The sequence below is a fragment of the Carlito syrichta genome, unplaced genomic scaffold (genome assembly GCF_000164805.1).
Source record: "Carlito syrichta isolate Samal-C Ts95f unplaced genomic scaffold, Tarsius_syrichta-2.0.1 Scaffold305707, whole genome shotgun sequence".
NCBI lineage: Eukaryota > Metazoa > Chordata > Mammalia > Primates > Tarsiidae > Carlito > Carlito syrichta.
Genome location: NW_007249803.1, coordinates 501,285 through 569,382, shown reverse-complemented (window position 1 = coordinate 569,382; position 68,098 = coordinate 501,285). Strand labels below are relative to the sequence as shown.

General features: G+C 36.6%; 1 pseudogene; it reads left to right on the top strand.

Moving 5' to 3' along the window:
• Positions 1-8,322: 8,322 nt before the first annotated feature.
• Positions 8,323-46,543, top strand: LOC103264751 (annotated as a pseudogene).
• The last annotated feature ends 21,555 nt before the right edge of the window (positions 46,544-68,098 follow it).

The following is a 68,098-nucleotide window of genomic DNA, read 5'->3' as shown; positions in this document are numbered from 1 at the left end:
CCCCACAAAGCCATAATAAAAAATACTGATTAATGAAAAAAAAAAAGAAAAAAAAAAAGGTACTCTCCATTTGATGCAATACACACCTATTGAGACACTTTTTTCACTGCTCAAAACAGGTTTTGAACTTGACAATTTTGATGCCTTTTAGTTGTTTCTGCTGGTTTTTGTTTCACCTCTTCCACGTGGGCAAAATGTTTCCATTTGTGGACTTTTTTCACCTGGGGAAACAAAACTCCAGATAAGATTGGGTGACTAGGGAGGGTGGGATGTCGGGGGTCATGATGTTTTTGGTTAAAAACTGCTGAACTACCGGTGTGGTGTGGGCAGGTGTGCTCGTAAATCACCCATCATTAAATGGGCAAGTGCATTAAAAAATAATTTTAATTTTAGAGATGTGGGGTACTATTCAGGGTTAGGTATACAAACATTGATTATGTAGGTACCTTGTTAATGAGGTGTGCCCCTCCCTCCCCTAGCAGCTAACACATGGTACTCTGTTCTTTGTTTCTGTGATAGATCACTGAGTATGATCGACTCTAAATCCATCCAAGTTGCTGCGAAGTTCACGTTTGTCCTTCTTTATGGCTGCATAATATTTCATTGTGTATATGTACCACATTTTTTAAATACAGTCCAGCTTCGATGGGCAGCGTGGTTGGTTCCATGTTTTTGCTATTGTGAATAGAGCTGCAACAAACAATCGTGTGCAGGTATCTTTTTTGTATAATGATTTGAATTCCTCCGGGTATATTCCCAGTAGGGGGATTGCTAGGCCATATGGAAGGTCAATGTCTAGTTCTTTCAGCAATCACCACACTGTCTTCCAGAGAGGTTGCACTAGTTTGTTCCCACCAGCGGTGTAGAAACATTCCTTTTTCTCTGCATTCTGGCCAACATCTGTTGTTTGTTTTATTAATGATGGCCATTCTTACTGGGGTTAGATGGTATCTCAGTGTGGTTTTGATTTGCATTTCTCTGGTGATTAGTAAGGCTGAGCAGGCAGGTGCATTTTTTAAAGACTCTCCCCCCAAAAATCTGTTTTCACTGAAGCCAAATGCAGCCTCTCACAACAATGCTAGCTGGTACACTGATGCCAATGGGTTCCTAGAATGACTACCTAGTGAGGGAAGCTTAGACTACAAGGGGTCTGCCCTCCAAAAAGTATTTCCGTTTTTGTTTTTGTGTTTTTTTTTTTTTGAAGGGAGGAATCCCCATTGACATATTAACCAATTTTGGCCTTTTTTCCTGACTTAATGGGGTAGGAGGTTGTGACTCTAAAATAGTTTTATACGAAAGAACATATTGTGCAATCATTAAATTTTCTTAAACCTTTTCCCGTTTGCCTCTAGAATACTCACTGGTTGTACTTGCAGTTGCAGTGTTTACCCTGAGATAACCTGCACATTAAGATCCTAACCTTACCCCCAAAGTTTGCCATGAAATATCTTACTTTTATTATTATTTTCATATCACCCTAATATATCGACAGTCTTTGGAAACAGATGACATTCTATTTATAGCATTTTATGTTAGTAGTGGCATTTCTATTTGCAAAATATAATAATTCTCCTCTTTTTCTTTTTCTTTTTGGTAATTCTTGTTAAGATTAAAGACAAATTCTGTTTAGAAATAACTCCAAGAACAGATTTTATATTTAATTTTCACCTTGAAAACCAGTCAGATTTGCTTCAGACTCAAAGATCATGTTTATGTCAAATTAAATGAACACGGTAGTGAACTGCCTTTCCCCCCCAAATGGGACATGGGTTAACTGTAGAGTACTAGCATGCTCACTTGACATACATAAATGTTTTTGATAATGCCTACATAGTTATTTGTATGTCTTTTTACATTAAAAAATATTTTAAAATAGAGATGAAGTTTCCCTATGTTACCCAGGCTGGTCTTGAACTCCTGACCTCAAGCAGTGCTTCCGTCTCAGCCTTCTAAAGTGCAGGGTGGGATTATAGGCATGAGCTACCATATGCAGCCATAGACTTTATTTTTTAGAACAGTTTTATATTCACAGCAAAATCCAGAAGAAGGCACAGAGATTCTTGTCCCCACACATGTATAACCTCTCTCGTTATCAACATCCCCCACTAGAGTGGTACCTTTGTTATAAGTGATGAACCCACATTGATACATTATCAACTAAAGTCTATAGTTGAAGGATTCATTTTATGTTGTACATTCTTGGGGTTTGGACAAATGTATAAGGACATGTATTCACCATTATAATATCATACAGAGTCTTTTAACTGCCCTAAACAATAACAGAATAATCCTAATTCTTTCCTCCTGACTCTTGTATCATGGATGTCATTTATTTGCTTATCCATAAGCATATATATACACACATAAGCATGCATGATTAAATGTATTGTTGCTATTATTATTTTGAACAAGCTGTTGTCTGTTATATCAGTTAAGAATAAGAAAAATAAAAGTTTTTATCTTACCTTCACACATTCCTTTTTTGATACCTTTCCTTTGTTTATATAGATCCAAGTATCTGACCTATTAATATCATTTTCTTTCCCTCTAAATAACTTCTTTAGTGTTTCTTGTAAGGCAGGTCTACCGGCAAAACATTCCTTTAATTTTTGTTTGTCTGGGAAAGTATTTACTTGTCCTTTAAATTTGAAGGATAATTTTACAGGGTCCAGAACTCTAGGTTGGTGAGTTTTTTTTTTTTCTCTCTCAACACTTTTCATTTATTTATTTGTTTGTTTATTTATTTATTTATTTTTAATTCATATTTTTGAGTTGAGGTCCTACTCTGTTCCCCAGGTTGGAGTGCAGTGATATGATCACAGCTCACTGCTGCTTCAACATCCTGAGCTCAGGTGATTCTTCCCTCAGCCTCCTGAGTAGCTGGGACTGCCAGTTTGTGCTACCTTGCCTGGCTAATTCTTTGAATTTTTGTAGAAATGAAGTCTTGCAATGTTGTCCAGATTCATCTTGGACTCCTGGGCTCAATTGATCCTCCCACCTTGGCCTTCCAAAGTGCTGAGATTACAGGCATGAGCCACCAGACTTGGTCTCTCAACACTCTAAATATTTCACTCCACTCTCTTCTTGCTTGTATGTTTCTGAGAGGTCTTCTTCTCTTCTCCCCCCCACCCCTCTATTCCAGCTTCTTTCAGGATTTTTGGTTATTTTTTGTTTTATGTAGTTATGACATGCCTAGGGTACAGTTTTCTTTTGCATTTATCCTGTTTAGTGCTCTCTGAGCTTCCTGGATTTGTGATTTGGTGTCTGATATTAATTTGGGGGAAATTCTCAGTCATTATTGCTTCAATTATTTTTGCTGTCCTTTGTCTCTTCCCTTGGTGTTTCAATTATGCATATGTTACACTTTTTGTAGTTCTTGGATAGTCTGGGGTTTTTTTCTTTTTTCTTTTCAGTTTTGGAGGAGTCCATTGAGATATCCTCAAGCTACAAAAGTTTTTCCTTAGGCGTTGAAAGTCTACTAACAGTGCATCATAGGCATTCTTCATTCTGTTACAGTGGTTTTGATCTGTAGAGTTTTTTCATGGTTCTTTCTTAAAATCCCATCTCTCTAATTATATTTTCCATCTGTTTTTGCATGCTGTCTCCTTTATTCATTAGAGCCATTAGCATGTTGATCATAGTTGTTTTATATTCCTAGTCTAATAATTCCAGCATCTCTGCCACATCTGAGTCTGATTCTGATGATTTAAATGGGTTTTCAAACCATGCCTCCTCAAACTGTGATTTTTGCATTGTAATTTTTTCTTGATGGCTGGATGTGCTGACCTAGATAAAATGAACTGCTGTAAATTGATCTTTAGTAATGTGGTGGTAAAGTGTAGAGGAGGGCAAACATTTTGCAGTTCTGTGATAAGTTCTCAGTCTTTTGGTGACCTCTGGACTGTGGACTTCTCAAGTGCTTCTCAGTGGTTAGCGCCCCCTCCCCCCAGGTGGGACAGGATGACTTCAGTGGGCTGGAGTTGGGTATTTCTCTTCCTCTGGATCATCTAGGATCTGATAAAATCCCAGCAGGCCAGGCTCTGCTTAATAGTTTCTACTGAGGGCAGACCTTGTAAAGGAGAACAGAATGTTCTGGCAGATTTTATTTTTTAATTCTGGTTTTTTTGTTTTTTGTTTTTGGTAGAGACGGGGTCTCATTATGTTGCCTAGGCTGGGTTCAAACTCCTGGCCTCAAGCTGTCCTCCTGCCTTGGTCTCCCAAAGTGCTGGGATTGCAGTTGTGCACCACTGCATCTGCCCTGGTGTGTTTTAAAATGTTTTATTTTTCATTCCCTCTGCTGACTAGCTTGAGCTTTTGGAGGTAAGACTAAAAAAAAAAAATGTGTGTTGGGCTCACCTATGACTGGGTCCCAATGGAGTTTTTAACTCTCAAAATTGCCCATAATGAGCCTCTAGCAATTCATAAATTACATTTTGGGTTTTCCTATGCTGGACACTGGTTCCCGTGGAAATTATCTCATCTCCAAGTTTTTCTTGTTTTATTGAATTCATTCTTTGTTTTTTTTTTTCTATGACTATATATAGATGTTTGTGGAGAATCTGCCTCTGTCCTTTGTGTTATACTTTCTTCCAGACTAAGTTCATTTGTCATTTGTAATACTAGTTTTTTGGGGCTATTTTTGTTTCCATTATTGTCACAGCATTTCTTTTCTTTTTTTTTTTTTTTTGAGTTGAAATCTCTGTCACCCAGGCTAGAGTGCAGTGGTATACTCACAGCCACCGCAGCCTCAACCTGCTGGACTCGGGTGATCCGTCTGCCTTAGCTGGAACTAAAGGTGTGTGCCACCACACCCAGCTAATTTTTTAATTTTTAATTGTGGAGACAAGGTCTCACCATGTTGCCCAGGCTGGTCTCGAACCCGTGGGCTCAGGCAATCCTCTTGCCTAGGTCTCACAAAGTGCTGGGATTACAGATATGAGCTACGGTGCCCAGCTTCTTTTCATTTTAATGTGAGCACCATAATTCAAATCTTTTTTTCCTGATACTGTGTGAGTGAATCTTTATACCCCTCCCACCTTATTTATGACCAGTCTCCCATCCCCTCAAGCCTGCTAATTGAATATTGGGTTCTGTTTTCAACCTTTTTTGTAGTCTAGGATAAGAAAGGGGATGAGCTTGACTGAGGATGTGTATAATCCTCATTTAGAGAACCTCAGTTCTGCTTTGTCCTTAGAGATCACTTTATCTTTTCTGTATTAGGCATGCCCAACCCAAGTGGGCTATCCAGCCCTTTTGGGCTTTGACTTCATTCATTAAACACAGTACCTTTGAAAGATAGCAAGCCTTGGCAGCTAGTTCTCCTTTTTCCAGAGTCCTGCTGGGCTTCTACTAAGAAGGGTTTTCCCTCAAGCTACCTGAATTACTTACCTTGCAGGTCATGTTGCCTACAGGATTGTATTGACTTAACTTTCCTTACCTGGTATTACTTCTGCGGAATGGGTACTACAATGGGAACCATACACATTGTAGTACAGGCATTTTGTTTGTTTTCCTCCCTTGAAGTTAATAGCACAAATTCTTCTTTTCTTGCTTGGTTGCTGGTGGTGAATTTGGGGTATTAAAAAATACTATATTTATTGCATTCAGAATTGGGTGAGAGTCTGTGTTTATGCTTCACTCTGCTCTCTTAATTCATTTGAGTGGACAGTCTATTTATATGGCTGTTTGTTTCATATTTTGGCCCTTGGTAAAAGCCAAAATACTCTAAGTTGATTCACAAGTAAAGCTTAGAAAAATCTGAAGTCAAGCAGACTGTACCTCAGACTGACAGATGATATTAGGAAATAGGTGTGAGAGCGATATTGTGACAATTTAGACAAATGTCCTTGTTCTTAAGAGATGCATTACAAATTATTTTGAGATAAAGTGTCATGTCTGCCAATTATTTTAGTCAGTCAAAAAGAGCAAAATATTAATTGTTGAATGTAAAGGTGGGTATACATAGGTATTTAGTATACTATCCATTCAACTTTTTGTAAATTTGGGATTTTTCATAATATAAATTTAGGTTGCTAGGGGAAGAATGTACCTTAGACCAGTGGCTCCAAAGCTCAGTTTTTAAACTAATTGCTTTAGAACTTTGGGGCCGATGTTTACCACTTATTGCTTTTCAGCAACTACTAGGAGAGGGAGGGAAAGTCTATGATCCTGCTTCACCCCATTCATTTCTTTTCAAAATTGAACATTTACCTTGTTGTGTAGGTTAAAACCAAAAATTCCTCTCATAGAATAGTTTTAAGACATAAGTGTGACGTTTTTAGCCTGTGCATGGCATATAATGGATATTCAATAAATGGTAGTAGGAATGAGAATAGGGTAGGGGAAAATAATGCCATAACTGATACAGATGTAGTAAAAAAAAATTTTTTTTAAGTATTTTCTTCTTTTTGTCTTCTGGGATTAAAATATAGTCCTAATTAACATTTGAAATGTTCACAGGTTAGAGGTGTTATAAATATATCTTTAATAGTAAAAAAAACTAAGAGCAGGCGGGATCTGTGGGTGCTGAGAATTTGAGGTTATGTTGCCACCTTCTGGTCAATTCCATGTGTGACAAAGGGCTTTTCAAGCTAGTTGAGGCACAGGAAATTCTGCCACCTGGCGGCTCTTCCTGCACTTCGTGGGACAGTTCTGAGGAAGGATAATCTTCATTAACTCCAAATCAGCTATATATGAGACAGATAGAAGAGCACGCCACTGAAGATTTAAGGCATTTACATTATGAGGAACTAAATTTCTTCTCTGTTAACTGTGCAGCTTGATTTTTTTTTTTGAGTTGAGGTCTCACTCTCACCTAGGCTGGAGTGCAGTGGCACAATCACAGCTCACTGCAGCCTTGGTCTGGGCTCAGGCAATCCTCTAGCCTTAATCTCCTAAGTAGCTGGGACTAGTTGTGCACCACCATGCCAGGCTAATTATTTGATTTCTTGTAGAGACGAGGTCTGGCTATGCTGCTCAGACTGGTCTTGAACTCCTACGCTCAAGGGATCTTCTTGCTCTGACCTCTCCAGGTGCTAGGATTAGAAGATATGAGCCACCGTGCCTGGCCTGTATTTTGATTTAAAAAAAAAATATCAAATTATATCCACCATTCTTATACTTATTCCTCAGCTCTCCAAAGGCCCTCCTCCTGGTGGACCTGCATTTTTTTTTTTTTTGTATCCAGTATTGTTAGGCATCCCCATCAGTTACACTGTCTTCTCTTTTTTTGTTTTTAACACACAGGATCATTGAGTAGATATTCTGTCTTTATAGGGCAGAATTATTTTAGACCATTCAGCTGATGGCCTATCAAGGCATAATTGTGAGTGCCTAGTTTTATTCAAACTTAAACATTCAGTTGCAAACAGTACATTGCCAAGTATAGTTTTGAACTTAAAGAAGTGTCAGCTACTGAAAGATAGGATCTCTCTCCTTTTCCTTTTTGAATTCCCAGTGCCTGGCACCTACTGAGTAAATGAATAAATGAGTAAATGTCTCCTGTTCCCCTCCCACCCCCATTTCTAACTTCCTTCCATTTTTGTCTGACATTCAACAAAACTTTTAGCATTGTATTGTATGAAAGGAGAGTCTGAGTTAAAAAGAAAATTAAACTGAAAGAAAAATAAAGCACCAAGGGAATGGAATGTATTTATCTTCTTACCAAAAAAAAAAAGGCAATTGCTTTTATTTGCATGCACCTCTTGACTTATTTCTGTACATTCTTGATACAATTGAACTTTGGTAGGAAAGTCTTGTTTACTGTTCTTCTAGATGGTTTTATTTTGCTTTCCATATTTCTTTATCATTTTCAAATTTGCCTGCTTATGAAATGGAGAATTTACACAGCTGTTAAGAACTCATACAAGTTACCTAGAAAGGGAATTAGGGCAGTTTAGTTACTAAGAAAATGTTTTACTTCTGTGGAAAAAGCTATGTAACTTTATTAGTTTTATTTGAATCATAGTATACCAGGAAAGGGGTAGTTTGTCTGCCTTAATCCTCAATATAACATACTGTAAACCTAGTTTTTCTAATTATGGCATCCCTTTATTTTCACTTCCCAATGAACACCCAGTATGCCACCATAACTGTGTGCTCCTTGCCCCCCCCCCAAAAAAAAGCCCATCAAAAAGCTATATCTAGTTTTTTTGTTGTTGTTTTTTTTCCTGCCAGGCCGCTCTTCCATTACCCAATTCCTTATTTGCTGACCAGGGCATATGTTGACTTAATAAATTGCTTCTATGAAAGGGAACCATACTTTTTAACCTGCCAATTAAAAAAATTTTCCCATAAAGGTATGTGTTTTCCCATAAAGGTAACATGGCAGGCCCTGAATTAGTGCTATGTGAAAATGTAGCACAGAAGTTAGACTTTCCTGTGGTAACACCCATTAAATTCCTCAAGCAGGAAAACACATACATATGTAAAATACTCCTATCTACCAAGAAAATAAGAACCTTATTAGCTGCTTATTAGCTTTTCTCCTTTTCTCGCTTGAGAAATACAAATCCTTCCCAGAATCTAGAGTGCTCTTAAGTATCAGTAGTTCAGTTGTCCTTTTGGTTTCTGTACTATCTGCCAACCCTATACCCACTTATCATACACAGGTATCACTCACTATTTCACTTTGAATTAATAGACAGTGTCAAATATTACTTCAGAGACCCATCTGCAAATCATAGATATAATACGAACCCAGAATTTCTTCATTCAGTGTGTACAAGTTAGGCAATAGTTTTGTCTTTGTCAGCAATATTAATATTTTGGTCTTATCTGTCAGTGAGGACTTTGGTAATGGTGAATTAAAACATAGCTTTACATTTCTTTGTGTTGAGTTCTGTTTTTGTGTTTTTGTTGCTTTTGTGTTTACTTTTACTAATTCTATAGAGGAGAAACTAAAACTTCTGGATGGAAAAAATGCAATTTTATTATAACAAAATTATGCCGGCTACAATTTTATAACAAATGTTTAGATTCGTTTTAGGATGCTTTAGTTTGTGATAATAAGGTTGAGAAAATAATTGGCTTATTAAATTGACACTTAAAATTCATGAATGCCAAGAATAGCTTAGAGGTTAGAAATATAGATAAAATGAAAAATTAATTGTTAATTGATAGCAGGCTGTATTTAAAATCTATATGTGTATAAAAAGTAAGACCAATTCACAACCATGTGCAAGTTAGATTTCTTTCAAATTAGGAACTAAATTATGACAGCATCATTTTAACCTTTTTGCATTTTATTAATTTCTTTTTAAAATTTTAGTTTCAGTCTGATGGAAGCAAACAAGAAGATAAAGCGACAACGATAAGGACTAGAAAAATTCAATAATGTATATAATGTTTATTTAGGTAGGGCATATTACAAATTTTACTGTGAACAAGCTTTAATCACCTGTGTGAATAATTATTTTATACATTGATGCTCAAGATGCTTTTGGCTGCTCATACAAAGTTGTCTTTTAAGATTAGCATTCTTGTTTGAAAGGTTAACATGCTGAGAAAGAGAGAGAGAAAAGTTCCTCATTTCCTTGCTGACCCTTTCCTTCCCTCACCCCATTTGATGTTTTAGGTGGAAAAATACAAACAAGCATTGTGAAAAGGATGGGTGGGGAATTAGATATTGTGTGTTATGAGGTTTAAAAATGGCAATTTTCCCAGTGCTGTCATAAATTTATTGTTGGACTGGATTAATATGAACCTCTTACTGAAATAATTTTTCCTTCTTTCATTTAGGAAGTTAACCTTAGTTGTTTGCTTAGCATTACTGATCAGGTACTACTTCCATCTCTTTCTTTGATGGACTGCAATGCTTGTATGTCGGAGGAACTATGGGGAATGTTTAAAACATTTCCATATCAGCATAGGTAAATACATATTATTTTCATGTTTTTAACTACTAGATATTATAGTGCATTAATTAACCTCTTAGTGTTTGACTTTTTCTAATTTACGTCTTATCATTTTTTAAGATATCATCTGTATGGCCAGTGGAAGAATGAAACTCATCATAGTCACCTACTTTTAGTAAAAGTTAAAGCTCAAACAATAGGCAGAGCCAAATACATCATGAAGTAAGTTTTAATTTTTTCATATTAATTTAAACTTAATCTAATTTACTTTCAGCTAGCTTATGTCTGAGCTAATATTTAGGAAGCCATTACTATGTTTGTTTAGAACTAGATAAGTGCTTTAAATGGTTTATTTAATAATATATTTAGTATTATTAAATTCCTTGAATCAGTCTCATCTGCTCTCTCTACCACCACTGCCTTAGTTCTTTCATGTGGAGTATTCCAGTGATTTGTTTATTTTCTTACTTAAGAATCCTTGACTACTATTCTTTGCCTACAGGTTATATGCAAACTTCATGGCATGGTGATATAAGAAGATTCTCCTTGACTTGTCCCTCCCTACATCCAACTTTATTTCTTGCAAATTCTACCTCCAGATGTACTAAGACTACCTATGTTACCCTAAATGTACCACTTTGAACAAATGTACAGATTTCCCCTTACCTCTTTAACCTCTTTCCATCCATTGACTTCATCTATGGAGAGAAAGCGCCAGTGTCACCTCTGTGAAGCCTTCTCTGGCACAAACTACCAAATGCAATTGATTATTCTTTGTTTGTGCAGTCACTATCCCTTATGCATATAATGCTATTATACCCTAGGTTCATTGCTATGATTGCTTTTCTTTTTAAAATTAATCTAATTTTTTGAATATATGCTCATATGGTTTAAATTTCAATAAATATAAAAGAGGTATACAGACCGTAAAAAGTCTTAGTTCATCCTCCATTCACTCAGGTCTCCTCCCCCTCAATAAAAGTAACTGCTGCTTGATTTCTTAGTTATCCTTCCAGATATTTTTATGTGTATATAACAATATAAATACATTATTACCCCTTTTGTATTATTGATAGCATGTAAAAAGTACTGTTCTGAAATTTGTTCTTTTTGTTTAAGAATATGGAAATTTAAAAAATGCTTTTAAATCTGTCTTCTGAGCTGGACCAGGCTTGAGAGCAGGAACTATTGTCATCCTTGTATTTCTACACTTGATCTTAGCCAAAAAGCTGAGGTGCAATCATTCTTATATTTCTAATGCTTAGCTTTTTGCCTGTCATAGTAGACATTAGTATGAATGAATGAATAAATGCATAAAAATATAATTTACTGGAAAACAATATGTGCAGAATTTTTAGTATGCTTGAATTTTGGTTACATTTGTGAGCTATAACTATTTTACCAGGCCTAAATAATATGAGTTTGATATTATCTGAACTTTTTGCATGAAGAATAGAATATACTAATTACCTAGTTTTAGAATTTTGCAAGTTTTGAATAGTGCTTAAAACAAGAGCTTGCCATAGAGCATTCACATTTACCCTATAATTTGTTCTATATATACTCATTGTGTTCCATATGCCAGACACCATGCTAGCTTGAGGGGAAGACATAATTAAGAAAATATTTTTTAAATTTGTGTTTGTTTTTCCCTCCAGGGTGATGAAAACAGAGGGGAATGAATGGAATAAAAAATAAAGAGGGGAGTTGTTAAGTTGTTAGTCTTGGCAAGTAGGGAAGCCACCTGAAATAAAATGATTAGAAGTAGGGGCAGATAGTGGTAAGTGTGAAGGTGGAACAGAATATTGTGTAGCCAAAGTTTAAAACTAATGATCTGTCATCTCTGTGAATCAAAACAAAACCAAAAAAGACACTAGTGCATGGAGGATAGGAAACAGAAGCAGTTGATGCTGAAATAATTTTGATTGATAGGATCAGTTTTGTCATAAGAAGTTTCTTAAGATAATTATAGCAAGGTTGTCACTTGAAGAGTGGTCACATTTCCTGAATTATCAATTGAATTCATAATTTACTTCATTATATTTTCATTCTAGAAAACTTTCTTCCTGTCACTTGTAACCTTTTTAGATTTCTAAATTGTGTTATGTAATAATCTCATCAGGAGTGGTTAAGATTCTGTTTAATAATTGCTTTGAACTGTAAGCATTTCGTAGATATAATTTGCAGAATGCTGGTAAAAGAATAATGAGCAGAGGAAGGAATAAAGAGAAAGGAAAGGCATAGAATCTAATTTTTAAAATTGTTTACTTTGAATATGAAGAGCAGAGAACTTTCCATATTGAGGAGTGCAACATTAGCTGTTACTTTATTAGGGTTACTGAACCAGATGGCATAAGACATTTCATTGCATTATACCAAAATTGTTATCGTAATCCCTAAATTGATAAATGAGCTCTTCTAAACCTAAAATAATTATGATTCTCTGTAAGAAGAGTTTTATGTACTTGTAGAGTATGTTAAGAGTCTTAACGATATTAGACTTTTACTGTAAAGTGGAAACATGTATTTAATAAATGCTAAGCATTTAATATAAAATCTCAATATCATATGGGTGAACCCCTGACCAAAATAGCCCAAGTTTTGCTATAAAGTATATGATGAATGTGGTTGTTTATATTAATCTGTTTTGGATATCTGGGAAGTAATTTTCCCCCCATGATGTAACAAACCTACCAGTGTTATAAGGAATATTTAAGATGATCCCTGCCACCTTTTTCTCCCCTTGTAGGCGCCTAACCAAGGAATATGTGAAACCTTCTGGAAGACAGATTGGGAAGTTGAGCCACAGCAATCCAACCATTTTGTTTGACGATGTATGTTTTGAGGTTGATATTATTTTAAGGGATTTTACTTTTTGTTGTATTTAAATCAGCTCAGGTGGAAATATGATGTTTGCAAATGAAACATTGTGATGTTATGCTGAAAAGAAAATTACTAAACAATATATTTAACACATTGATCTACTTTTCTAGTAGTATGTGACAGTGCTACTGTTATAGACAGTATAATGTTGTCTTGTATACCACATTTTGGTTTCTAGAAGCATTACTTGTTGATTTTAGTTTTTAGAAACATTTGAATAGCATTATGATTCACATATAAACTATCATGTTCATATTTAGAAAGGTGTTTCTAAAACACACGAGACTAGCTTTTATCATTTCAAAATCCAACTTTAGACCTTCTGGAATTATGTCCTAATTGGAAAATGTAGGATAAAATATTATCTAAGGCAATGATAGAATTGTAAGTTTCATTAAATGTGAAATGGTAGGAAATCACTTTTATTATAAGCATTATTTGCTTTTTCTTTTGAAAAATAGAAAGTATAGCCATTGATTAGTTGGTATAGTTAATGCTACCTATTTTTTGTTACTGTCTTCCAGATCTTGTCACAAATACAGAAGTATGATAACTTAATAACACCTGTAGTAGAGTCATTAGAATACCTCACTTCATTGAATTTTGATGTCTTGGCTTGTATCCTTTCAAGTGAAGCATAGATTTTTGCATTTCATAGAGCTTAATCCTAGTAGTAAACTACTTATTTTCATTCGGTGTTCCTTTAGTAACTATCTGAGGTTGATTAAGGTGGTTAATCTGAAGTTCGGCTGGCTAATAGTGTGAGAGTGAGTGAGTGTGCATATTTGTGTGTCTTCATATTGTATAAAGGGAGAGATGTTAGGTTTACCAAACATCTTGACATAGGTGGAATCTATCTTGCTTGTTAAAAGATGAAAAAGAGGCTAGAGAGGAAAAGAAGGTACTACAATGAGTGTATTTTTCAATAATTTGTAGTGACTTAAAGCAAATGATTTTACTTTTTCCCAGGATGTGGCATATCATTTTTTTATATTTTAAGGGCCTTTGATAATGACTTACAGTTTTTCCTTAATATATAAAAGATTGTATCATTAAAGCTTTAGCTAATCCAGAAAAGGAGAGAATGAAACATGATGACACAACCATCTCAAGCTGGCTTCACAGTAAGTATTTTTATGTTAACAAAGATGAAATTACTATTTGTAATAACTGCCATGTTATGTATTCTGTAACCTATACTTGGAGACTTTTAAAAGCCTATTTGTTAAGAGTTCTTGACAATATCTAGCCACTTAGTTTGTTCTAGTGTCCAAGTCCCTGGCTGTCTAAGGAGGTTCATATAGTCATTTTCCTAACTCGAGATCATTATTAACTGTTATAGAAGTTGGGTAAGCATTACTGGAGAGATGAAAAATCCCTTCTTTAGCTACCATTATGTTAGAGGAGTTGATCTGTAAAAAAATTTTTTTTTAATTTTACAGATGTGGGGTACAATTCAGGATTAGGTATGCAAGTGGTCATTGTACAGTTAAAGTTTGGGCCTCCTTTCGGTCTCCACTTCACTTGGTTTGAGATCAGGTACCCTTATTGATGTTGTGTGTTTCCTCCAGGCAGTTTCCTGCTACTGCCAATCCCTTTCTTATAGTATGATAAATGTTCAGGGTCCGCTTATGAGTGAGAACATGTGGTACTCACTTTGTTCCTATGATAGATCACTGAGTATGATAGACTCTAAATCCATCCAAGTTGCTGTGAAGTCCATAATTTTGTCCTTTATGGCCTTTTAGTATTACATTGTGTATATGTACCACATTTTTAAAAATCCAGTCTAGTTTTGATGGGCAGCATGTTTGGTTCCATGTTTTTGCTATTGTGCATAACAATAGTGCTGCAATAAACATGCGTGTGCAGGTATCTTTTTTGTAGAGTGATGTGAGTTTCTCCAGGTATATTCCCAGTAAGGGGATTGCTGGGTCATATGGAAGGTCAATTTCTAGTTCTTTTAGGAATCGCCCCACTGTTTTCCATAAAGGTTGAACTACTTTGCATTCCCACCAACAGTGTAGACGCGTTCCCTTTTCTGTACATCATTGCCAGCATCTTAAGGGAACTAGTCTCATTTCTTCCCAGTTCATCCTGAGATTCCAGTCATCTTTCAAGAAAAAGCACTTGACTTAGCATAACCAAAAATTCTAACCACACTTCTTTTTATTTCCTGTACCTCTGCTTTCTAGCAACTGGTTCCCTTTCTTTCAACTTATTGTATCTGATAACCTTTCTTGCTTTGGCTCCCCATTGTCTTTTAAAGTCTGAAATCTTTAGTAAGTCATACGTAAGTTCTATTGAAATCAGGTCCTTACACACTGCTCTTAGCCTCATTTTCCCCCTTCCCCAATATTCTAGGTTTCATTAATACTGAACTTGCACTTTCCATGGGCCTTCTGCACACATATTTCTAATTGGAAATACCTTTCCATGGCCACGTATCTCCCCTGCATTACCTTCTATTTATTTAGTAGATTTCAGCGTAGAGGTCACTTTCTTCAGAAAACCTTTCCTGTTAAGTAATCCTCCCACCTACAAGTCTCAATTAGGTGCTTTTCTCTTGTACTCCCATGGAACATTTTATTCTCTTAGTATTTCAGTTTACTTTTCTATATCCTCTGGTATAGACTCAGATCTTTGAAAACAGGACCTATGTTGACTGAGGTTTCCTCCCTATTCATGATATGATAAAGACTATTGGCTAAAATTGGTCACTTGTCTGCTTCTAGATCTGGCAATATTTTACCTAATTTCTTGCCCCTCCACAACTAGTAATATGTTCCTAGATTAAAAAAAAAAAAAAAGATGTTTTAAAATTCAGATGTTCAAGGGGTAAGCATTTTGTCAGTTATTCAAGTTTGCTAAGTGATCTGCAAGATTTTGTTGTGTCTTAATTTACATCACAGATTCTGGAATCAGGCTGCATAGGCTTCAATTACTGCTCTACTTTGTACTATGTGACCATGAACAAGTTACATGACATATCTGTTTTGAATTTGCCTCATCAGTAGTTTTATACCAATCTAGGATGTTAGTTGTAAGGATTAAATGAGATAATCAATGTAAAGTGCCTGGTACAGAGTTTGACATATATATGTTCAATAAATAAGAGTTATTTTTATTTATAAAATTCCGTTCAACAGCATCAGCAATGAAATTATTCCTACTTCATTTTTTTTTAGAAATGTAGTTGAAGAAATGACACTTTATGTTGTGCTTTTTATTTTACAAACTGCTTTTTCTATTATTTTTTATTTCTTGTAGGTCTGGCTAGTTTCTGTAGTGCAGTTTTTCATAAATATCCAATTGTTCTTGCTGGTCTTCCTCAATATGTTGCCAATCAGCTAAAGTCGGACAAAAGGTATTCATAGCAAATTATACATAAATGAAATTTAATAGGGAGAGTACTTTTGGTGGTTTGGGGATATTGGGATTGCTGTTATCCTGCAAGACTACATTTTAATTTTGTCATCTCACTCCGTCACCTGGGCTAGAGTGTGGTGGCATGATCATGGCAACCTCAGCCTTGACCTGCTGGGCTCAGACAATCCTTCCATATCAGCCTTCCAAGTAGCTGGGACTACAGGCATGCTCCACCATACCTGACTAATTTTTTGATTTACTGTAGAGACGAGGTCTTGCCATGTTGCTCAGGCTGGTCTTGAACCCCTGGGCTCAGGCAATTCTCTCACCTTGTTCTCCCAAAGTGCTGGGATTACAGGCATGAACCAACACACCCAACAAGACTACTTGTTGATTGTAGCCTCAAGTAGAATAGTTACTTATATAGAATTATTTAGTTAAATTATAACTTAACATATAAAAAGACTTTTCCAAGATATATATAAATATAATATGACGCTATATATGTTAATTCACTAAAAAGACACTTTCACTTATTTTGACTACCTATTAGACTTTTGATTAAATGACTAATACTGTGTATTATATATCTTCTTATGACAAAACATACTGCTCTATTGATTATGCTATCAGACAGTAATTGACCTTTGTTAGTTGAGTATCTGGTAAGAGCATGTTTGTTTATTTTGAGATGTATATAATATACTTAAAGCATAATTAATTTTTGAATTTGAACTTTAGTGAAACAGGGATTACATGTCTTTTGGTTAGTGTCCAATTCTCTTTATAAATACTGAAATTAATTTTTTCTGAGTTGTTAGCAATGCCTGGAATTTGAGTTAGTATGTATATATATTAAACCTGACCAAAAGTAGACTGACTAGAATCAAAGAACTGGAAATTGATTTTAAAAGCTTTCTGTTAGAAAGCAAGCAAACGAAAAATTAAAAGCTATCTGTTATTCCAAAGAAGTATTACCTAAGTAGTTCTTGGCAGATTTTTATTTTGGCCGAGGGAGAACTATTTAGGCTTACGATTTTATCAACAAGTCACTTGGGCTCAAATGTCAGCCATTTCTATACATTTTATTCTTTGTTATAAACCAGGAGAACAGACACTATTTTTGCATCTATAACTCAGCTTTCTGTACTGTGAATATGGTTTTTGTGACCATCTATTAAACAGTTAGTTTAAATAAACACTGCTTCATTGGTACTTGTATACTAATTTGCATGAGGGCTGTCTTGTTTTTGAAAACTATTTTTACGGAAGGCAAGGCAAGTTGAAGAACTCAATAAGAATCTTAGAAAACTGTTTCTTTGTCTATTAGCTTGTGTATTGGATATGTCTAACTTCACATAGAAAAATATCTGTATTTGTTTTTTAGAAAAGAATGTCTTTTACTTTGTCTTCATTTAGCAAATTAAAGAAGATTTTAGAAGTTAGAAGGTGTTTTTCTATTGGCAGCCCTAAACTTGGAGAATTAAAATATATAATGGTTGGAACATAACTAAAATATGCTTAGGGCTAGCCACTAAATTGTCATCTTTGGATCAGATGCTACAACTTGGAACTTCCTTTCTTTTTTTTTCCCTTCCTTCCCTCCCTATCTTCCAAGTTTTTATGATGTAAACCTGTTTATGACTTTATTTTATTTTTAGTAAGGGGGCTTTTTAGAGAGATGGCTTTATACCATCAAAAATATATTGACCATCCGATATTAGAGAAGAAAAAAATGCTTCTTAGGACATTATTGGGTCAATGGATAAAAATGAAATTTGAATTGTAGATTAAAGTATTGTACCAGAAAGACTTAACAATGCCTCCGATCTCCTAGAAATTCTTGTCTTCTCTGTTATGTAACTTCTAGAAAGGGGGTGCTCATGGTTCTTTTCTCTCTGCCTAAATGAAACTCCCCACCAGAAAAAAAGAAAAATGCCCAAAAGTAAATTGGAAACTTCCCTAACATGGCATGGCATCCCAGTAGTGACTGACTGTATTGAAATTCAAGTAAGGATGTGGGGGGAGAGGAGATAGCTCTTCCTCACCTGACACCTGGACAAGTCCCTGCATAGCAATGGCCGCTAATGGTGGTTTACTTTTCCTTTCCCTCAGGGCCATGATCAATCCTCTGTTTGGAAACTGTGGTACTTCCTTACTTTGACTGGAGCCCCAGAATAGTCTTCATTTTCCTGTAGGCTTGGATTCTGGTCCTTTTGTTATTTGTTGTTGTTTTAAAATCTATATTGTATAAGACTCTCACTACAGATTTTGAGGAAGGTCTTGCTTTTTTCTCTTAAACTAGGGTCTCTTCTCTGTTCCTAGTAGGGATACAAAACTGTGTGGTAGAGGTATGAAAAAAAAGTTGCTGAGAAATTTGAAGTCTAATTGATCATTTAATCGACCGCCTGCTGTTAATGTTTGCATATCAACTGTTACAGTCTCTCACTTCCTTCTAACAACTAAGTCAATGTTACTTGATTTAATTATCACTTTATTAGCATTACGCTGCAATTTCTGTGAGATAAAGGAATGATGTTAGGCCTTTTCTTTGCCTTTAGAATCTTTCAATCCAGAGAATTGTATGCTGTCTTTGCGTAGTTATGTCTTGTGTTGTCACCCTACTCCACAGATCAGCCTCAGTTATGCAATAGGGGATCTGATTCCTTGAAGGACTGAGGTGGGAGGATAGCCTCATGTCAGCATTCTTACCTGCCTTGTGCTGTACTGAGAAGGGGACATACTAGTCAGTGATATTGAACCCTAGCACAAACAGGTGCTCAGCCTTGACCTGCTGAGTTCAGGAGATCCTTCCACCTCAGCCTTCCATGTAGCTGGAACTAAAGGTGTGTGCCACCACGCCTGCTAATTTTTTGGATTTATTATAGAGACAAGGTCTCACCAAGTTGCCCAGGCTGGCCTCAAACCCCTGGGCTCAGACAATTCTCTCGCCTTGGCTTCCCAAACTGCTGGGATTATAGGCATGAGCCACTGTGCTTGGCCTATCTTTGTCTTTTAAGAGATACAAACATCTAAACAAAGACATGACATTTCCTTCTCAGGCTGAGGAGGAAAACAGAACTACAGCCGAGTCTTTTACCTGTATGCCACACACCACTCTCTGGAAAGGGGGTTCCTTGGCAACCTTGATTGCATTGGATGGACATCCAAGCTGCCCTAGGGATCCTTGCTTTTGTTTCTTGGGTGAAAGCCTCTCTTGAAGGGCCTTTGTTGAGAAAGTGAAAATGTATGCTACATTCCCCTCCATAAACAGACTATCAGCAGGCTTTCTTGAGACTAATTCAGCCAAACACTGCTTAGATTCTTGGGCCATCAAGAGATTTTGAACAGTAATAAGAACTACAGCAATAACTGTGGATATCAGTTCTCTTCCATACATCTATTTCTTCGGGTGATTTGAGATGTAGAACTGTTAAGCCTCTATATTTGATTAAAGATGTAAACTTGAAGTGGGAGTTAAATTGACTTTAGACAAGGAAATAGGGAGTATAGCCATCTTTTCCGATCAAGCCTATTTTTCTAACTAGACAAGGGACTATGAAGGTGCCTAGCAATAGAAGTTAAAAATTCAGAACCAGAGGACAAGGGTGAGTGGAGCTATCAACCTCTTAAACCTACAACCATATTTTTGGTTTTAATTGTTGAGAGCTATCAACCACTCATATCTATCATCACATTTTTGGTTTTAATTGTTGAGGTTCACTTGAGACACCAAGTCTGAAAGAAAGGCTTTTCCCTAGTTCTTGCCCAGATCAGGTACTAGGCTACCTTATGCAGGTAATGTCAGCACTGTTTTACCTCATGTTTTGTTAGGATCATAGCAGATATTGTGCTGGTCACCTAGATTCATATTAGTTATCCTCAGTAAGACCTGCCCTCTACATTAAAAAAACAAAACAAAAAACTTTTGTTATTCCTGTCGCTATTGTCTCAGGTCTCCGATGTAATTGGAACCCCTCTCTCATAAACTGGTATTTTTGTAGCTTTGTCACTTGTATGGTCTCAGTAGTTACCAGCGTGTTCTCTAAAATGGGAATAACAGAACATAAATCTTTCCACTTACTTCTACAACAGTTGTAAGATTCTTAGATCCTGCTTGAGATGACCTCTGGAACAGAGAACTTTTGTATGCTTTCAGTCCAGTGAGTCTGGAAGTACAGCAGCACCCAAGGAACTCAGGAAGGAAGGCAGGTAACTGAATTATAAGGAACTGAGACTCTGCCTATCACAGTGCACAACTAGAAGTGCAACCTTTGACCTTTGTCAAGTTTTAGCTGGCAGGTTTAGCAAAAACTGAATAAGTGATTTTCCAATATAAAAAAGAAGCTAGTTTTAGGGCTTCTCTTAGGTTCATTTTAAGGATGATGCCGAACCCAAACAGAATTTCCTGGGGGAGAGCTCTTTCATCCCAAAGAGCTGAGGACATGAAACAATAGCAACAACCCTACTTTGTGCTGTTTTCTCTCTCCCTCTCCTCCCCATACATATGTAGCCCCTCCCATTGTATTAACAGAATTTTTTTCATACACTTAAGAGTATGGCCTCCCTCTGACTCTCCCTCAAATTAGGATGAATCAATCCAGCAAAAGAAGCTGTAGCATCATTTCTCACTTGCTTTAAACTTCAATATACCAGAGTTTTTCGTAGAAAAATTTATTTGGCTTAGCAGGAGGATAACTAGCTGGTCATGGTTTGCCTGGGACTTCCCCAGTTGTAGCCATTAAGTCTTACATCTTGAGAAACCCTGAAGTCCTGGCAAAATAAGCAGTGGCTCACTCTACTTAGCAGTCTTATAGTAACTTTCTCATAACTTTTCTTAGTATCGATCCAGTTTCTTAATTAACAAATTGAAACTATTGGTAGAGATGACATGTAGTGATGCTACATTCTGTCCTGGTTGGCTGTTACTTGCTCCATTTTGCCTCTTTACTAATGTCAAGACCCTCTATTTGGTTCCATTAAATATCTAGAAGACTGAAAGCCCTACTTGTTCAATCTCTGATATAGCAATAAGACAGAGTAGGGTTGGGGGGTATGGGCAGAGAGGCACATGTACCCTATTTACTTACACAACAGGTCAGATTTGTTAAGAATCTTCTGAACTCCTAGTCAGCACACAGAACTAAAGATCAAAATAGCTTCCAGGGATAACTTATCTTAGAATAAGTATTGTTAGTAAGCAACTAGAATTTCCATAACGATTTTGAGATTGGTTAACATTTGATCCTTTAAAAGGAGATATATCTATATCTATATCTATGTATGTGTGTGTGTATATATATATATCTATATCTATATATCTCATGAAAGTCACACTATAAATTGTGTGCATGTGAATGGTTGTATTTGTTTTTACTTTTTATCTCCATTCAAAGTATGATGAACTTAAAAAATCAGAAAAGGGGAAGTAAACAGCAACATAAAGTTCATATGGTAATGGCTCCTGTCCATGAAGCAGTGGTTTCCCTACATGGTTCCAAAGTCTGAGAAGACATCAGCCCTCAATTCTATGCCACATTCTGGTCACTGACAATGTGTGTCCTTGTAGTTCCACACACCAGCTATGAACAAGAAGTTAATAAACTGAACGTCTGGATGAAAGCAAGTGATGACAATCAAGAAATGGTAGGTTTTTATTCTAATAGTTCAAGCATAATAACTTCATGGTGTTAATTCAATGTTTCCCATACTTTGAAATTGTTTTAGCTCAAGTTTCTTAAAGCTGTGATCTTGCTGCTTCTGTACAGTATTTTCTTAAGTGGGTTTAAAGGCAGTCTCGTATTGACAGGAACAGGGCTTGGTGAATGGTTGAGGTTTTATTGAAAAGCTGGGCAGGCCTTGAAGGTAGATTAGGTTTGGAAATATGGAAGCAGATAGGGAGGCCACTCTAGGGTTCCAGCAAAGGTAAAGCATAGTCTGGAGCCTAAGGAGACCACTTTTACTCTAGAAAATGTGCTTAGTAATACATTTGAATAGTTAGAATGGGGCCAGATTATATAGGACATTGAAAGTGAGATAGAAAAGTAGACTTGGTAAAATTGAGAGCTATTTCAGACTCCTGAACAGGGAAGTAATCATGGTAAAAAAGAAAATGGTACTTTAAAAATAGTATTAATGTTTTTTTCTTTTTAGCACATTTGAGTTCCTTGTAAATCCTAGATGTTATGCCTTTGTCAGACATGGAGTTGGCAAATACTTTTCCCAGTCTGTGGGCTGTCTCCCTGCTCCCTTGATGGTTTCTTTGCAGAAGCTTTGCAGAAGCTTGTCAGTTTAATGAGGTCCCACTTGTCTATCTTATCTCTTATGGCCTGTGCATTTCGGGTTTTGTTCAAGAATTGGATGCCAGTTCCAACTTCCATAATGGTGTATCCTGCATTTTCTAAAGTTCTTATGGTTTGAGGTTTTACATTTAGGTCTCTGATCCATTTAGAGTTAATTTTTGTGTATGGGGACAGATAGGGGTCTTGTTTGAGTCTTCTTCATGTGGTCAGCCAGTTTTCCCAGCACCATTTACTGAATAGGTTCTCCTCTCCCCAGTGGTGAGTGGTGGAGGCTTTGTCAAAGATGAGTTGGTTGAGAAACTGAGGTTTTGCTTCTGGAATTTCAGTTCTATTCCATTGGTCTATATGCCTGTTCCTGTACCAAGACCAAGCTGTTTTGATTACTGTAGCTTTATAGTAAAGTTTAAAGTCTGGTATTGTGATACCTCCTGCTTTTTTTTTTTCTCTGAGGATTGTTCTGGCTATTCTTGGTCATTTGTGTTTCCATATGAATTCCTGCATTGTTTTTTTCTAGATCTGAGAAGAATGTTGCTGGCAACTTGATGGGTATTGCATTAAATCTGTAGATTGCTTTAGGTAAGATGGACATCTTCACAATGTTGATTCTTCCAATCCATGAGCATGGAGGATTTTTCCACTTTTTTGTGTCATCTTTGATTTATTTGAGCAGTATTTTTTAGTTTTCATTGTAAAGGTCTTTCACATCTCTGGTCAGGAAGGTGCCAAGGTAACCCCATTACAAAGTGGGCAAAAGATATGAACAGACACTTCTCAAAAGAAGACATACGAGCAGCCAACAGATACATGAAGAAATGTTCAACCTCACTAGTCATCAAAGAGATGCAAATTAAAACCACACTGAGGTACCACCTAGCTCCAATCAGAATGGCCATTATCAATAACTCAAAAAATAATTGATGCTGGAGAGGATGTGGTGAAAAGGGAACACTTCTACACTGTTGGTGGGAGTGTAAACTAGTGCAATCTTTGTGGAAATCAGTGTGGCGATTCCTAAAAGCTCTAGAAATCGACCTCCCATATGACCCTGCAATTCCCCTACTGGGAATATACTCTGAAGAACTCCAATCACTCTATAAAACCAACCATGCTATCCATCAAAAGAGGACTGGATTAAAAAAATGTGGCACATGTACACACTGGAATATTACACCGCTATAAAGAAGGAACAAAATCATGAATTTCGCAGCAAGCTGAATGGAACTAGAGTTTATAATTCTGAGTGATCTCTCACAGAAACAAAGATCTGAGTATCACATGTTCTCACTCATAAGTGGCCCTTGAGTAACTATCATAATACTATAAGAAAAGGATTGACAGTGGCAGGAAACTATGGTGGGGGGCAGGGAAGGAAAGGGAGGTGAGATTAACGGTAGTCAATATCTGCCTGGGGATGAGGGGTACACCTCATCAACAAGGGTACCTGCACAATGCATATTTGTCTACCTAACCCTTAACTGTACCCCACAATTTAAAAATAAAAATATGTTTAAAAAAAAACGGAGGGTATGCACAAAAAAATAAAAAATAAAAATAAAATATCAACTCTGATTAAAGATCTGTTTATACCTCACAAATGCCAATAGTTCAGTAAATCTAAATTTAAAATATGACATTCTCTACCAAATTAAAATTTAAAGATCATATATTTACCAAAAAAAATAGTATTAATGACAGCAGTGTAAAGGATACTTCTGATAGGGGAAGGACTAATATTAGACTGAAGACAGCTGGGTGGCTTCTTGGGTAATTTATTGTGAGGTACTGAAAGCATAGACTATGGTAAAGGTAGTGGGGATGCACCGAACTTTTAAACAAGTGTGGTAGTGCAGGAGAAGAAGAGTCAAACATGACTCCTTGCCTAAGAATAATGGTCACAATGTTGAGAAGTTAGCCTGTTTTGATGGGGTACAAAGTCTCTCTGGCACTGTTCTGAATTTGTTGAATGGAGGTAAAAGCATCACATCCGAGTTGACCTATATCCATGTGGAAGTAATTATAAAGTATCAGTATCTGTCTCTTAAATTTTTTAATTCAGAGAAGGAAGGTGATGTGCACATAGTCAGAAAAGTATCTTACTTATTCTTTGTAGCTTCCAAATAAAAAGAAAAAAGAGAAGGAGTGTTGTACTGCCCTTCAGGACAAGCTTCTTGAAGAAAAAAAGAAACAGATGGAGCATTTACAGAGAGTTTTACAGAGATTAAAACTGGAAAAGGACAACTGACTTTTAGCAAGTAAGTTGCTGCAATTGTTACATTTCTGTTGTTGTTCAATTGCAGAAACAGAACTTTGTAACTTAGATGGTGTCCAAGTATATGGTGTTTGTATTTCAACTCAGTGTTCACTATCCCATTCCTTAGTTATTCATTAATGCAGAATTAACTTCACATGTTCACCGCAGGAACTGATTAATTTCACTGCTGGTGAAATTAATTATAACTACAGTGTTGGCAGCTTGTCTTTCAACTTTTCTGTATAAAATAATATTTATGGATAAATTATAGATAGGAAAATGTTCACAGAGTAAAAATGATAGTATTATCACAGGCATGACCTTTTGGTTACAAACTACAATTTGTGGTTTCATAGTATTCTCTACACTAAGGTTAATATGTTTTCATGTTTAGTGTCTTGAGGTACTTGTGGATGAAGTTGACCACTTAATACATTCTTTCCTTATATTTAGAGTCTACCAAAGATGAGACCATCACAAAATCTCTACAGCTGTGTATATTTCCTTGATGTGTTTTTTCAGCAATTGATGCATTTACTGTGCTCATTTTGTTGAATTGGTACATCAACAGAAAACTCCAAATTTTTCCACACTTCTTTGCCATGATTGAGTAAGTTCTTTTTATTGCAGCTTTAAACAAATTTTCACACAAAGATAGCTAAGCACTATAGTCTTTAGAGGTATTTTTTGGTGTGTGTGGTTAAAAGCATGAACTCAAGAGCCAAGTGCCTGAATTTGTATCCAAGCTTTACAACTTTCCAGTTATATGATCTTTGGCAAGTTATTTAACCTCTTTTTGCCTCAGTTTTCTTATCTGTAAAGTATAAGTACCTGCTTCATAAGATTGTTGAGGGGATTGAGTTACTACACGTAAAAAGCACTTTGAATAGTACCTGATACGTAAAAAGCACCCAAGGTTAAACTATTAACTAAGCATTTGAGTTTACATGTTGTATCATAATAGGTAGAACTCTCTTCTCCATTCTTAATCTTCACCCCTCAAAAAAACCAAACCAAATCAAACAAACAAAACTTACGCTTTTTCACATACATAAAAGCAGAGAAGCTTTTCAGTATGGTTATATTCACAGATTTTGCATCTGGCTTTCTTCTTATATTAAGTTACATTTTGTGCCTTAAAAACATAATGGTATGTTACAGCATGTCCACTGCCTTTTCTAAATTCTTTCAGCTTTGCCTATGTTTACTGCCTCCATAATCCCAGTAATATGTATGGCTAAGTCTTTAAGAAGCTATTATGTAAAAATAATGATAGTTTTTTCTCTATCATTGTAAGTCAAATTTCTTTATAAAAATTCTTTTTTGGGGGCTTGCTTTATGACTGTGCTGTTTCCCCATAAAAGCCAAAATCTCCAAAGGTCTCTGTAAGCATGAATATAAAAGGGGAAAACATCATTTGACTAAGCTTACCTGTTCATTATTATTTTTTATAACATAGTCTTTTAATATTTTCAGCTAATATTGACCTTGATTTGTTTTTATTTTTCAAACATTTTTTCCTATAGGTTTTCTCTGACATAATTTACACAGTTGCAAGCTGTACTGAAAATGAAGCTAGTCAATATGGGAGATTTCTTTGCTGCATGTCAGAGGCTGTGACCAGGTGGCATAGTGATAGAGCCACATATGAAAAGGTATGATTAATGAAAACTCTTATATTTTACTCATGTGTATAAAAATCATTTTGTAATCTCTGGATTGTTCAGTTTTATAATAGAAGCTGAGATTAAGATTTATTTGTAAAGCAGTGTTTAAAAGCACAATTAATCCATTATTAAAAAGTGCTATACTTTTTATTCCTATCTCAAACTGATGTGAAAACTACCGAACATCCAAATAGGCATGATGTTTTTACATGGCAACATTTATCTAGTCTACTTAAGTTTCAGCTTCTACTATTTTGTGGGGGCATAATTTTTCTTTAAAAGTAAAAAACTTGATCAGGCACAGTGGCTCATGCCTGTAATTCAATCACTTTGAGAAGCCAGGGTAGGAGGATTGCTTGAGGCCTGGGGTTTGAGACCAACTTGGACAACATAGCCAGACCCCATCTCTATAAAATTAGCTGGGTATGGTGGCACACACCTGTACTTTCAGCTACTTGGGAGGCTGAGGAGGTAGGATGGATTGAGCCCAGAAGTTCGAGTCTGCAGTGAGTTGTAATTATGCCACAGCACTACAATCTGGTTGACAGAGTGAGACCCTGTCTCAAAAACAAAACAACAAAAAAAAAGTGACAAATTTTTTTCTTTAGGAATGTAGAAACTATCCAAGATTCCTTACCATATTAAGGGCAACCGGATTTGATGGTAGAAATAAGGCTGATCAATTAGACTATGAAAATTTTCAACATGTACATAAATGATATTACAAACAAAGGTAAAAAATTAATTTTTTAGAATGTATTTTTTTCTCTTTATACATGTACTTTTATAATAATGTATCTTAAAATGTTTGTTGTAGGCATCAGCACATTGCCTTGAAACAGGCAAATATACTCACATCAGGAATATCTTGATTGTGCTTACAAAAATACTTTCTTGATACCCAAAAGTTTTGAATCTGGGTCAGGCTTTGGAAAGAAGAGTGAGACTCCAACTCAAATAATAATAATAATAACAATAAATAATAATAATAATCTGGAACAGGAGTCAGCAAACTTTTTCTGTAAATGTAATAAATGTTCTATTTTGAGTAGTGTTTTATTTTTAGTAAATAGTAAAATATTTTTATTTTGTACTAAATATTAAAATTAAAAATATATTTTTAGTAAATAGTAAATATTTTTGACTTTGTGGGCCATATTATCTCTGTCACAGCTTACTCAGCTCTGCCATTCTAACTTGAAAGAAGTTAGACTACTATAAATGAGCATTATCTATGTTCCAGTAAAACTAATGAACTCTGAAATTTGAATTTGTGTAGTTTTTACATGTTATGAAATACTGTCCTTTTGATTTCTTCAACCATTTAAAAATATAAAAACTATTCTTAGCTCAGACTGTATAGAAGTAGGTAGTGGGCTGGATGTGGTTCATGGGCCATACTTTTCTGACCCCTGACCTGGTGCACTTTCCCAAATTATAAGTTGTCATCTCCCTGGGAGTGAAATAAGCTGCCTAATGTGGAATGTGTATCCAAATTCAGAAGTCACTACCGTGAGTAACTTATGGGAGCAAGTTTTAGACTTTATTAGGCTTGCTGGGATAACAAAAAAGCTTGAAATAACCTAATTTGAACACAGATACAGATTGTTTAAATATGTTATATTGGCAATTTCTATAAAGAAGGTAGAAACTATGAACAGCCCTCAAGTGAAGTCTCTTATAAGTATGGTTTTTCAGTATGAGAGACAGAGTTATTGAATATATAGTAAGTTTTCAATGTGGACTTGCTAATGACGTTATTAGAAGAGTTGGCTGCTTTATATTTTTGAGGGCAAAAAAATAATTAGACTTTATCTAATAAGAAAGCTTTCATTGCTTTAGTAATTTTTGGATTTTTAAATAAAAGCTTCTTATGCAGCTTTATCCTAGTAATTTCCATCTCTACTGCATATCCCGATTTTTTGAGAAACTTGATAAAAATATAGTTGTCTAGTTCCTACCTCCAAAGATTGTTTTGGCTGCTCTGGAGGTAATTCTCAGGAGCAGCCCTGGCTGAGAACCATTGGCTTAAGTAGAGCATCTTCTCCTTTGATTAATTACATAGTAGAATGAGAGCCTGCTGCAGTTGTGTGCAGCTAAAGTCCCAGCTTTTTGGGAGGTTGAGTTAGGAGGCTAGCATGACCCCGGGAGTTCCATTCCAGCCTGAGCAGCATAACGAGATCCCATCTCTTAAAAAAGAGAGAGAGAATATAATATGAAAAACTGATTTTTCAACATAGTATATTTGCAGTAAAATTTTTTAAAAAGTATTTCAGACTGTTTAAAACACTATAGAATATAAAAACAGTGTCATTCATCTCCTATCTTGTCTCTAAAAGATAGTCATTGTTAAGACTTCTATTTGGCTATACTTTTTCTATACATATACACACATACACTTTTTTAAATAAGTAGGACCATACAATATGTTCCATTCTTTGACTTGCTTTTACTCAGTTAACATTTTCTAGGCATCTGAAAAAATTCATTTCCCATCATTAGTTTTGGTGAATGATTAAAAACAAAAACACAGAAGATAATTTTTGAATGGCATGGCAACCAGGACTGTTGAAAGTTACAGACTGGGAGCAGAGTATTTCTAGTATTGTCTGGAGGTGGGAGGAAATCATAACTCTTCTGTCTCTTACCCCACCAAAGAGTAAACACACTGCAACAATCAAGGCAAAATTAGTTTAAGGTGAAGAATATAGATAGCCCTGAGCGGGAAAAAAATTACAAAAGGTCTTTATGAGATGTGTCCAGTAGAAGGGATGTTCCTTTCCAATGAATGAAGGTGATTGTATGCATGAGATGCTTCAAAGTTTCTGTTGTTTTGTGTATTATATTTTTTAAATATAAAATATTTGTTTTGTTATTTGTTTAGCACTAGTAAAGCCTCCCTCTGACTTCCTCCCTTCTTTGTTACCCAATTGCTAGAAGCTTGGATTAGGAGTGACAGAGGTAGAAAGGGGAAACTGTAGACCTCTGGGTGTTCACTTTAGCTGTAGAGTGTAGATAGTTTCAGAAAGGCTGAATATATTCCACTCCTGTCCTCTTAGTCATCTGTTCTTCCTCTAAGGTTCTTTGGCATCTGTTTTGGCTCTATTCCTTAGGATCCTGCAGCTCTCTCCTGAACTAATCCAATAGTTTGCCAAAGTGATTGGGATCTTAGACAGACTTGCGTATTGAGTGGATCAAAACCTTTAGAGCCCCTGTTCACTCACAAGATTATGTTGATCTGTCAGGTAATTCAGAATAATAGTAATAACACAGAGCATAACATAACTGTAAATATTGTCAGCAAAGTTCATTCTTTTCCACGATAAATAGAGAAAGAAACATCAAAGTAAATTTGTTTGGGTGCTTTGTTCATGCTCAGTCTGCTGAAGAAATAATTCTGGACTGGTCATTAGAGAACCATTTGAGGTTCTGTCTTACTTGTATTTTGTTATATTGGGGCTTTATAAAGCATTAAGCTTAAAATTTACTTTTCCTTTTATTAGGTACATTTATTGTTGAGGTCAAATATCTATAAACTTCTTTTTATAATGTCAGATAATCTCTTGTTCATAGTGTTAAATACAGTTAAGAACTTATTTTTTCTAATTGTATTATAAGGATCACAAAGCAAAGTACTTTTTGGGAGGGTAGATCTGATAAAAGCTTCTGGAAGTTGACTTGGGATACAAGGCAGGTTGTCAACTTTGTTAAAATTGAAGAGTAGGTAGTAGATGCAGAGCCTCTCACTGTCTCAGAGTAAGTCTTGAAAAGAGCTCCCTTGATGAAAAAATCTACCCAATATATTGCTCCCTTTATTCTCATTTAGTAGGTTCACTTTGGAAAATTTTATATTTTAATATAAAAATATCTTCTGAGCAAGTTAAGCTTTTCTCAAAAATTTTAATGCATTTATTATAATTTGAAGCTATTTGTTGGGAAATGACAATTGAGAAGAACTATTTCCCTGAAAGCTGGGAATGAAAAACCTTTAATAGGCAAGTTTTGTCTGTTTTTCCATAATCACCAGCATCTATCTCTTATGCCACTGAGAATTATGGTATTTGAGCACACATTGTAGAATATACCAGATGTCTCTTCCTTGAATTGATTTAAAATTTTCAAGTCCACTCTATGTGCTGATTCTTAAGAATCTGGCAGGGTAAAGCTAATTTTTTAAAAATCTGTTTACTATATCCCATCTTTTTTAAAAATTAAACTTTTTATCTTGATATAATTATAGATTGATATGCAGTTGTAAGAACTAATACATAGAGAACCTGTGTACCTTTTATCCAGTTTACTCAGTGGGAACATCTGGGATAACTGCAGTTTAATATCACATCCAGGTTATTGATATTGATACAATTCACCAACTTGAGTCAGATTTTGCCAGTATTACTTGTATATTTGTACTTTTATCTGTGTGTGTGTTCATGTGTGTTCTATACAGTTTTATCACATGTATATGTATTTACCACCACAGTCAAAATATACAATTTCATCACCACAAAGATCCTTCATGTTGCTTTTTTGTAACCATACCCTCCTTCCTTTTTAATGAGAGATTTTGTTTGTTTTGTTTTAAACTTTATATTCACATATGATCTTAAAATAATTATCTTTTAATTTATATTCATGCTTTTAAATTTTTTATTTATTCTTTTTAAAATTTTTATTTATTTATTTATTTAACTTATTTTTTTTTATTTATTTATTTTTGAGTTGGAGTCTCACTCTGTCGCCCAACCTGGAGTGCAGGGGCCGCTCCCGGCCAATGCAGCCTCGACCTGCTGGGCTCCGGCGATCCTTCCGCCTCAGCCTTCCAAGTAGCTGGAACTACAGGCAAGCGCTACCACGCCCGGCTGATGTTTTTTTTTTAATTTATTGTAGAGATGAAGTCTCCCCTGCCCAGGCGGGTCTCGAACCCGCGGGCTCGGACAATCCACTCACCTCAGCCTCCCAAAGGCGTGGGATTACAGGCTGAGCCACCGAGCCTGGCTTACTTATCCTTAATATTGTAAGAAACACATCTGATGAGACAACTCACTGTTTTCTCTACCTTCACACAGAGCACTTCTGTGTCAATATTTGTGGGGTTCTTTTCCACACTGAGTAATTCTCCAGGATGACAACTGGATAATTCAATTCAATTCAATTCAATCCTGACGCTATCTACCCGTAATTAGCACTGATCTCACAAGTTAAGGGTTCAGTCCTACAAACTATTCCCACCTCAGACACCCATATTTCTGACTGGCTATAAATTGGGGGTCCCCATGACCACCTCCTAAGTTTTCATAATTTGCTAGAATGACTCATAAAAATGTAAGAAACACTTAAGTTTACTGGTTTATTATAAAGGCTACAACTTAAGAACAACCATGTGGAAGAGATATGGGGCAAGGTATCGGGGCAAATAGTAGGCTTGGAGCTTCATATTCTCTGGACATAAAACCCTACCAGCACCTTCAGTGTTCAGCAACCCAGAAACTTACCAAATTTAGTAATTCAAGAGTTTTTCTAGAACTTGATCTTCAGCATTCCCCTTTCACCTCCTCCCTAAAGGTCCATGGGTGGGGCTGAAAGTTCTAACCTTATAATCACTTGACCTTTCTGATGACCAGCCCCATCCTGAGGCTATGTAGGGACCCCACCCTAAGTCACCTTATTAGCATAAACTCTGGTAGATCAAAAGAGGCATGCTATAAATAACAAAATATATTTCTATTATTCAGGAAATGTCAAGGGTTTTAGGAGATTTGTATCAGGAACCAGGGACACAGACTGAATAGGTTTCTTATTATACGAGAACATATAAAATTTATTATTTTAAGTGTACAGTTTGAGAGTATTATGTTGACATTTTTGTGCAATAGACATCTAGGTCTTTCCAATCTGGCAAAACTAAACTCTGTACCCCTTAAACAACAAATTCCCATTTTTCCCTTCCCCAGCCCTTGGAAACCACCATTCCTACTTCCCGCTTTTATGAATTTGACAAAACAGCTTGTATTCATAGAATCATGTAATATTTGTTCTTTTGTGACTGGCTTATTTCACTTAGCAAATGTCCTCAAAGTTCATTCTTGTAGGATATGCCAACCTAAAAGAAAGAAACGAAGGCAAAATTTGTATAAGTGGAGAGTTTATTTGGGCCAAGCTTGAGGATTGTAAGCCAGGAGCATAGATTCGTGTTGTCTTGAATATGCACTCCGATTAGCAGCAGTTACAAGTTGATTTCTAAAGGCAGAAAAGGGAGACAGGAATTTGCCTGATACAAAATTATTTGTCAGGAATTCTCATTGGTTTATAGAAATAATATTTATTGGTGATTTACTATACATGCTAAGCTACAGGGTGTAGGTTATAGTGCCGTTTAGCACTATTAGGTCATTTGTGGTAATAGCAAGCAGTTTCAAGAGATGAATACACAGATCAAAGGTAGGACATAGCAGGACATAGTTATGGTCTCCTTTAATGCCTCTCTGGCCTTGACAATTAGCAGGACTTGCAGATAAAGTGTTTTTCTTTTTTCACATGTGACAAGATTTTCTTCCCTTTTGAAACTATGATTTGCCATTGTATGTATACCAATGTTTCGTATTTCCATTCATCCACTGATATGGACAGTTGAGCTGCTCCCATCTCTTGGCTATTGTGAATAATACTGCTGTGAATATGGGTGATTCTGCTTTTAATTCTCCTGAGCATATACCAAGAAGTGGAATTGTTGGGTCATTTAGTAATTCTGTATTTAATTTTTTGAGGAGCCACCATGCTGTTTTTCATAGTAGCTATACCATTTTACATTTCTACCAACAGTGTATATCTATGCTTTAGACAGTTGGATAAATAGGTTTTAATTCATCCATTTTTGTTTTCTTTATTTCATGGCTATTTTATCAACTTTTCTTTTACACTCGATAGAGAGTGAATACCTATTACAAATCACAGATGAGATATTTTGCACCATAGAGCATTTGCCTAGGCTGGGTGCGGTGGCTCATGCCTATAATCCCAGCACTTTGGGAGGCTGAGGTGAGAGGATTGCCTGAAACCATAGGTTTGAGACCAGCCTGGGCAACTTGGTGAGACCGCATCTCTACAATAAATCAACAAAATTAGCTGGCTGTGGTGGTGTGTGCCTGTAGTTTCAGCTACTTGGAAGACTGAGGGAGAAGGATCACCTGAGCCCATCAGGTAGAGGCTGCAGTGACTGTGAGTGTGCCACTGCACTCCAGCCTGGGCAACAGAGTGACACTCCAACTCAAAAAATGTATATATTTGCATATCAAGGATGATCCTCTAGGTGACATCTAAACATTTTAGAGTCAGCTTTTTCAGCTATAGGTAACAGAATCCTTATGTGAACTGGTTTACATAAAAAGAAGGTTTGTATTACAAGGACACCAGGATATAAAATTAAATCTAAGGGTAGCAATGTGTCAGAGCCTTACGAATCACTGGTAGGGGACTTGGTTGTCTCTTGTCTTTGATGGATCTGTTTTTCTTTCTTCCTGTATTGTGGCTTGTATCATGTGATGATGAAATGACTTCATAAATCCTGAGTCTTTTGGCTTCAACCACTCAAAGGTCAAAGATTACGGACACTTAATTGGTCCCAATGCAGGATTCCCAGGAAAAGGTAACAATTAGCCTAGCTTGGATCAATTGCCTTCCCTATCATACCTCACCGCAAGTAGGGTCAGTGAGATTGAGTCAACGCAAGGACATCTGTGGGAACTCTATGGATTGACTGGGAAATAGCAGGGGAGCCAGAAGAAAAAGTAATAGAAGCAAGAGACAGAAAGAAAGGTGTACTCAGTCATAGGACATAAATTGAGATGTCAATGAAGGATTGAAGACACGTTGAGAAAGAATAATGGAGCTTGAATAGTTCCGGGCAAGGAATATTAGGATGACTAGAGGCAAAGGAATTAAAGAAAAAACTCTGATTCTTTCTAATACAAAGGTGAGGACCACAAGGGGAATCGCCTGAAATTCTTAAAGTCATAAAGGGTAAAAGCATCAACTGATTTTTGGAATGATTTGAATTGGGGGAAAGCTTAAAAATATCTTAATACTGGCTAGGCGTGGTGACTCAAGCCTATAATCCCAGCACTTTGGGAGGCCGAGGCGAAAGGATTGCCTGAGCTCAGGGGTTTGAGACTAGCCTGGGCAACATGGTGAGGCCTTGTCTCTACATAAATTAAAAAAATTAGCTGGGCATGATGGCGCACGCCTGTAATTCCCACTACTTGGAAGGCTGAAGCAGAAGGATTACCTGAACCCAGCAAGTCAAGACTGCAGTGGCTGTGAGCATGCCACTGCACTTCAGCTACAGAATGAGACTCTGACTCAAAAAAAACTTAATTCTGCTATTAAGTATAGAAAATGGGAATTTTTATCTCAATAATTCACTTTTATAATTTATTCTAAGTTTACAAATTTATTAGGGATTTATTATAAAATTGATGGATGACAGCTATATAATAGGGGACATTTAGAGGAAATTATAGCCTTACCTTTTGAAGTCATGGAGGGAATTATTTCTCCATCAAGCATTAGTGATGATGTTAATCCTTATGATTTATTTAGTACTACTGTGTGTCAGGTACTGTGTGAGGCATTTTTATATGTATTCTGTCACTTAACCGTCCCTCAAATTACAGGTGCTTGCTGTTTGTTAAACTGAATTTTTTGAAGTTGTATCTCAACAGAATGACCGACACTTAGCTTTTTCTTTCAGAGATGTGGTACTGAATCTTCCTCTGGGCTCTCTTCTCCTCTCTGTTTGTCCATGGTGCTTCAGAAGTCTTGATGTTTGTGATGCTACAGAGGCATAGGCAGGGAAGAGTAATCTTTATCATTGCCGTCAGCATCGGATTTCTGGCTTCTGTAACTGGAGCAATGATTACCCATAGGTTTATTTAGTTTCACTTAAGAACGTAATTTTATGTATACTTACTATTTTGATTGCTATCATCTTATTGTAAATGTAATAGGATAGTCTTTTGTGTGGAATATTTTCCAGCATGTTACACACTCCACCTAGAGTTTAAATATAAATTTATTCATTGAACAAATAGTTGTACTTCTGCTATGTGGAGACTCATTTTGTGGGAAATAGAACAATTCATAAAACTTGGCAAGAGGCAAATCAGGTCAATGGGAACATTTATCTTTTAATGATTGTAGTTTCTGCTTTAAAGTTGCTAACTAGTAAGAAAGGTCCAAAATGTGACAGTGATAATTGTCATAAATGGGGGAAAATATAGTTCTTAGGTCTTTGATGTCATCTGCCTATGATTGCACTTTCTTCTTATACAAATTATGATGACACAGATTCCCCTGGCCTACTAGAAATGAGCCACTTGAGGCGCTCTACAGTGTTTTGCAAGTTTTCTGCTGTGCTGCTCATGAGCATTTTCATTCAAGCCCTCAAATTCATTCCCTCTAGCCTTCTCCCCTGGACACCGTACTGAGGCCCCAACTCCAGCCTTGGCCTCCTAGAGTGAGTTATGGTTTCTGCTGCTGCTTGTTTAGCAGAACTTCGGTACATCCTGCTGAGTCTAGAGAGTGCCACAGCTGTTCCCTGAGTGTGGCTGTGGCAGGGACTGACTTCTCTTCTGTGGTGCTATTTACTCTGTTAGTGCCAGTGAATACAGGCTTGCATTGACCTTTGCTGGTGTCTGAGGCAGCTCACTGCTCCTGCTGGATCTGTTTCAGGTCCCTTGGGAAGAGACTTTTTCCTTTCTAGTTGACTCTTGCCTCAGAGAGAAGAAGAAGGCCTTGTCTTTATAGTTGAAAAGCCTTCCTCCTTCACCTTTTCCGGAATGATTGACATCCCTTGTCTTTTTTTTTTTTTTTTTTTTTTTTTTAAAATTGGAGTCTCACTCTGTCACCCAAACTGGAGTGCAGTGTCTGCTCCCAGCCACCGCAGCCTCGACCTGCTGGGCTCCGGCGATCCTTCCCCCTCAGCCTTCCGAGTAACCGGAATTACAGGCATGCGCTACCACGCCCAGCTGATTTTTTGATTTATTGTAGAGATGAGGTCTCGCTGCCCAGGCAGGTCTCGAACCCGCGGGCTCAGGCAATCCACTCATCTCAGCCTCCCAAAGGCGCGGGATTACAGGCTGAGCCACCGAGCCCGGCTGACATCCCTTGTCTTGGGAGGAAATCCCCATGTCTCTTGGTATTTGTGGCATAATAAGACAATCATAAAAATCTGTTTCCTATTCTTCATTTACTACTGGTTTTACTGTGTTAATCTTGTGTTAAGTTGTTATAACTGCTTTTGTTGTGTCTGCACTCAACCTTTAACTTTATCATATAGTAGCTCATGCGTTTTGCCATAGACAGGTTTTAAACAGGTACTTGGGATTCGATGAAGTATGAGGGGAGACCCCCCAAAATGGAATTATCTTTTGGAAGGTTGGCCCCTTGTACTACATTGGAATTTGTTCCTCCAGATCCAATGGTCAACCCAAGTTTTTATCTGGAAGTTTTGAGAAGGTTGCCTCATAATTTATGGAAGAAATGATCCGAGTTGTGGCAAGTCAGTGAGTCATTTTTCTTACCAGAACAGTGCATCTGCCCAAACTGTGCTTGAGTATTCAGTAGTTTTTGACCACAAACAGCAATGACCCTGTACCCCACTTTCCCTATTCACTTGATCTCACCCCGAGTGACTTCCTTCCCAACACCCTCACCCCCCACGATAAAAAAAAGTCCTTAAATGGAAACATTCTGCTGATGTGGAGCAGATGAGACGAAACAGCAGAAGCACTAAAAGGCATCCAAATTGATGAGTTCAAAAACTGTTTTGAACATTGGAAAAGGATCTCAGTAGGTGTATTGCATCAAACTATGCTGAAGGTGACTGAAGTTTAAGCATATAAGAATAAATACACAAGTTTGTATATGATGGAGTGAGCAGATTCAGCTGGGAAGGTAGGAGTCAGATCCTGGATGGTCTTGGAAAACCAACTGGGAAGTTTGAGCTTTTATCCTGTTGGCTCTAGACAACAAGTGGATATTTTTGAATGGGACTGGGAAAGGGCAGAGAAGTTAAATGGGAAATTTTGTTTATAGTTCAATGTGGAATATATGTAAAGAACCAAGAGAAGACCCTGAAAGAGCCAGGGACCTGTCTTCATCACTGCTGTATCCCAAACAATAAAATAAAGTACTCTACCTGAAACATAGTAGATACTCAAAACATACTGGTTGGATGGATAGAAGGAATGATTAGTGGTTGAGAGAAGGAGGGAGGATACAGGGGAAGGAAGAATAATTAAAAAACATTAACTGTGGCCAGGCTTGCTAGCTCATGCCTATAATCCCAGCACTTTAGGAGGCCAAAGTGAGAGGATTGCCTGAGCTCACAAGTTCGAGGCCAGCCTGGGCAACTTGGCAAGAGCTCATCTCTACAATAAATCAAAAATTTAGCTGGGTATGGTGGCACGTGCCTGTAGTTCCAGCTACTTGGAAGGCTGAGGCGGAAGGATCATCTGAGCCCAGCAGGTCCAGGCTGTGGTGGCCATAAGTGTGCTACTGTACTCCAGCCTGGGCGACAAAGTGCCACTCCAACTCAAAAAAAAAAGAAGAAGAAGCATGAACTGCAATCTAAACTTGAGACCAGCATCTGAACCAAATTAATGTCTGTCGGTTGGGAAGGAAGAAGTTGATGTAAGAGGTACGTATGGCAAAGGACAAAAATTTCAAGTCAGTTATTATTAACTGTGGCAGCATACAAAGAGATATGGAGGGGGTTGCCTGTGTTTTTGTTGTGGGCCATTGTTGTCATTGTGTAACTGAGAACAGAAGAGGGAGGAAGAAGGAAAGGCTTGTTCAGAAGTTATAAGTAATATGTGTGTATATGTATGAATTGGCATATATTATTGTAAAACTATTTTAAAGAGAGCATGGAAAATACAGTTATACTTCAATGTATCTCTAATGATGTGTATGTATATATAACCTACTTTTAATTCATTCAAGAATAAAATAAGGCAGTGATTTTAGAAGCTGCAATACTATATTTAAAAGTCCTTAAAAATATATCTGACACAATTTCAGGTAAAAATTTGTGTTTAAATTAGCAATAACACATTTAAATTTCTTCTGGCTAATTTTCTGACCTACAAACACTTGAATTAAGAAAACTAGCCAAAGAGAGATACTTAGTGAATATTTAGTTGTATTTATTATATTATTTAATGAAAGTTGTGAATACTAGTGCATTGATAGCTATATATTCAGTTCAGCTAATGACTGCTGGGTATCTGTATTCAATAAGATACTGACAAAATATAGAAACATTTTGCTATTTCTTTTTCATTTAGTATTGTTAGTTAATGCCAGAATTAGGGGAAACAGGGTTTTCATATAATGCCTAATTTTAGCTGTTTAATTTTAGCCAGTCTAAAAGTGTAAAGTGACATCTCATTGTTAGTTTAATTTGTATTTCTTGGATTACTAATGCGTTTGAGCATCTCTTTCTATATGAGTTACACGTTTAGGTTTCCATTTCCTCAGATTGCTTCTTTAAATTTGGTGCTTTTCTTTTGGTGACGTTTTCCCCCTTTCTTTCTTTCGTGTGTGTGTGTGCGTGTGTGTGTGTGTGTGTCAGGGTCTTTCTCTGTCACCCAGGCCAGAGTGCAGTGGCATGATCAGGCTCATCGCAGCCTGGACCTCCTGGACTCAAGTGATCCTTCCACCTCAACCTTCCAAGAAACTGGGACTACAGGTGCATGCCATCACATTGGCTAGTTTAAAAAAGAAAATTGTAGCCGGGCTCGGTGGCTCAGCCTGTAATCCCGTGCCTTTGGGAGGCTGGGGTGAGTGGATTGCCTGAGCCCGCGGGTTCGAGACCCGCCTGGGCAGGCGAGACCTCATCTCTACAATAAATCAAAATATCAGCTGGGCGTGGTAGCGCATGCCTGTAATTCCGGCTACTCGGAAGGCTGAGGCTGAAGGATCGCCGGAGCCCAGCAGGTCGAGGCTGTGGTGGCCGGGAGCGGCCACTGCACTCCAGTCTGGGTGACGGAGTGAGACTCCAACTCAAAAAAAAAAAAAAAAAAGAAAATTGTATTTTGTAGAGAAGGGTCTCACTATGTTGCCCAGGCTGGTCTTGAACTCCTGGGCTCAAGTGATTCTCCTACCTCAGCCTCCCAAAAGTGCTGGGATTACAGGTATGAGCCACCATGCCTGGCCTCTTGGTATTAACATTTCTTTTATTAAATTATGGGTGTTTCTTATATATTAAAATATTAGTCTCTTTTTTGTTTTGAATTTTGCAGATAACTTCTCTCAGTCTTTTTTTAATCAGTCATCATCATCTATGATGACCTTTGTTGAGCAGAATAATTAATTCTGATGTAATCAACTTAAAGTGATTTTGCTTTATGATTTATAATTAAGGATTTTACTTAAGAAATTCTCACCTCTTATCAACAGGGTGCCTGAATGAAACGTAATTGTACACCTAACCCTTAACTGTACCCCACAAAATCATAATAAAAAATATTGATTCATAATAAAAAAAAAAAAGAAATTCTCAGCCTGGCTCGGTGGCTCAGCCTGTAATCCCACACCTTTGGGAGGCTGAGGTGAGTGGATTGCCTGAGCCCGCGGGTTCGAGACCCGCCTGGGCAGCGAGACCTCATCTCTACAATAAATCAAAATATCAGCCAGGCGTGGTAGTGCATTCCTGTAATTCCGGCTACTTGGAAGGCTGAGGCGGAAGGATCGCCGGATCCCAGCAGGTCAAGGCTGCGGTGGCCGGGAGCGGCCACTGCACTCCAGTCTGGGCGACAGAGTGAGACTCCAACTCAAAAAAAGAAATTCTCTACTACACCAGGATCAAGAGATATTCTGGTATATTTTCTTCTGCTACATTTCTAGTTTTTCCTTTTGTTTTAAGGTCTTTAATTCACCTATAGCAGGAGTCAACAAACATTTTTTTAAAGGGCTAGGTAGTAAATATTTCAGATGTTGCAGACTAGTCATCTCTGTTACACTAGTGCAAAAGCAGCCATAGACATATGTAAAAGAATGGGCATGACTTGTTTCAATAAAAGTTTTTGTAAATTTTCTTTACAAAAACAGGCATCTGGTATTCAGGCCATTATTTACCCCTGGTCTAGGGTCTACTTTTGTTTTTAGAATTAGATAGGATTTCAGGTGTGCTTTTTTCCTTCAGTGTAATAAGTCAATTTTTACCATACCATCCACTAAAAAAATCCATTATTTCCTCATTGATTTGTGGTGCCACCTTTATTATGTATTACATTTTCAGTGTACAGGGATCTGACCCTGAACTCTTCTGATTCCTTGGCCTTTTTATCTGTTCTTACAGCAGAGCCCCTCCCCCCTTTTTTATCCCTATGGTTTTGTAGTATATCCTAATATCTGTTAGAGATAGTTTCCTCTGTTACTTTTCTTACTCAAAGTTAACTGAGCTATTCATGGAACTTTATTCTGCGTAGAAATTTGAGAGTATGTCTACTGAATTCCTCAAAGAGTTTGACAATAACTTTTATTAGGATTTAATTGAATATAGAATTTAATTTGGGAATAATTGACATATTATGTCACCTCAAAACATATAGTATTTCCATTTATTGAGATCATCTTCTTTGTTTTTTATTAGAGTTTAAAAATTTTTTTTCTCAATAGGAGGGTTGTATGTTTTTAGGTTAATTCTTAAATACTTGTTATCTTAGGGCTGTCATATGTGGGTATCTTTTTTGACCGTGGTATTTCATTTTGCTGGTGTGAAGAAATACTGTTACGTTTTGTAAGTCATCCTGGGTCCTATAGCGAGGCCTCAGCTCTATAAAAATAATCAGGAAGCTGAGGTGGGAGGATCGCTTGAACCTAGGAGGTTGAGGCTCCAGTGAGCCACTATCATGCCACTGCTCTGCAGCCTGGGTAGCAGAGCAAAGCTCTGTCTCTTAATAAAATTGTAAATTGTGTTTATGAAAAATTAACAAAATCTGGTTTCTTGGAGAGATAAAATGAATAGACTGCTGGCAAACTAATTAAGAAAAAAGTTAAGACAGACAAGTAAAATATAGAAGAAATAACTCCCAATAATAGAGATGAGATAGACTTATAAAAACAAGATAGTTTTTTATGAACAGCTATATATTCCTAAATATAAAACATCAAAATTGACATTAGGAAATATGAATAGGACAGTAATTATTTTTAAACAATTAGAATATTAAAGACCCTTCTTCCAAAAAAACTCCATGCCCAAAAGAGGTTTACAAGTGAGTTCTACCAAATTTTCAAGGAAGAGTGAGTTCCTCTGTTATCTACATTCTTGCAGAAAATAGAAGGAATAAAAGTTGTACACAGCTTATTTACAGAGGCCAGTGTAATCCTATTGCTAAACAAGATGAATACTGTACCAGAACAGAAGAGTACAAGCTCACTTACCTTGTGAATGCTATCCTCGGAATGCAAAGATAGTTCAATATCAGAAATGAGTGCAGTTGTATTTCAATAAAACAATTTTAATGGTTACTAAAATCTGAATTTGTATAATTTTATGTATTATGAAATATCTCTTGGTCTTTAAAAATTATAAAAACCATTTTTAGCCTGTATGCTGTATAAAAACAGATGAGTAGACCAGATTTGACCTGCTGATTGTAGTTTGCTGATCCTGGACTAACTACACAAACTGGTAGCCTCAACACACTATCAAAACCAGTTTTTCCCTTACGTTTATCATTTGCTTCCAGTCAGGAAGTATGCAGGGCAAATTACATCCCTTTTCATTGGTATACACTTCTGCAGGGACTTTATATTGCTGTATATTAACATTTTTCTGTCCACTGATGATTCCTGTCCCATTCTCCTTTGTCCTTGTGCATTCATATCTTTTACTCACCTTTAGATAAGTTCATCAGTATTGCTTTATCCACTTCATTTAGCATCTTTACTTATTTTTAATTGATTGTATTCACCATTGTTCACAGTGACAATTCCACATGTCATTTATTTCAGACACCGTATCCTACTTCTGTCTTCTTCATACTTGGTGTCTTAGCCTCATAGATCACCAAGAAAGTAAAGACCTTAATTTACTCTTTCAGCTGGGTGTTCAGCAAAAGACACCTTAAAGAGAGTAAAAACTAATGTATAAATTGGGGGAAGATATTTGTTAATATGCATAAATATAAAAGATTAATTTCTAGACTATATTTGGACAAGATCAGGCACATTCAGGGTGGTATGGTCATAGATCAGACTATATTTTTGAAAAAAACTGTGACTCAAATAATAAAAAGAGGAAATGGACAAAGACTTGACAGTAGTGCTAATGGCCAATTAATATGTAAAGAAAGCCATAATTACATTAATTACCAGGGAACAGGAAGTTAGTAAGAGAGAGAAAATTTCTTACCTACCAGATTGGCAATTTTTTTCCCCTGGAGTTTGTGCTTTCAGGATATTCCCTCTGGGGGCAATTAAAAAAAAAAAGATATCACCTGCTTCTGAGCATTTAGAGTGACTGAAGTATAAATTGGTACAACTAAATTGAAAAAATAATTTAGCATTACTTAGGAAAGTTGAAAATGCCCATACCATAGGGCTGAGCAATTTAACTTTTACCCATGACTCATGGAGAAACTCTTGACTGCATATGTGTGCCAGGGGTCATGTACAGGAACATTCACAGGAGCAGTGTTTGTGAGTGTAAAGGGTTGGAACAAAAATGTTGTCGGCAGTAGAAGGGATAAATAAGATGCGGTATGTTCAGACAGACTTGGAATTCTATACAGTAGTGAACATGAGTAAGTTATAGCTACGTATGAGTTTGTAGCTCATATGTAGTACATAGGAGTTTGTAGCTCATATGTAGTACATAGGAGTTTGTAGCTCATATGTAGTACATAGGAGTTTGTAGCTCATATGTAGTACATAGGAGTTTGTAGCTCATATGTAGTACATAGGAGTTTGTAGCTCATATGTAGTACATATTTATTCTCTGCTATAAGTATATTTATGCCCTACTATTTTAAATCAAGAATTTATTGAACTTTGTTATTGTATACAAATATTTTCATTTGAAAAACAGGATTGAAAGATATCCTGGACCTTGAAATGAGAGTTTTTTTTGGAATTGCACGAAAGTTTAGGCAATTCAGATATAGAGATTAAGTTAGGTTTTTAAAAAGTAATTTTAATTACATAAGTAATATATGACTCTTCATTATGTAAAACTTAAAACATTATGGATAAAGCAAAGTCCCTTTTGAATGTCACACTCAAACTAGTGCTCTTTTCAAAAGTAACCTATATTTCATGTTTGGTATGTATTTTCCAGGCTTTTGTTTATGCATTACAGTCATTCATTCATACAGACATACATGTGAATATAATTGTATGCATGTACTAGTAGAGAAGATATGTACTGTTTATGTTTTATTTTCTTTGTTGTATAAACCATATGTCTTAAGTTTTTTATTTCAGTTCCCATAGCTCTATATTTTCCTTTTGAAATTGTACAGGTTTCATGGTATGGACTTCATATAATTTAGCCAACCCTGCTGATGATGGGCATTTGCTTTGTTTTTGTTTGATTACAAAAAAATTTCTGTAGTGATGATTATATGTGTGTACATGTGTGTGTCTATATTCTAGAGACTGATCCTCAGTTTGTTATACACATACAAACATTTTTCTGGTCTATCCCTTGAACTCAAACCTTTATGGTTTTTGTTCTCTTTTTGTGGTCTCAAGATTTCTTTTCCTAGAATAAGCATAATTCTCCTACATTGTAAAGTTTATGTTTATAATTTTGTTCAAACATTTAGTTCTTTACTCCATCTGAAATTTGTTTTGGAGAATGATGTGAAGTAGGGGGCCTAACTTTCTTTCTTTCAAATGGCTACCAATATTCCAACACCACTTATTGAGTGGTGAATCATTGATTGAAATGATCTTTCTCACTTACTATCACTATGACTACTAAATGTGTAGAGTACATACTAGGACCATCCATTATTCTAAGCACTGTACAAGTATTATCTTCCAATCTTCATAGCCACACATTTTACAGTTGAGAAATAAGGAATGGTAGGGTAAGTGATTGCCCAGTGTAATACAGTTGCTTAGTAGTGGAAAGTGGACTAGCTCAAAACCTATGCTCCTAATTTTATGTGAGCATGAGAAGTTTGAGTTGACAGATGTGTTTGCCATTTCCCAGGCAGCCTGAGCTAGTAATTGCTTTGATTTTTTCCCTTTTTGGATCATGATGGAAAACTTAGTATTAGAGGGGTGGAGGCTAAATTGTGGTTATTAAAATTGAAGACAGTCATGGAAATCAAGGGTAAATAAAAAAAAAACCCAGAGTATTTCTTGGGTTTATTCTAACATAATTTCTGGTGACAAAAAGGGATCAGGTTCCCTAACATTTTTAAGGACTGCCATTCAATTCTAAAATTTGGATATATGACAAATTGTATATACAAGTGAGTTTATTACTTGATTATATGAATGTTGATGGCACTTGGAGTTTTATTTAATATGGAGATGATTATCAACTACTGTATGATTTACTGAATTCCTTATTCTCTTCTTTACTTAGCATAAATGTGACATGATAGAACTATTTTGGGCTTTATAGCCAGACTAAACAGGATTGAAATCTCAGATCTTGAACTTACCATATTTCCTTGGGCCAGTAAATTGGACCTCTCAACTTCTGTTTTTTTCATCTTTAAATTAGGTGATAATACTGAGGGGGTGGTATGGTATTTAAATAAGATAACATTTGTAAAGTTCCTAGCAAGATACATAGTATGTGGTAAGTACACTATTTTAATTTTCTTTTACTTTAAAACATAATGAAAGTCCTTGACTTAAGTTAATAATTTGCTTTTCCCATTTATATCTCTTATAGAGCAATATAGTAACTTTTATTTGGAAGTTTTGAGTGAAATACAAAGAAGTAATCCTGAGCTAACTTTTAAAAAATTAACAAGTAAAAATTATATCCTTAGCTAATCTTTATGACTATGTTCTTTTGTCCAACCATTCCAGGATGTGTAGATAGTTTTTCTAGAGAAATATTTTAAGGTCATTTCCACCTGTGAGATGTCATAATTTAAGCGTTTCTTCCTTTGTGATTTCTAAATGTACTTTTTAAATGGGTCACTTAGATACTACAGCATTATATAGAATATATTAAGAAGTGTTGAATCAGATGGGCACTGAATGTCCTCATAACTCTGATATTCTCTCATTCTAGAAAGTGTACATTATCTAAAGTTTTTTCCTAGAATAGATATCAAGTTCATTTTCCATTTTTATTATGTGATGAGATTTTTGTCTCTGAGTAACTTAGAATCGTATGCTTTGTTAAAAAATTAAAGTATTTTATATGGTGGTTTGTGAAATATTTGATTCTTACATTTTACATAATATTTAAGAATTAATTCATTTTACTCACAAATATACCTTTAATATTGTTTCACTAATAATTTAGAAATTACATTAAATTGTATTATTTTTCTGCATTATCTTTTATAACTATCAATACATTGCATGTCTACACAAATGCTGATAGGATTAGCCAATTGAATGCCTGGATGAAAATTTGTAATAATGAATTATTAATTTTTTAATGGACATATTTGGTATCAAGTCTGCTGCATGCACTATAAATATGTATCTTTGATTGAATAGAAAAGTCTGTTTTTCAGTTAAGTGAGTAAAATGTAACTTTTACCAACCACGTGGAAACTTTTTCATGGCAAATTCATAAAAGGAGAATGAATGATGACTTATGTTGTTTTGATAAAATGAAAGGAGATCTTTAGCTGCAGCCATGCAGTGCGTTGTAAAATGAATCGGCCAAGTCATTTCTCCCCGCTATTCTCCTCTAAGGGCCGCCGTCGCGGGCATTTGCAGAGTCGCAGGGAAGAACACGGCCCCTCTGGAAGCCCTGGTATGGGGCGTGGGGCAGGCTGTACTAACTTTAACCCTCTCCTTTTCAAGGACCCTCGCTACACTTTGAGGTTTCTGTGGGGAATGTCTTACTTCCTATATGGAGACAGATGTACAGATTCCCTGACAACGGCACTGTTCGCCAGTGGAAATGAAACTGTTCAAGAATGTGGCGCGAACGGGTCAAAGCCTACGGAAGACCTTGAGCTGTGTGGAAAGAGTGCCCTCTGGTGTTCGTTCACGTGATTGCACTGCCGCACGGCCCCTTACGTGCCTCCGTCCCAGGCAAGGTGCATGAAGACACCGTGTGAAGCTGCAAGAAGAAGCACCTTGTTCAGCTGCCTGTCAGGTTAACATTGGTGCTGAAATCATCGTTCTTAACAGTGTTGTGTTAAGTCATAGGGACATTTTGAGGAATTTATGTATGTGCCAAATCTTCTTTTTGTTAACACTGATCATGCGACAGTTTGCAAGTGTAGATGTAGATGAGTGCTGTGAACATATTTGACGTGAATTCAGGTATAGTAAGATTTTTGTTTTGTAATGCTAAATCCCGTATGAGTGCTAAATTCCGAATTGTTTAGTATGGGAGAAAGCATTTGGTTTTTAATGTTGAGTGTTTGTGGGATTTAGGGCTTTAATATGTTTAGACATTATTATTATTTAACGTATGTGGAAAATTATAGTCTTCTTAGCAGAAGACTACCTAAACTGTTTTAAGGACTCAGACTAGATCTGTAGGGTGCATACTTTTTATTAACTTAAACAACACCCTTTTAATAGTTCCTCTCATGCATAAATATTCTGTTTATACAAATTCAAAAGCTTTATGGGTCACACACACTGATTGTAGCTTGTGTCATAAAAATATAATTTGAAACTTTTCTTATAAATTTTGTAGAAAAAAGTCTGACATGCATGTTGCATTCTTTTACCATTCTAAAGAACGTTTTTTGTCTTGTATCTCTTGGAGAAAACATGTTTATAACCAGTATCTCAGTGGGATTATATTACTTGTTGCATAGATCTTGATTTTTGACAAAACATAAGCAATGTTTTATTCTGGAGTATTAATTGTTTTTAGAGAGTGGCCTAAATTAGGCTCTGGAAATAAAAAGCTTCATTTGTAGATAAGTAAAAAGTAAGCTACATAGGTAGAGTAATAAACTAGTTTACTTTGGATATATGACAACATCATAATTTTACTACGTAAAAGTTGGAGAATATAATAAATAATTTTGAAATTTGGCAGTTAATCTCAGCATATCAATATAGTACTGAACGTGTGTTTGGTTATTCATTTCAGTTCAGTTCTTGTTCTATTAAGTTATGATTTAAGTTTATAAGTTATACATAAGTTTGTTATATGAATCTATGGGGATATTTATTAAAAATGGAAATGTCCTTTGGATAAAATATTTTAAGATGCGTTGGCAATATATAATTGTAAGAATATAGGAAATAGGGGAAACACAGTTTGGTTGAATTAGTCTCCTTTTTTTTTTTTTTTGGTACCAGGTACAATCATAAATGTGCTAACTCAAAGGAAGAACTGTAGTAGAGAATATAAAAAATTAACCTGACACCCTAGCCTCACTATTTGGTATAAAAATAGACTTCTTTTAGGACCCATTCAAATCTAACACATTTGTTACCCCCAACTACCTTTTCTCCACCAAAAGCAGAATATATCAGCAATTTACCAACAACGAGTTGAGGGTAAGTTGCTGATATATTCTGCTTTTGGTGGAGGGAGTCCTTTTACCAGTAAGGAGCCAATTTGGGGGATTTACTAACAATATGGCTTGGAAATTTGTTTCAAAAAACAACCAATAAGCAACTACGTGTGGATCTTTGAAGAAAACCTAAAAATTGATTCTTTTTATTATATACAAGCCTGAAATTATTTTCATGTGCTCTTTATATACCTGATGTGTTAATGAATTAAATTTAGGCATAATTTTCCAAGTCAATTTGATTTCTCTTTTTCTGTTATACTTCAATTCTCTTCTTCTTTCACTTAGGCTATTTTGTTAAAAATTTAAAGTATTCGTATTCTTTCAGAGTAATTGCCGATAACATGTTAAAATTGTTTCAGATCTACAGAATGGATATTTATTTTAACATATGATTATCTATTTATTTATTTTTAATTTAATTTTATTTTTTATGAGTTGGAGTCTCACTCTGTCGCCCAGACTGGATTGCAGTGGCCTCTCCCGGCCACCGCAGCTTCGACCCGCTGGGCTCTGGAGATCCTTTCGCCTCAGCCTTCCAAGTAACCAGAATTACAGGCATTCGCTACCATGCCCGGCTGATTTTTAAATTTATTATAGAGATGAGGTCTCGCCAAGTGTCCAGGTGGGTCTCGAACCTGCGGGCTCAGGCAATCCACTCACCTCAGCCTCCCAAAGTGCAGGATTACAGGGTGAGCCACTGAGCCTGGCTCAACATATGATTATTTAATGGTTTAAGAAAGTTATCATGGAAAGGTAATATGGAGCATATGCTTTGTAATTTTAAATAGCCAGAAAATAACTCAGACACATTAAAGGTATGAATGCATGGACCAAAGAGATTTAAACTCTTGTCTTTACTTTAGAATGAAAGTATAATCGAATGGTTAATAATTAGTTTGTAGAGTGTCCTGCAGTTAGTTATTTCATTGTCAAGTTTCATTACATTATGAATTGGGAATATAATATATCTCAACTTTTAATTTTAGGGGACATTTTTTGCTTCTTTGCTGTTTTCAGTTATTTCCATTGGAATTTTTGTACAGCTGTTCCTGGAAATGCAGTTTAATAGTATGAATTTATGACATTGTCTTAATAGTAATTTATATGCTGAGATGTTTTATAAGTTAGTGGTTTTCTTAGAGCAACAAGAAATGGTACATATACACACATATATATCATTATATACATATACAGAGAGCTGCTATATATAATTACGATCGAATTGGAAAGCTTTCGTTCAATGAACACTTTCATATTCTGGTGTAAAATTTGACACATTTGTTCAGTTGAATGATGTTTTAAGTAGTTTGAGAATTTTTAATTTTGGGGACATTTTCTTGGCTTAATAGTACTGGAGACCTTTGCTTGGGATGTGACACAAGTCCTTATTGATAAATTTTAGTTACACTTTCTTAAGATTTGTATATGATTTAACAGTTAATTTTACCTGTGACAGGTGCAAAAAGGAAGGGGGAAGATTCCTCTGTAGTTGACACTCCTTTATTTTTAAAAATGCTTAGTAAAATATTGATGGTAGTGAAATCATTTTCCCAAAGATGGAACTTCTGTAAGCCCAAACATACTGATTAGAAATGTCCATAGATCAGAGTTAGTCAGAAGGCCTAATTTAAACTACAAATAATGCTTGAAACTTTCAAAAGAAAGAGATACAAGCAATCTGCTCTACGGGACAGTTCCATTGGTTGCCTAGGATAAGGAAGGTCCTAAATGATGGCTGTATTCAATGCTTGCAGCTGAATTATTCTTATCTTAGATCTTAATGTTTACCAAACAGTGTTATGGTTTGTTACCCAATGTACTTTCTTAGTATTTGCAGCATACATTTTTATTGAACAAAGCATAAGAGTTTTGTTTGTACTTTAGATAAGAGAAATAAAGAAGAATTGGCTTGTGTATCTTGTATTTGTGATATACAGAGCAGGGGTAATTTAAAATCACATTAAGCCGGGCTCAGTGGCTCAACCTGTAACCCTGTGCCTTGGGAGGCTGAGGTGAGTGGATTGCCTGAGCCCATGGGTTCAAGACCCGCCTGGGAAACTTGCCGAGACCTCATCTCTACAATAAATCAAAAATTAGCCAGGTGTGGTAGCGCGCGCCTGTAGTTCCAGCTACTCAGAAGGCTGAGGTGGAAGGATCGCCGGAGCCCGGCAGATCGAGGCTGCGGTGGCCGGGAGTGGCCACTGCACTCCCGTCTGGGTGACAGAGTGAGACTCCAACTCAAAAAATAAATAAATAAAATCACATTTAGAGAACATATAACAAGGAACATGAGACAGCCACAGTACTGTGTCTGGGCTGATATATCAACCAATTCAATTCTCTCAACACTTTTTTTGTGGACTTAGGATGTACAAAGTGCTGTACCAAGTATTTTCTACACAAAGTACAAGGATGATCAAAATAGCATTCCTACCTTTGACTCTACCAAGAGGTAGCAAGATGACTTTACATTTAAAAAAATTGATACCACATTTTGCTTACTGATTTTTAGTAGTGACTTAAAATCCTATTCTAATTTTCTTGGTTCACCCCCTAAATAGGATTTCAATAACTGAGACAACATTACTGTGTCCTAGTAAAGAGAATACTAGACTCTAAACCAGCAACATAGATTTGAATTCAGGCTCTGTCACTTGTCAACTTTTTGATCTTGAGCAAACCATTTAACCGATCCGAGCTTCATTTATACTGTATCAAGTGTGATTAATATACATGAGTGTAGTTATTGGGAGGATTATGTGAGGTTGCTTATGGGTGGCAAAGCAGTATATATTTGATGGCAAATGATGAATAGCCATGAGTTTTTAAAAATTATATACCAATTGAATATGGTATTTTGTAAAAGTTCACCTATTTTCTTTCATTTTCATATTTTTTTCTACGTGTATTTTAAGAAGGAAACTAAAATGTTCTCTTAATCTTGCTTTCCTCGTTCCCTTTCCACCCTTTTATTTTATTTTATTTATTTTTTTGAGTTAGAGTCTCACTCTGTCGCCCAGACTGGAGTGCAGCTACCACGCCCAGCTGATTTTTTGATTTTTGGAGAGATGAGGTCTCGCCACCAAGTTGCCCAGGCAGGTCTTGAACCCGCAGGCTCAGGCAATCCACTCACCTCAGCCTCCCAAAGCGTGGGATTACAGGCTGAGCCACGGAGCCTGGCTCACCCTTTTATTTTTAAAATCAGAAGATACTTGACTAAGAACCTTTTGGGAGTGGGTGGTGGAAATGGCCAGGATAAGCAGGAGTAATTTAGGAATTCTGTTTGCCACTGGTTAAAATAGGAAAGGGTGGAAGTAGTTAGTGTTTACTTCTTTACCTCATCCTGCTTACTTCTCTAGGATTCATTCACCCAACATTCACTGAATCTCTTCTATATGCAAATTACTCTCCTTGTTTTAGGGATGGGAAGTGCATGAGATGGCTAACCCTCCTCTCCCCTGTGTGTTTGCCTTTCTTCTGCTGCCCCAGGCATTCGGCTCCACAGTGTAGTACCAATTCTGTAGGTAACTAGAACTGGGCTTCAGTATTAATTGGGTCCTTCCTTCCATGGATCAAAGGTGCTTAAGCCTTAGGATTTTTTTTTTTTTAGTTTAAAAGGAGGTACCATTATCTTTAATTTATGTCCATTTTATAATTCAGGAAGTGGCAAGATGCTAACATCACTTTCTGATATATTCTCAAACTACTTCACTCTTGACACTTACGGATTTTTCTCTCAGAAAGTCTCAATCAGAATCTCTTCAGTTGTTACTTGTTTTTAAGGTGTAAGTAACCTGAAAAATGACTGAAAACATTCTAGTAGATTTAGTTGCAGAAAAATGTGTTAACACTGGTTGGGTAACTGGGTAAATTACTATTTCTTTGAATAATGAGTGAAACTCTCAGTGGTTACAATGGGCTGGTAATGAAATGGTCTCATAATCTTTCTTAACTTCCTGTCCTTTTTATAACATCTTCGAAGGAGAACCCTTCAAGATAAAAAGAAGGGATATCATTTGATTAAAAATTATAACATTTTCCAAATATGTTGATACCATTTATAGCAGAGACAAGATTAAAGACAGAAAGAAATGTTGGGTGGGTAATGCACAAAAACAAAAATATATTTGATAAAGTGCCCCATGTTGTGTGAATGTTCCCTCCTGTTGAGACCATAAACTACACTGTATGAGCATGTGTGCTGCCTGTTTACATGTGCTTTGTTGCTTTACATGTGAGGCTTCACTGACCACAACGCATTTTGAAATCATATTAAAGTGTGTGTGTGTGTGTGTGTGTGTGTGTGTGTGTGAGAGAGAGAGAAAGAGAGAGAGAGAGAGAGAGAGAGAGAGAGAGAGAGAGAGAGAGAGACAGAGAGAGAGAGAGAGAGAGGTGGTAGGTTTGCTCTTCTAACTTTGGGATCTCTGTTCCATGTAGGCAATACATTGTTGTTAAAAAGGTTGCTGAATTAGTTATCTAAAAATGTATCTGTGAATTTGTTTTGGGATGTAATGCTTAATATGTAAAATATTTTCAGTAAATGTGGATATGTATCAGTTAATAATTTGTTAAACACTCAAATTTCTGAGTAAAGTAAGTTATGAACTATAATCATCTCTTCCCAGTGTAGGGGACACATTTTCACATTCTTTACATTTATTGCATATCTATTGAACTTATGTAACAACCCTTTCTTGATTTGCAGAACTAATTTAACAATTAATCTCCTTCCCCCTTCCATACAAATGTCATACGTTAAAATTTAAACTTCAGTTTGTTGATAGAATCCCAAGCGCTGGTTTAGAAGACAATATTCTTGACACCTATGGTTACGCAGCTATAATCTTATTGGAAAATAAATACTATAAGCAGGTCAGGAAGGTATGAAACTCTTAAATATATAAATATATTTTAAAATTATCTATTACACCCATATATACCTACCCTCAATAGTAGCATTCCTGCCCCCTTTGGGGGAATGTATTTAGGTATGTAACTGAAGCTGGAAAGCAGTTTGACATAAACACATAGAGGAAGTATAATGCAGAATCATCTGAGTCTCTTAAATGTAAATTGGTAACTACTAAAAATTGACACTTTTGTTAGAATCCTGTTTAAATGAATGTTAACTTGAAAGTATTGTGGATGATGAAAAGTTTCCTTTGTTTTTGAATTTTAAAGTATTTGCACATCATCATTAAGTATCTTTGGGATGAAACATTTTAAAGTTTTCTCCATAGAAAGCAAAACAGAGGCAATTGCTTGAATAATACAAATGATTTACTTTCAATACTGGAAGAATTGATAGTCTAATTGTTGACACTTTATTAGTATTTGTGTTTTTGAATGCATTTATCATGGAGGAAATTAAAAACTTTTGGCCCTTTCCCCAATACACACACACATTCAGACATGAGCGCTACACATTTAGATGAACAAATATAAAGCTCTACAGTATTTTTTGTTTTAACCATATAACTTGGTAAAATTCATATGCTTCTACCATAAGTATTAGCCCCTGACTGTAGTCATTCTGGAATGAGGGAATCAAGTTTATCTTAAAGTTTACTAGCTATAATATCTTTATTTAAATAGCAAAAATACAGTTTACCTGATATGTATTAGAAGAATCACTTTCAAATTGTGTTAACTCTCAGACTAGTGATGAATCATTTAGTAAATCACAGGATAGTTTTTAAAAGCTAAATGATGCCTTAGTGCCTTGAAAGTTAAGATAGTTTTGCAAAGTGGATTTAGTGAGATTCAGGATTGGGCACCTGTGAATTGGCTCTGTACATGTCACCTGAAACTGGGAATTCAGAATTTAGGAGATGTCATTGAAACAAATATTTGCTACTGACTTCTTATGGTTCAATATAAATCAGTTATTTAGCCATTGACTATGACTGATGACAGCTAGTTTCATTATATCTTCATGATGTGACCTTTTTCTCTATTTTTTCTTTTTCTGAGTAAGTATGAAATGGAAAAAAATGTACTCAAGAAAATTAAATGTGGGATTTTAAAATTTAGTTTTGTTATATACTAGAGATGCTAGCATGAGCAGTGTTAGTTTTATATGGTAGTACAGGGCAGATACTTTATGTAACCTTTAGAAATATGTTTACCATCAGGGATTTATTTTTACTATAGAAATATTAAATGTACTGTGAAGCTTAAAGACAGGAAGAATAAATTTTGGAGAGATAATACACAAAAACAAAGGCATATTTGATGAAGTACCTGACATTATGTGAACACAATTTCCCCTTCTGTTAAGACTCTAAACTACACTATATGAGTATGTGAACTGCATGTTTACATAATACAGTTTAATTTTGAAGGATTACTTAAAAACGATGTTTATATAGAATACCTGACAAGCTGTAGATATTGTATACTATTGATTTTTAATTTTATACAGGCATTTTTTAAATTTCCCAATTCATGTACAAATCTCATTGTGTAGATAACATAATTTCCTGGAGAACACAAATTTTGCAGTGAATTATAGGTATTTTAATTGCAGTAAGCATCAAGTTAGCCTTAAAAATGTTGATCTTTATTTTAAATGATTTTTCACCATTCTCATTTTCTTCAAATGGCAGCAATAAGCATATGCAAGTTATTTTCGATTATAGAAAGTTGGTCTAGGTTCCAATTCGTTGCTTTAAAGAAAAGATGCACAATTAATATCATCCAGTGTCTAATCACAGGACCACTTCTGAGGTCCACATGTGACTCTCCTCTTTGTAATATACAGGGTGAACTCTTTACTGATACACACAAAACGACTGTTAAAAGTGAATCCAGCACTTACATGTCATTACACAGAATTTATTGGACTAAAAATTTGCAATATACAGTATTTTAATAAAATTTCTGTATTCAATTTAATGCACTTATATATAAATAAACCTCTTTAAAAACTTTATGGAGTATTTGACTCTTGGTGATGTATTTTCTCATCTTCTTCACTGTGAACTCAAATGTCTTCTTTTGCTGTTTTGTCAGTTTTTATGACCCAGTTTTACCTATGAATTTTGGTGGTAGTGCTGAAAAGATAAGCAAGAAGTCTAGAGACAAATTTGGCTTATATTTGTGTAGGACCAATCCTAGGCCACATAAGTATCTACTTCTGCGAGTTATTGTTTTAAGAAGCATGCTATCACTTTTAGTAAGAAAGAACTACCATTTATTGAGTGCTTATTAGCTGTTAGATACCTCATATATATTCTTTTAACACTAAAGGTAAACCCTTCAAGTGATGTGTTTTAACCCCATTTTATAAATGAAACATTGGAGATTAAGAGAAGTAAGAAACTTGTCAAGGTCACATAGCTAATAATTGTTCAGCTGGGATTTTCTTCCCTATCCCTGTGTTTTCTCCCCGTCTATGTTGTGTTGGCTTCTACAGAGTATTCTGGGAGCTCTTACCTGTAATGAGATGATATTTCATTACTGTCAAAGATCAAATGACATGGGGTCTTAGAAAATTATCAACTCAAGATTTTTATTGTCAACTTTATGCATATTTTGAATTTTTATTAAGGTTTTTTGAAGGAAATGGTAGATACCCAACTAGTCTCAACTATCACCCTGCCTGAGAAGAGATTGGAACTGACCAAGCCAGTCACTGCAAATGTTACAAACCCTGCTGGAAGAAAAACTAGCTTAATTTTTAAAATTGTGCAAGCATAATGAAAAAAAAAATAAACACTTTTTCATACACCTACATACTTATTGAACATAGTTACTAAATTTAAATGTATTTTCCCTTGATAACTTTTAAATTCAACTATAACTATAAAATTTTTAAATAAATTTTCTCCCTGACTATGAATCTTAAAACAATTCTTGGACAAAATATAAATCTTGACATCACAAGAGAATTTTTTATTTTGATTCTATTATCTTTGGCTCTTGCAGTAATATTTTTGTAATGTTGTAATTTATAAACTATCTTTGGGTATTTTGACATTCTTTGGGCATTTATGGAAGACATTAAGTTTCAGATTTATCACCACCTACAAAGGACAAGGCCAGAGGGAAAGATAATCTAGAAAGAAGATGCTTGGGTCTTACACTGAGTCTTACGATGGTAAATGAGTCCTGGTCTGACTTGTGGAGAAAGAATATTTTAGATTTACTGAACAGGTACTTACATCATCTGTGTTTTGAAGGGGACACATTAATTCACACAACAGTATCTAAAGAATTTAGGTACAGAAAGGAAAGTAAATAGGGCCTATAGCTTATTTGAGTAGAAATTGGGTTCATTGTCTCACTTCTAAACTTGACTGAAGCATCTGTCTTGTACCACTTCTGCTTATCTGCTCTTAATTTTCCATGATTCATTGGCACCAGAAATTATTTCAACCAATTTTATGAATATTATCCTAGCTCAGAAAGTTGTGGGAACTGATTTGCAAAATATAATTGCATCGGGTGGTTTTCCTGCAAAGCAGGAGTTCCATCACTACATGGTATAGTGGCTCTATTTTATTTTTTGCCTTGCTTTTGGCTAGGTCATTAGTTCTTACCTATGAAGGAAAATTAACTCAGTCTGCACTTCTGGGTTCATTTTTATACATGCATAAATTAAATATGATAAAAAAATCAAGGTTTCTACATATCATCACTAGCCAATTTAACTTTCCCAAAAAAGTTATAAGCAGTGTTCAGGGTTGGCTGCAAATCAGAAAGTCGTGCTAGTTGTATGTATGTAAGTCATTAATCTGGACTTTGATTTATATATTTTTCTTAAATTCCAACACAATGCATAACGGTTTTATCAAATGTATTTTTTATGTGTTTATTTTAGAGATGAGGTCTGGCTATACCTCAGTGATCTTACACTGAGTCTTATGATAGTAAGTGAGTTCTAAGTAACTGTGATTACAGATGTGAGCCACCATGCTCAGCTATCTAATTTGATAGTCTGTGCTTTCTTAATGACATTTAGTTGGTCAACTTGCTGGGATAAAAGATAATATGCCAACATAACACAATGAGATATGGTTTTAAATTCCTGCTCTACCATTTCGTATTTGAATTTGGCTCAGTTATTAAACTTCTATTATCTTCAGTTTTCACATTAGAAAAATGGAAATAACATCTCATGTTGCACAGAGTGAGTGCTCAGCAAACACTCTGCTTTGTTCCATTGGTCTCTTGTGTTTTGTCTGCACATAGAGGGATGATGTAGTTCTGACTTTGCTACAAGGTTTGGTAGTAGTTCAGACACATCTATTTCAAAGTCAGAGCCAGATTCTGTGTCCTGACAGAGCACAGTGCATTTTTAGGGAGGATTTGTTCCAGGTTTAAACTATCCCATTGAGCCATGTGCTGCTTTTACAACAAAGCCTGCTGAGGGAATTTTTTTAGAAGCATTCCTCAGTGAGAGAGTCTGGTTAGAAAGCAGAATGGATAAACTTGCTCAGCTAGCAAATTCCTGGCATTCTCTAAGCCAAATATGTACAAGATGAGGAAGCCAAAGCAGCCAACATAAATTAAGTCCTGAAAGATGGTCATGACTTGCACATCAGCTGTGCACATAGTCATCAACCACCGCAGATTCTGTTGCAAGTCGGTTTCTCTGCTTTATTGTTCTACAGAGACAAACCATAGTTCAAACTCAGAAGAGGATTGGTCTTTTCAGCTCCAGAATTTTGAATCTTAGAAGCACAAGTTTCATTACATAGTATGACCTGTAACAGTCATGGAGACAAACATGTCCATGGACCCAGAGAAGGGGACCAAATACATTGTCATATAATGATAGCTTTCCTGCCCCTTTGGCTTAATTTTTTGTGGAAACTGGTATTGGGGGTGACTCCAAAATGTGGTACAAGAAAGACAGTTGTGTTATCTTTGATGTGGAAAATAGAAGCGGGTACAGAGGTGGGAGACATTGTAGGGTTGAGGGAATAACAAGTCAAAACTTTAAATAGGATGGTATCAGTATAGGCCTGTTATTCTTGGATTTTCCTACACTAAGACAAGCTTAGCACCACATATCTGCCATCTCACATGTCTGTCCTTTGTAGTTCCAATCTTTACTTCATCTCCAGATTTCTTACTTGAAACTTGCAAGATGATCGAGAAGGGATTAAAAACCTTAAATCTACATCATAACTTCTGGTTTTTGCTTCTTTGTTTTAGAACAAATGCCTGGAAACAATATGTAAAGCCTTCAATATTGATACATTAATAATTATAACAGTGTTGGAGTTCAACTTTTACTATCAAACCATTTTTACATTTATAATCTCATTTTATCCTCACAATCTGTTCTTATGCAGGGGAAAGGTAGCATGTTTTTATGAAAGCCATTTACTTGCTTAGACAATGATCTCTTTATAAGACCTGCATAGCTGTCTGAGCAAATGTGCATTTTAAGAATGAAACTGCCGGGCTCAGTGGCTCAGCCTGTAATCCCAGTGCTTTGGGAGGCTGAGGTGAGTGGATTGCCTGAGTCCACGGGTTTGAGACTTGCCTGGGCAACTTGGCGAGACCTCATCTCTACAATAAATCAAAAATTAACTGGGCATGGTAGCGCACGCCTGTAGTTCCAACTACTTGGAAAGTTGAGGCGGAAGGATCGCCGGAGTCCAACAGGACGAGGCTGCAGTGGCCAGGAGTGGCCACTGCACTCCAGTCTGGGTGACAGAGTGAGACTCCAACTCAAAAAAAGAAGAAGAAGAAGAAGAAGAATGGAACTGAGGTGGCCACAGCAGCCCAGTTGCAAGAACTCGGTAGTCCTCAAGGACCTGAGGGGATCCCCTTGGAAACTGGTCACTTCCTGGGTAATCCATTCTCCTGCCACAATGTTTTGGTTTAAGACTTTTTAAAGACAAGATATACAAAGACCCAGAAGTTCACATGAGATCTCATTGTGGCGTGGCGAGGCGGGAGTGTTATTTTCTTGTATCAGGGATATCTTACTTGTGATGGAGACCTTCCATCATAAGAGTTAAATGCCAGGATCAACAGAATGCGCATATAAATAGAAGTGCCACCATGTTTCATTAAGGTTTTTCAACATTTAGCTAAGCAAACGATTATAAGGAAAACAGCATAGTTTTTACTCTTGTTTCACTTTAGTGCGATGCATACCACCAATTATCTGGACAGTAAAACCTGCCAAATTAGAGTAAAACATTAAGCCCTCCTGGACACTTTGAGTCAGTCCAAATAGACAAATGAAAAAAAGTGTACTTTTGGAGTCATAGAAATAGGAAGCAGTGTTTTAGGAACTTCTGTAGACTGGAGCCTGAAGTATGTCAGCAACAGGTTTGTTAGCTGTGATGGAAAAAATGAAAAGCGTGCTGATTAACCTCAGAATCAGGATCTAGTCAAAACACCCACCCATGACATCAGGAATCTGTTTGTGGTATTTGATACTGTATTGGGGAAACTATTAAAAGTTTAAACTGAAATTTAGATTACAATGGTGTCCATAAATGAAAAGCAGCTCATTATGTCACCTCCACAATGGAAGAGACAAGAAGCAGAGATAAGTTGGCTAATAGCTCAAAAAGGACTTTTGTTTGACTTTGAAATTTGTATCACTTTACAAGTGTCACTTTCTATTTTAAAACATTTCTATCTCAAATGTGTATGTACTTTGTCTTCACTCACCATCTCTAGAAGGGGGCAAAGGTGGTCAGCTATCAAAGAATTTCTTTACATGTCGCGTAGATGGACAATTAAGAGAGGGATAAAGGAGATTGTTTTTTGTTGTTGTTTTTTCAAAAGGGCTGTCTCAAAAGTTAAAATAAGCCCTTGAAATAGGTTCTGTCATGGAAGCAGGATTTATTCATAAGCTAAAATGAGGACAATCAGGCTGAAAATAACTAATAATTGGTTTATTCTTAAATATTCATTCAGCATTTTTAATTGTGGAAAATATCAGACATCAACTTGAGAAATGCCTCAAATAATTTGGCAGGATTCCAGTCGTATGATGCACATCTCAAAGAATTCTATGGTTATCTGGACTGTTACTGATCCAGTCTAGTCTCTCATCCTTATGTTCAAAATTATCAAAATCCCTAGCTTTTAAAACAGTAATTAATTTGGTGAGATAAAGCCTGATATCCTCTCTCACTCTTGTTCTCTCTCTTTCTCTCTCTCAAATTTTCCAGTCTTTCTACTTTTTAAGCCACAAAGAAACATGGATCAGACTAAATGTAAATAGCAATTATTAAGTGTGTTCCAAAGACCACTAATTGGGAGAGGCTCTTGAGAAAAAGAATTCCTTGGTCAAATAAGTTTGATAAAACTTGCCTTCTATATTCCTGTTTCAGAGATTCACAATTCACACACTTAAAGACTGGAAAGCTCTGAATTAAAAATCTTTTTGGCTTTGTTTAATTTCCATGAATTTTCTTTAAAAATGTTAGAAATGCAACTAGGAATCTCACTAGCTGATTTTGTGATCTTCTGAAAAGCATTCACAAGCATATTTTTAAAGTTCAACCTGGCGTCCCCATCCTACAGGTCTCTCTGGCCCATCACATTAAACCTGAACTTGGTTGTGATAGCTGTTTTTTTGTTTGTTTGTTTGTTTTGCCTCAGTTTTGATTTCCTGCTGCCCAGTGTTGCTCCTCCCTAGCCCTTCAAAGTTTGATCAGCCTTCTGGTTCCTCAACCTCTGCCTGACCTTTGGACTCCAGTACCTTTCTGGCCTGATGATGTTGAGGTTGGCAGATCTCTGCCTGAAATATCCTAATTTGCATGTCATTCTGGGTCTTCCCAGACCCAGGTTTCCTGGCTGGCACTTGCCTCCGTGGCCAAGCCTCAAGGTAGTCTATGAATACAGGACCCTCATAAAATTCAAAGTTGCATCTAACAAATGTCATAAGAGTTGCAGACCAGATGTCATAGCATTTTAGCATAGGGAGCAACCCCTGGAGGCTGGGAAGGTCAGGGACAGCTTCACAGATGACTTGGCAGTAGGACACGTCTTGAAGGATGATCTCTGAGGGCAAAAGTGGTGGCCTCTAGAAGAGGAAAAGTCAAGATGTGACTACTTGAGATGGGAGAGCACCAGAATCCCACACGTCATGGTCAGGCTGTGCCGAATGAGTTTCAGAAGAGCAAGACTAATGTGAGAAACAGTGGGAGGCAGGACTAAAAGGCAAACTGGTATCAGGTAGGAGCCCTGAATGCCAGGAGAATGGATTTGGATCTTATACTGTAGACCAAAGGAAGTCATTGGAACTTTTTGTGAAAGAGTACCTCCAACTGAAATTAGAGGGGTAGGGTGCTGTTGTTGGCTCTGGCATCATTGTAGAGTCACTTTCTAGGTATTTGTGGGAAAGAACTAGGGCTTCCCCATCAGAATCCTTTATCTAATTCCAACTTTGCCATTTATGGGCTGTATGATCTTAAGAATATTACTTGAATCTCAATTTCCTCGTATATGAAATGATTTCAAAAACTGCCTCCTGAAATGATTTCAAAAACTGCCTCCTCAGGCCATTTAGAGGCTTAAACAGCACGGTGCTTGTAAAGTAACCATGATACTGGAATAGAACGTGGCTCAAGGACTACTTAAGGGAGTTGTACACTTGGGGATCATTCCAATGTGCACTATGAATGGCACCATTCCCCAGTGGCATGGGTAGGCACACCCTCTGGTCATCTGCCTGCCTCTTCCACAATCCCTGAGTCCACCCTGCCCTGATTACCCATGAAAGAAAGATTGGTGCTGTAAAAATGTCTTTCCTTCTTAGCTTGAGTTACTGGCGGTATTGTTTTAAGATCCTTATCAATCCATTTTGGCATTGGGGTTAGCTGTCATCAACAGACAGAAGCAGCCACCTGGGCTGGCTCTGTGACTATGACTTCTTGAAACCCAACCTGCCCAATTACTGCCTCTGTAAAACAATGGGTCAGAAGGAGGTGAAACCAATTGACCCCAACCTGGCAGGTTTTACCTAGAGCCCCAAAACAAAAAAACATTCCCTTTGTAGCTTCTCTCTTTCTTCTTTTTAAAGTCAGTTAATTGGGGGAAGAGAATGCCTGGTGGCATTCTTTGCAATGCCTCTTTATGTTAACACTTTTGGAAGCCAAGGCATTGCAATAAGTAAAAGTAAACTCTTATGTATGTGTGAGTTTATTTTAAACTACAAGATGCTTAGCCCGTAGTTATTACAAGCCAAACATTTCATTATGTCCCTCTGTAGATTGTTTCTATTGTTACCCTCTGTCTTTTACAGATTTAATTTTATAGCACCCCACCAACGCCCACCCCAGCCTCTCCCTTTCTGCACCAAAGGTGTCATCTTGTTTTCTCCTCATGTTGTAGCTACTCCATCATGTGTTCATTGGGTTTCTAGCCTCGAAACTGTTCCCGCACCTCCTACCTTCCATACCCAGCATGGCAGCCTACTGCACCAGACGCAGCATGGCAGCCCATGGCACCATACCCAGCATGGCAGCCTATGGTACAACTTTCAGCATGGCAACCTACTGCAGGTGAGGCTGCACCCTGGACTTGGTTATTTACAGTTCATTGGAAAGATTTGAGTGCGTTCTGAATCTTGAAGGAAGTAGGCAACGGAAAGGGAAGAAAGGTGTGTGTGTGTGTGTGTGTGTGTGTGTGTGTGTGAGAGAGAGAGAGAGACAGGGAGAGAGAGCGAGAGAGAGAGAGAGAGAGAGAGAGAGAGAGAGAGACACTGCTGAGGTAAAGTCTTGAAGGAAAGGAGAGGGGAGAGGAGGAAATAGCTCCAAGATGGAACAAAAAAGTCTTGCCCTGATAGGACACCTCTTCCAGTGACATGGAACAAAGAGGTAAGGTTGAGTGGGACTAAGGATAAGTATTACAATATTTATACCACATTTTTTGGAAATCACTATGCACACTCACAGAGGAGAACCACACTATCCCCTGCCCTTGCCAAAGCAAGAACATGGGAGATAGGATGCTCCTTTCTTGGTGTAGAAACCCTTGCTGTGGGTGCCTGGTGTGGCTATTGGTTGTACATTTCCTGTCTTTGGGGACTGGGGTAATTTTCATAAAGAGTACTTCTAGTCCTGCATTTAAATTCTTGATTGTTCCAGAAGCCCAGTTTCTGCTAAGATATTTAAGGATGTATTTTACTCCTTGAACTTGCCTCCTGATTAACTGCATTTATAATGAAATCTCAGTTCTTTACACCAACATGAAACCTGTGGGACTGTCAGAATGTTTTCCTGGATTTATACATATGTGTTTAGAGACTTTAAGGATGAAACAAGAAGCAAACAAAAATATCTAGTTTAGTAAATAATTTATGGAGCAAATCATTTGTTCTTATAAATTGGTGGGAAGGTTCTCATGTGTCATCTCTATAGTGAACAAAACATTTTTCTTTGTTGTGTTGAAAACATTAAATAGCTTAAAGCTGCTCTAAGACTTTTAGGATATCCTATAGCTATATTTTATGAGCTGTAGATTAGATAACTGTATCGCACCAATGCTAAAATTCCTGAGTTTGATGACTTTACTATGGCTATAGAAGAGGATACTCTTGTTCTCAGGTAAGCACTGGTGTATTCAGCGGTAAAGAGGAATGATGTATGTAACCTACTCTTGAATGGTTTTGGGGAATAAAAGGATCTATCTGTCTACTGAAAATGATAAAGCGAATGAGGCCTAATGTTACTATCTGGTTTATCTGAGTAAAGAGGTTATGAACGTTCCTTGTATAATTTTAGCAACTTTTCTGTAACTTTGAAATTATTTCAAATATGATTTTAAAAATATATGTATGTTTATATATATATATATAAACACAGATATTTAAAATGTACATATGTAATATGGCTACAGATCATACATGCACATATTTCGAATTTAGTCTTACACTGAGATAGCTCCAGCTGATATTTACAGTCCAAAGACTGTGTGAGTCAGGTGATTCTAGTTTAGGGTTTATTTGAAATCTGCAGTGTGTGTTGAGGTGACTGCCTCTGACCAGGCACGCCAGCAAATCAGTTAATGCTGAAGCCTTGGGAGAGACCCTGGGTTTCCTGGGGTGATCTGAGACTTGGCTTCTGTAGCTCACTGTGCTACCTGATTGTCATGGAGAAAGAACAACGGAGAACTCCCTCTTCCTGCCTTTACAAAATGCAAGCTAAGTAACTTATTTGCAACTGCCAGACAACCACTAGGTTTTTTTAACAAACAAAATCCTGTGTAAACAAGTCTTCAGAACCTCAGGATTCACATAAATGAACTGATTTGAAAGTCATCTGAAAAGGTAACAGGTTGTTGTTCCCAGAAGTCAGGGAGTGATCTGCAGTGGGCCAAGCGTAGAGATATAAAGATTCTTTTTTAAAGACACCTTTTTCAAATTGACAAGTAAGAAATATATATGTATGGTGTGCAACATGATGTTGGGAGATATGTATAGATTGTGCAATGGCTAAATCAAGTTAATTAACATGTGAATTACCTCACCTATGGTCTTACATTGCTGTGGGGATACATTCTAAGAAATGTGTCTTTAGGCAATTTCGTTGTTATGTGAATGTCATAGAGTGTACTTACACACACCTAGATAGCACAGACTACTACACATCTAGACTATATGGTGTAGCCTATTGCTCTTAGGCTACAAACCTGTACAGCAAGTTACTATACTGAATACTGTAGGCAATTGTAACACAATGATATGTATTTGTGCATCTAAACATAGAAAAGACAGTAAGAATTTGGTATAAAACATAAAAAAATGGTACGCTCATATAAAGCACTCACCATGAATAGAGTTTGCAGGACCAGAAGTTACTCTGGGCGAGTCGATGAGTGAGTGATGAGTGAATTTGGAGGTCTAGAACATTACTGCCCACTACTGTGGAATTTATAAACATGGTACACTTAGGCTACACTAATTTTTTTTAAAAATGAATAATAAATTACCATAAGCTTACTGTAACTTTTTTACTTTATGAACTTTTAAGCCCTTTTGTATAACACCACTTAAGACCAAACACAGTGTACAGCTGTACAATAATATTTTTTCTTTACATTCATATTCTATAAGCTCTTGTATTTTTAAAAAATTTCCATTTTTATTTTCCTTTTTAAACTTGTTGGCTAAAAAGGAAGGCAGAAGCACACCCAGCAGCCTTCCTCTACATAGGCAGGATCATCAACATCACTGTCTTCCACCTCCACATCTTGTCCCACTGGAAGGTCTTCAGGGGCAATGACATGCATGAAACTGCCACTTCCTGTGAAAGCATTGCCTTCTTCCGGAATGCCTCTTGAAGGGCCAGCCTGAGGCTGTTTTATAGTTAATTTTTTTTAATAAGGAGAAGGTGTACATAGTAAAATAATGATAAAAGCATATTATAGTAAGTATATAAACCGGTAACATAGTCATTTATTATTCTTGTCAAGCATGATGGACTGTCCATAACTCTATCTGCTCTACTTTTACATAACTGGCAGCACAATAGGTTTGTTTACACTAGCATCACCACAAACATATGAGTAACGTATTGCATTACTGTGGTAATTTCTATCTAGTAGGGGACAGTAATTTTCAGCTCTACGATAATCTTTTATGTTGTTCATTGTTGACCAAAACATTGTTATTTGGTGTGTAAATATACTTAGGCATTTGTGGTGAGAACATTTAAAACCCACACTCTTAGCAATTTTTAAGTATACAATATATTGTTATTAGCTATAGTCACTGTGTTGAATGTAATCCCATGGTTTAATTGAAGTTTTGTATTCTTTGATTAGCATCTCCCTAACCACCCCCACATTCCCCTACTAGCCCCTAGTCACCTCCATTCTACTCTCTGCTTTTATGAGTTTGACTTTTTTAGATTCCACGTATAAATGCAATCATATGGTATTCCTCTTTCTGTACTAAGTTTATTTCACTCAACACAATTCCTCCAGGTTAATCCATGTTGTCACAAATGATAGGATTTAATTTTTTTTTATAGCTCATAGTATTCCATCTTGTATATATACTACTTTTTCTGTATCCATTTATCTACTGATAGACACTTAAGTTGATTCTATATCTTGGCTTTTGTGAACAATGCTGTAATACATATGAGGGTGCAAATATCTCTTTGACATATTGATTCCATTTCCTTTGAATATATATATCCAGAAGTGGGACTGCCAAATCATATGGTAGCTCTGTTTTTAATTTTTTGAGGAATCTTCAACTCTTCTCCACAGTGACTGTACGTACTAATTCACATTCCCCTCAACAGTGTGCAGGAGTTCCCTTGTGAGATGTGAAAATCCTTGTCCTGTCCCTTGAGTAGGTTGAAACCTTTAGCAAATACCTTTATTCTTTAGATCAGTCTCCGTGACTTTTTCTTCTCTTCCCTTTGTTTTACTTCTCTTTTCTTTCCAAGCTTTGACATGTCATAGATAAATAGATTATCCCTGCTGAAGTCTAAAAACTCTGTGGAGGTTAGATGCGGTGGCTCAGGCCTGTAATCCTGTCATTTTGGGAGGCTGAGGCTAGGAATTTGACACTGGGCTGGGCAACATAGCAAGACCCTGTCTCTACGAAAACAAAAACAAAAATTAAAAAACAGTGGAGAGTAGTATCATGCTGACAGGAAGCTCCTTGTGGGAGGAGAAGATACCAAGTAAAACAAATTAAAAACAAGCAGAACTCATCTTTTACTTTTCCTCTTCCCTGGGCACATCTACTTTCTACAATTTACTCCTGGTTTCTCAAGTTTCATAATCTTTAAAAGAAATTTTCATGGAGATTACTTTTGGATTAAAGGATGATCTCAAAACCTTAAAGACCTTGAAAAAAAGACAGGCTGCTTTTTATGATTAAATAAATATCTAAATGGCAAAAAGAAAGAAAAAGAACCCTCCTTGACTAGGAAATAGTACCAGACTGAAAGTTTAATTGAACATGAGAAGAATTTGGCAACGTGAGGGCAAGGATTCGTTCCAGACACAATTGTGATGCAGATGAGATTGGTTTTTGGAGGCCCTACCTCCTCACAGCACCCTGGCCCTCAGGGACCCATGGCTGCAAGTTGCCTGCCCAGAGCACCCTCTTAGTCACCCCCTCACACACCCAGTTCCCTGTTGATGTCTGGGGATGCAGCTTGCTCTCTACCCAGATTTGGTGAAAGGATGTGTTCAAGACAAAATTATTAATAGCACTTGTTAAAGAATGCTAAGGCAGGCTTATTCTGGGGGACTACTGAGATAGTTATCAAGACGACCACAGTGTGGTTTTGCAGTAGGCGGGAGAGATCAGGTTCAGCTCCAAGTAAACGGTCAGTGGAAGGAAAAGTACTAAGAGGAAATATCCGGAGTAAGAGGAATTCGGGCTAACAGGAATCTGACCGAAGGTAGGCCAGAACTGGACATCACCTGGGGGAGGGTGAGGATGAGGAATCTGGTCAAATATCTAGGGTGGGAGACCCTGGCTCAACTGATTTGGCAGGATTCTTGCTGAACGGGGTGATGCAGACTAGCACAGAAGTCTGAAATTCAGGGCCTAGTTGAAAAGAGCTCTGAGAATCCTCCTGAAGTTTGGTCAAAGAGAGAATTTTGGTCAAATGGCCCACAATTGTTTACAGAGGGAATCGTGAGTAGGGCTGAATGGCAAGAATGAGTTACTTCTTACTAATGAGATCCTTTCATTCTATAAACGCTTTGGTGCCAGCAAGAGTCATTACTTGACCAAATATTAGTCAGTCTCTGTGTATTAAAGAATGAGTAAAATTTCACCTGGCAGAGAAATACAGGAAAGAACACTTCATAAAGAGAACGTTGAAAAGATATCTTCTATGCTTTGGCCCAAACAAGCGATTCTGCTTATTGAAATTTCAGGTACCATTTTGGTGTACCCCTCAAATTGCCCTACTTGGCGCAAAGCTCCTTTGCCTACCCATGGGCAATTAGGTGCTTCTCCGTACCTGGAGGGCCTGCCCCCTAAAAAGTGCTCATTCCCATAACTCACGTGCCATAGCGCTCTACCTCTGCTGTTGTAAGGGGTTTACTGAAAAGGAACTTGGGCCCTTTGGCTTAAAATGTCCAATAAACTTTTGACTCTTTC